Here is a 72,089-nt window from a genome sequence, read left to right on the forward strand (position 1 = left end):
ACGGTTCCTGGCGAACAGTTCGGGACATCACTATCTGTGAGTAATGCCCTACTGACATCACTCATCAGGTCCCCCTCCCAAAAGAATGCTTGGAAAGCATTCTAAATGTAGGTTTTATTTTACCTTTTGAAGCCCCCAGCTCTGCTTGGCATGCCCTGTCTGATGTCACAAGAGCCGCACTGAGGGCCAATCAAATGATTCTCATAGCAAAGCATTTGAATGGTCCATTTAATTGGCTCAGAGCTCAGTCGCATGCTATCAGCAGGCAAAGGCAGTGGAGAGAGGGAGGCAAATGAGGGGAAAGTAGGGGAGAAAAGCAAACCTTAGGAGGAATTACAGTTGGGAGGGTTACAATGTAAAAGGGAGGTAGGTAAAATCTTCTTCTTGTGCAAGGGGAAGATTTCTACAGCTTAAACACATCTGCCAAAAAAAAAACATCCTTCAAATATGGATCTCACCTGATACACCCTCTCTAGCACGATTTTAATCTAGACTAGTTTGAGATCTCCCAATACACGGCGCACAAGGTTTCCCAATATTTTACTTACTAGAAACTCATGGTCTTGATTTTTAGCTCAATACCCTTTTCTGCAGTACATTTCAATTTACCAAGTTGTATTCCTTACAAATTCTTCATGGAAGGCATCCACTTTAATTTGAGTACTTTGTTTTTCTTCCAGTTTTATTTTGAACTTCTTATTTGGAAACCGACTATGACTGGTATAGTATAAGTGTTGTTTTAGTTTTTTTTATGCTTCATTTAATAGGGGGTTTGGAAACGTAACCCCAAACACCCATCATATACTTCTATATCTTTAAAAACAAAATATTGTTTTTGATAAAGAATTTTATTAAAGACACGGAGGCTCCTATTATGCATATCTCTTTCTTTATTACTCTCAGCAGCAAAGAAATAGAGATAGATAAATAACTGAAATGAACAAAAAATACTGTGCTCAAGCAACCAATCACTTAACGCAGGAAGTGACTATAATATGCTTAAAGCACCCACAATCCCCCTCTTTCTTTGCTGCTCTCAGACCAGTTAAGTACACTTTTTCTGCTCTGTGCTAATATTGCAATGATTTATACAGAATTGTTATACTTTTGTCTGTTTTACTGCTCCTAATTTTATCCTTAGGGCTTATTAGGAGCCTGTGACTTTAACATATTTAGTTTCTACCATGTTTCTGTGCTTTTTTGCTGTCTCCCCCTGTGGTGTGCTCCCCTGGGGGCTGTTTGCTGCCGCGTGCGGCAGTGCCGCCTCCCGCCCTCTTCCCTTCCTGCCGTGATCTGCGGCTAGCCGCGGGGTATCCCCTGTCCCCGTGTTTTCTCTCTATTACACGCCGGTGAGCCTCCGCTTCGCTTGGCGGCAGCTCCCGGGCGTGTGAAGGTCGGGCCGCGCTGCTGCTGCACACGCGCCTCCCTCCCCCGCTCTAGCCGGCTGCCTCACCTCTCCTCGTGCGGCGGCCATCTTTACTCCTCCCGAACTCGCTCCTCTGCCGTTCTGCTCCTGCGGACACACAGTACCGTTTCACCCTCTGCACACACCACTGTGGGGTAGGTTTTGTTTCTTTCTCATATGCTCATTTACTCTGTGTATATGTAATTTTCGTTATTCTGCTTTTATTCCTGTTTTTTCTCTGTGGATATTTCTTCTTGTCTGTTTTCCTTTTGGGTTAATAAACCCTGTGCTTTTTCTTTATGTACTTTCCATCCTGGATACTTATATATATACATTTTTCTTTGCTTTCAGGTTGCCTGTCATTTTTTTGTCTACAACTGTTGTATTTTTTAGTCCTCATTTGCTGTCATGCAGGATAAGGGGGATGGGCCTGAGGGCCACACTGATGAATTCCATCAGGGAATTCCTGAGAATCAGGCCGTGTCTGAGGAGATCCAAGCCTTGATGGACTCCACCATGGCGTCCTCTCTCCAGAGAGCGCTCACCTCAGCTATGGGGGCTATGTCCTCCTCCTTCTCCCAGACTCTAGCGCAGTCTCTTTTGCTACCCCAGGTAGCTAAGCCTATCCTACTGGGTATGGGGCCTGCCCCTGCCTCACCCGTTGCCCGTAAGACCAAGTTGAAGGCCAAGCACCTCTCCTCACACTCCATGACGCAGGTTTTACCTGCCCTGACAGACTCGCCTGAGGCAGTCACGAATGGCGCGCTTCCACCGCGCAAAAGAGCCCCTGGTCAGGCAAAAACGACCAGATCATGGAAACGGGCTAGCTCCCGTGAGGAAAGGTCCGAGAGTGACCGGAGTGAGGAGGATGAATATGAGGAATTGGACTATGCTTCCTATGATGAAGCCGGCTCGGAGGAGGGAGCTCCCCCTGCCGTAGCACCCCGTCCTGGGGGCGCTTTCCCTGCTAAGGGTGTTGCTGCCCAGGGGGCGAGCGGCGACGCGGGGATTCTGGATCCGCAGGGATCCCTGTTTGATCCGGACGACTTGCGTCATCCTCGTTCCGCTGAGTGGGAACCCCCCGAGCATATCGCCCGCTATATCGCGCACAGGATGCGCACGCCACTCTCTAAGGAGTCGCAGTAAATTACGGGCTGAATGCCCTAGGCCTTCGGTCCCAGGATCGGCGTGTAAGACGCCAGAGGTCGATCCTCAGATCGCCCAGTTCCTTAACAAATCGGGCTGGAAACAAAAGAAAGGCCTGGATTTTTCCCTGAGACACTGTCAGGATAAGATTTTGGACACCCTTGGCCCTCTGTCTAAAGCTTATGAAGTATTGGAAGCCGCCAAAGCAGGTGAGGCGGAGCTTGACATAGACGTGGCGATTGGCTGGGTGCAACGTGCCATTTGCCTGCTCGGCAATGCCAACATGGCCGTTTCCACTGAACGCAGGAAAGCAATCCTGCTTAAAATCGACCCGAAGTTGGCTACCATGGCCATATCGGAACCTGGCCCCTCGGCTGAGGGGATGCTGTTTGGCGATAACTTCGTCAGAGACCTGGGGTCTTATGTAAAGACTTTCACAGCCATTGATAAGGCCCAGGCTAATATGAAGAGGGTGTTTTCCCCTAGGGTTTTTGGAGGGGCCGGGCGCAACAGGAGCCGTCCACCCGGCCGTGGATTCCGGGGTTCGTCTCGAGCCCAGAGAGGCTCCTTCTTCCCTACCAGGAATTTCCGAGAGCCAAGACAGACTCCGTTCTTCCCCTCCAGAGGGAGACCCTGGAACTCCCGCTATCCGAGAGGTGCCTCGTCGGGCAGACGCCCTTATGGTGAGTACCCCTTTTTTCCCTCATACTCAAGAGCGGGTGAAGGGCAGATTGGCCCAGTTTTACGAGGCGTGGGCTGCCTTGACAACAGATGCTTGGGTTCTCCAAACAGTGCGGGGTTACCACATAGATTTTGTATCCATGCCTGTCCAACTCTTTGTCCCCAGGGAACTATCACTCGCTCGAGATCAAGAAAAATTGATCTCCTCGGAGATCGTAGAACTTCACTCCAAGGGTGCGTTACAAGAGGTCCCGTCTGCTCAGCCGGGGTTTACGAGCAACCTATTTTTGGTCCCGAAGAAAGGAGGGGGTATGCGTCCAGTCATCAACCTCCGCCCCCTCAACGCCTTTCTCCAGTATCGTCATTTCCAGATGGAAGGCATCCATTGCCTTCGAGACCTCCTTCAAGAGTCTGACTGGTTGGCCAAACTGGACCTCAAGGACGCTTATTTTACAGTGCCTATAACCACGGCCCACAGAAATTTCCTCCAGTTCACCTGGAAAGGGGAGCGCTGGAAGTTTACTTGTCTGCCATTCGGACTCTCCTCGGCCCCCTGGTGCTTCACCAAGGTCATGAAGCCAGTAGTGTCCTTCCTCCGGAGCCGTGGAGTGCGTCTGATCATTTATTTGGATGACATCTTGCTGATGGCCCAATCGAAAGAGCAACTACAGGTCCATGTCTCATGTCTTGCTCCAGAATCTAGGTTTTCTCATCAATTGGGAGAAATCGGTGCTGGTCCCTCCCAATCGATAGAATTTCTGGGATTTACGGTGGATTCCGTCCAACAGTTCCTATTCCTGCCGGAGTCCAAGATGAAAGCTATCAAAAAAGAGATCAGACGTACGTTACGTGCATACGACCTCTCTATTCGACATCTGGCGAGAGTGATCGGCCTTTTGGCCGCCTCAATACAAGCAATATTCCCTGGCCCTCTCCATTACCGGGCCCTTCAACGGTTAAAGGGCTATCACCTGCGTGCAGGCCACTCTTACGAGACGAGAGTGAGGCTCGATGACGAGTCCAGAGATGAACTGACCTGGTGGCTGGCCCACATGGATGCCTGGAACGGGACAGCCATATTCGGTTCCGTCCCAGACGTCGTGATAGAGTCCGATGCCAGCTTACACGGCTGGGGCGCACGTTGTGGTACCGCGTCTACCGGAGGCAGATGGTCAGATCAAGAACAAACGCTCCACATCAATTGCCTGGAACTATTGGCGGGAGCTTTCGCTATTCGCAGCCTTACACCGGAACGGGCGAATTGTTGCGTGATGCTCAGGATGGACAACGTGTCAGCGGTGCGCTACATCAATCATCTGGGAGGCACGAAATCGCGCATGCTAGCTCTCATGGCGAAGGACTTCTGGCGGTTCTGCCTTCGCAACAACATTTCCGTGCAGGCGGAACATATTCCGGGGCTGGACAACTCAACGGCCAATTGGAACTCACGCTACTTGAGAGACTCTGGACCTAATTTGGGGCCCATTCGAAATGGACCTTTTCGCGTCCCGTCTCAACACACAAGTGTCCAAGTTCTTCAGTTGGAGACCAGATCCGGCAGCAGTGGCAATGGATTCGTTCCTTCAGGATTGGTCGAATGCTCGGCTTTACGCCTTTCCCCCGTTCAATCTGACTCTGACTCGACACGGCTGCTCGATGGTGCTGATCACACCGCTGTGGTGGTCTCGACCTTGGTTCCCTCGGTTACTGGAATTGACTGCAGATTATCCACGTCTAATACCGACCTTCCCGAATCTCCTGAGGGATCCGGATGGCGACTCGCACGAGTTGGTGGACCGCGGCCTCCTGCATCTGATGGCATGGCCCCTTTCAGGGGACCCTGGACTATCGCGGGAGTTCCGCAATCGACTCTCGACCTCCTCGACAATGCATGGGCACCAGGTACTCGAGTGGCATACCGATCCGCCTGGCGAATCTGGTCTTGTTGGTGCGTGGAACGGTCAGTGGATCCCGTATCTGCCCCTTTACATTTGATCATGGAATTCCTTATTGGAATGTTTGAATCTGGGAAAGCGTATCGCACCATTAATCTATGACGTTCCGCTATATCAGCTGGGCATCGAGGTTTGGATGGTTCGCCTGTGGGACGTCACCCCTTCGTATGCCGGCTGCTCAAAGGGATTCATCTCACTAGACCACCCTGTGCGAGATTCACTGTTTTTTGGGACGTGAATGTGGTTCTCCGATTTTTGTCATCTTGGTACCCTAACCAGGATCTGACACTGAAGCAGCTGTCGGCTAAGGTGGTCATGCTGTTGTGTCTAATTTCTTGTAAGAGGGTGTCGGATGTTCGAGCACTCGACTGGAATGCCATTGCGTTTACCCCGGAAGGCATCTCCTTTAACATTTCCAGAAGGACGAAGTCAGCTTCGAAAGTGTTCGTTTATCCTAGATTCCAAGATAATCCTGCGCGCTGTCCGGTCGAATGCCTTCAGACCTATCTCGAGGTTACTCGACCGTTGCGATCCCCGGATTTATGCCCCTTGTTCATTTCGTTTAGAGCCCCACACCTTCCGGTGTCTACACCTACGTTGGCAAGATGGGTACGAGAGTTGTTGACTCTGGCCGGGATCGATACGTCCAGACTCACCCCTCATTCAGTCCGTGGAGCTATGGCCTCTAAGGCTTCGACTATGGGCTGCCGTTTGGAAGATATCCTGCGTGCAGCGGATTGGTCACGGGAATCGATCTTTCGTGACTCTTACTTCAGACCGATTGAACATTTTGCATCTCAAGTGGTTTCTAAGCTTTGAACTTGCATAATAGGAGCCTCCGTGTCTTTAATAAAATTCCCAGATTTTACTATTAACATGACGTAAAGTCATGATTTTATGAAAGACACGGAGGCGAGTATTATTCTCACCCACCCGGATGGGGTTGGACATTGTCTGGTATGGTGGGTAAGTATGGTAAGTTCTCTATTTGAGATTTTGATTTTATGTTTCAGTATTTGACGTCCTATGTATTGGGGAATGCGTTTATGCTACCACTTGATGTATTACCGTTGGGTGTGAAGTGTTGGGTTTGACTTAGTGATTTAATTGTTGTGATTGTGCACATACAGTTGGAGCCCAGCCTTCTTTTTTCTGTGTCTCCTTTTAGCCTGAATTTATTGTGATTTTCCATGTTGGAGATGCTGTTGGCTACGTTAGCTGAAGTTGGATGTTCTACATTTTGGTCTTCGTTATCCGCAAGAAAGAGGGGGATTGTGGGTGCTTCACTTCCTGTGTTATGTGATTGGTTGCTTGAGCACAGTATTTTTTGAGTATTTTTTGATAATTTCAGTTATTTATCCATCTCTATTTCTTTACTGCTGAGAGTAATAAAGAAAGAGATATGCATAATACTCGGCTCCGTGTCTTTAATAAAATCATGACTTTACGTCATGTTAATAGTAAAATCTGGGAACTATAAAGTACTTTTTTGTTTATAGAGGTGTCCCACTGCCTTTGCAAAAATAAAGCAATAGCCCAATATATATTATAAACAACAAATGGTGTGTGTTTTTTTATGTTCAGATCAGAAAAGCAAGTTGTGAATGTGTTCGGATCAACTTTTCGTACAACAGTAAACAGGATATTTGTTTGTTTTTATTCATTAAAGCCATTACAATATTATACATTCAGGTGAGTCCGGAGACTTACATGCCAACATTTAAGAGGTGAAAAATCCCCAGGACAGGAAAGTGCAACTTCTAAAGGGGATCATACAGTATTAGGGACTGGTCAAACTACAGCATTAAATTATGCAATACAAGTAAATTGGAAGTCGATACTAATAAAAGCAATTTGTAGAAGCATTTAGGAATGAGATACGGAACCATATTACAGTTTAAATGACATTGTTATGCTGGTAAGGAAAAATACAGACATGTTTCGAACCAGCCAGCCTTCTATATTAGTTATTAATATCCCATTTTGGTATCACATATGCTTTTAAACAGAAAAGTAAAACCTTCTTAAATGAATAATGGTATCTAAAAAGTGCAACATACAGGTCAACTTATTTGGGTTATTGGGTTTTATTGTTGTCCACTTCTGGTAACTGAAATACACATCAATAGGTTTGAAATAATCACTTGATGTGTCGTAAAATCTCTCTATTTACTGACATACTCATAAGTTTAATGACACACCACAGGTTTTTATATCTGGTGTAAACTGTGACAGATCAGGTCAGTTTTTATTCTACAGAAAATCTTCAAGGTCAAAACAGTAGGAACTGTTTTTTTTCTTCCATCTGGTTGATTTCATTGACATCAGCAGAAAATTGCTTAGATTTTACTCTACTTGAAGTAAAATATGGTTTAAAAAAAAATACAAAGGGGTATATTGAGCTGGCTACGTGAACCAACACAATAATCATTTAACTAATCAATACATAAATCTGAAATGAGTAAATATTCCTCACATCGGTTTATTAATACCAAGCGGATGTAAAGAGTTGTACATCTTATAATTTACACTGGCGAAATGCTTTGTCCACAACATAAGGTTCAGATTATTCCAGATCAATGTTTGAAAGCGGAACTGGTCTCTTAAAAACAAACATTATGATTTAAAATATACAACATTCTTTAATGTAAGTTCTGTTAAATGTTTTTAACTTAATTATTCACACTAGTCATTGCTTCAGATATAGGAACGCTCCAAGCACCATAACCACTCAAATCCGTTGTAGCGGTTGTGGTGTCACAAGAGCTCTGGCGCTGTCCAGTGGTATGAAGTCAAACCATTTTAGTACGGTTTAACAACTTATCTGGGTCCTGCTAGGGCCCACGGCCGCAGCCCTCTACTTCCAGTCTTCTCCTCTAGAAGTATCCAGTTTGTTTTACAGAGGTAAGCACAGGTATTGGCGCAGAGCATCAGTTGAGCTGTTTAAGCCAGTGAAAGCGGCCCTGCATGGCCTTGCTTAGTTATGTCATGCTTACTGTATTCTCCTGCAGAAGACTGGAAGCAGGGACTGCGGCTGTGGGCACGTGACGAGACCCAGATAAGTTGTCGAGCCATACTAAAACAGTTTGACTGCTTATCAGATATGCTCTACAGCAATGTTCTGCAACCTTTAGCACCCGGAGACTGGCAAAATGAGGATAAATATTTCTCGGACCGGCATCAGCCAGAAATAAAACCCAATGGTATGTGTGAGGGATGCAGTGTGTGTGTGTATAAGGGAAAATTATTGTGGGTCTGTGGGGATGGAGGATAGATTAATAAATATATATTTTTATAATTAAAAGAAAAATGGTAATCTTGATATCCCCCCTACCTGCTTACCTTTGCATGGGAGGAAGGACATTTCCTGCAATCCCTGATGGTCCAGTGGGGAAGCCCTGGTGGTCCAGGTCGTGAGAATGAGCCTCTGAGGCTGCTAGATTTCACTCTCGCGAGATTCCAAGCATTGCCGTGGTAACCGTGGCAGCGCTCCGAGCACGCGAGAGAGAACCCGGCGGAGCTGCAGGTTAGAGCTCCCCCAGGTCCTCTCTCCCTCTCCTGCCAGCAGTACACTGCAAGCGGGCCGGAGAGGGAGATCTCTGATCTCCCCTCTGGTCCTGCAGATTCAGTAAGGGAGAGGGAGGCACATTTACCGGTGCTCTGATCATAAGATCATAGCACTGGGGAAATATCTCGCTGCAATTTATTGACTGTCCGCAAAAGCTTTCATCCCACAGTATAGTTTGAGTGAAAGCTTCTGCGGTCCAGCGCCGGTCTGTGGCCCGGGGGCTAGGGACGTGTGCTCTACAGCACCACTGACATAACTATAGCAGCCTGAGGTGATTATGGTGCTCGGAATGTTCCTAGACATGAACTGTTCATTCCATAAACCATATATAGATAGGAACAACAGAAATATCCTTCTAAAATTTACATTTCAGGAAAGAAAAGTGAATTTGCTGTACTTCAACCAATACAGGTCCCACATCAAGTACTAAAATAACATCTAGTTTTATTTACAAGCACTTTTTTTTTTTGTAAAGTCCAAAAATGTACAGCATGGATGAACTCTAATGAAGCCCACCATCAGATTTGTGATCTGTCTTGCTTTTGTCATTCTTCACAGAGCAGATGAAATACGTTAAGGTGTCCTTTTCATTCACTGGGAGTGACCTGAAATGGCAGCCAATTATCTGAAAGACAAAATTAAGAAATGTCAATGAAATATGCAAGTTACATTTTAAATCCCGATCGGAGCACATATTTCATATCAAGGACATTAACTACATAAAAAAAAAAAACAGTTAGTTGGGGGGAAATGATAAATAAAACATATACCGTATTTATTCAAGTATAACGCGCACACGTGTATAACGCGCACCCCTAATTTTCGATTAAAAATCGGTATAAAATTTTGTACCGATTTTTAATCTAAAATTAGGGTTGCTCGTTATACTCGAATAAATATTAGCCCAGCAGAAGAGGGAGGGGGTGCTCCGATAATACCTCCCAGGACCGTCGGGCAGCAAGCGTTTACTCACCTCCCTGCAGCTCCTCCAGCTCCCCAGTGTAAATCTCGCGAGCCCCGCGGCCGTCAGAGCTGGCCGCGGGTCTCCCGAGATTTACACTGGGGAGCTGGAGGAGCTGCAGGGAGGTGAGTAAACGCTTGCTGCCCGCCACCCCAGGACCGCCGGGCTTGTAATGAGCCCGGCGGTCCTGGGAGGTATTATCGGAGCACCCACTCCCTCCCTCTTCTGCTGGGCTAATATTTATTCGAGTATAATGCGCACCCCTAATTTTAGATTTAAAAAATCGGTACAAAATTTTGCGCGTTATACTCGAATAAATACGGTAACTAAAAAACAAATTAAGGGGGCGGAGCCTGACCGGGGAGCTGTGCAGACATGCTTTTCATGAGCTCCCGAGCCTGGACCCGATTTTCATAAAAAAACGGGGGCAAAACACCCAACCCTGGACCCCTACTCACCTCACCGGGCACCATAGAGACTTGGGAACTGGGGGACACCTCGCACACTCAAGCACCCACAGTGCTCCCAGATCAGAGGCTTGGGGCCTACACCGAGCAGAGAAGGGGAGAGACGGCCGCTCTCCCGACCCACCGAAACAAGCGGCACCCGAAGCATCGCCCCCCCCCCCCAGACCGGTGGGGGTTATCCCGGTCCCAACCAGCATGTACCACAAGCCGACCTGGACTGCGGTTGAAAGCTACAGAAAGGGACATGCATCAAACAAGCGAACCGCCGCTAGTAAAATGGCGGCTGCAGACCACGCGGCTGAGCCTGCATCATCTCAACCCTTACATGAGCGCCTGGAAACCCTTCTCTGGCAATTCTGGGAGAGACTGGAGCGAAGGGAGGCCCAACAAATCCCCACTCGATACAAAGTGGAGGAGTTAACAGACGTTGCTAGGCGGACGGAGCAGATCCCGGGCAAAGCCGCCTCACCACGAAGGGCGGAGTGCCAATCTGGGCTGGGGGTCACTAGGAGACATCCTCCAAAACACCGACCACACCGCGGGCAGGTCACCCGCCGCTGGCGGCGGACGACCACCAGGGCCTTCCTCAGCGCCCACAAAGGGAAAGCCCGGCCTCGAGAAGCACCCGAGTCTGTGGTCATTTGGTGTCGGCCCCACATACAGCCTGGAGCTGGGGAGAAGCCCCCCCACTGCACGAGTTCACCCTCCCTACCCCAAGATTCTCAGATGACCACCACTACAAAGCCTAGAAAGACCCGAGATCCTGACAATCGGAGGAAGAAGACCCACATTACAGCCCGGAGCCGCAGAGTCGCGGATTTGCCGTGCCACGAAATGCTGACAACCAGTTTGCTGTATCTGCAGCCCAGCCCGACGGACCGCACGCCGGATAGGGAGACTGATGCACCCGAGCAGGGAATGGACTGTCCACAAAAGCATACACAGGGAATCGGCTGAACCCAGCAAACAAAGCCCCTCTACGCACCTTTCATGCTGCCAGGCAAACGGACTGACTTCGGACAAACCTCAGGTGCATATTGACTGATCTTACCTAGCCTGCGACCTATCTACTAGATAAAAGCCTGTTTAATTACACTCTAATAAATCACTGTCTAGCATGTAACTAAATAATAGGCAATTGTATAACCACTGTGCCATAGCTTGAAATGATGGTCAGTAATGTGTATCTATATCGCTCACACAGTCATAACCGCCGCCCCAGTACTGCTCTAATAACCTTGCGCTATAGTTGCAGGCAGTGCTTTACTCTACCTTATGATACTCCACGCTACTATAGTACTATTAAGTATGGCACACTACACCCAAGCCACGCACCTGTAACCTTAAGCGCAACTAGCTCAACCCTATGCATACTCAGCACAGCAAATTATACCACACACATCATGGCTACACGGCTGACATCTTCATACAATATTTCAAAAAGGTGTGCAGATATGCAGCAGTTCCGTGATAAGGTGTGCCGATAAACTGCAGTTTCTATAAAACATGCATTGCTTCTCATGTTACATAAATGTTGTAATCCACTGGATGGTTCGCTTATGTTTAACTACTTTACTATTATTACTCTAAACCTGTTAGTAATATTATAGAATGCTTGAATAATATAAAAAGGAGACAGTCACTCATAGGAGATGATGCATTGTGTTAGCATGAACCCAACCTGTATGACAAACGTACATCCCCTTCTCTCTATTCTGTATCCCATTTACCAATTGCCTCAATAAAAGAAAGATTGACAAAAAAAAAAATTAAAGCCATTTAAATTACCATTTTTGAGGTGAAGGACTCAAATACATAAACCATAATGTAAACAAATATAAGGGGGGGGATTTTTTTCTTATTTGATATTTAAAGGACCACTCCACACCCATAAAGCACATACATAATACATAGTTACATAGCTGAAAAGAGGCTTGCATCCATCAAGTTCAGCCTTCCTCACGTATGTTGTTGCTGTTGATCCAAAAGAAGGCAAAAAACACAGTCTGAAGCGCTTCCAATTTTGCAACAAACTAGGAAATAATTCCTTCTTGACCCCAAAATAGCCGTCAAATGTCTCCTTGGATCAAGCAGCTATTTCCCCACTAATTAGAAATTATATCCCTGTATGTTATATTTATACAAGTATTTATAGAATTGCAGTTATGGCTAAGGAGTATCCCATAATAAGCACAGTTTATAAAAGTGCTAACTTCTATTAGAAATCGGTACATTTATAAATAATTAACGAAACTGCCAGGGGTTTTTCTTCTTACTTCCGTTAGCTCCTATTTGAGAACACCTGCCTTTCCCATGCATACCTGAGACCAGCATCCAGAACTTTGATATATATGCTCAGGTCTATTTATGAATCCAATGTGCCAGCCCTTATGGCACGATACAGCACTGTATTGTAATCCTAATCTGTGTCCCTGTTATGTGACCCTACCTTGCTCCTGTTTGCCTTTTTATTATACATGTGCAATTCATTTCGTTCCGAATGTAAATTCGGAGGAATTTCAGCAATTTGGAAATTCTAATGCTTCCGTGGACATTCGAAAGTGCCGACCGAACTGCCGAAGTGTCAAATTTCAGAAGTACCGAACCTAACTGAATTGCTGAAGTGCCAAAGTGCTTCGGATTTCTGAAAAGTGGCAAAACAAGAGAGGGAGGGAAAATTAATAATAATGACAGGAATTTAACCCTAATCCTGACCCCTAACCCTAGATGTGTAAGTGGTTGTGGTGGTTAGGGTTAGGGTTGGGGGTAGGGTTAGGGAATTGCCGAAGTCCCAAACCGAACTGCCGAAGTCCCGATTTGCCAACGTCCCGAATTTTTTGCCCATGCACATCCCTACTTTTTATCATCACGTTATACTGCATCTGAATGTCTTTCATATGTAATGAAAAAAAACCTAATGAGGATCATGCACCAACAGGCATTGTTGAGTAAAGTTCTGAAAAGGAAATAATCAACATGGAAACAAAACAAATGTTTCTGCTGATTGTTAAACTTTCCTTTTTTGTCACACAAACAGTTCTTTATACAGAAACCCAATAGACAGATTTATATTCAACCCATATCAGGAATTACGGACACAAATGTGTAAACATTGTTTGTTTAACATGCAAAATAGTCAAAACAATAATTCATTGCTGAGCACGCAAAACTCCCCCCCCTTAAATGTCCCCTTTATCCCAATAAATGTTTCTCAAGGCCAGTCACTGTTCTACATTTGTAAGTTACTTGTTTCTCATGCGAGATATTTAGGCAGGTAATAAGCAATATATTTAGAAACATAGAATGTGATGGCAGATACGAACCATTCGGCCCATCTAGTCTGCCCAATTTTCTAAATACTTTCATTAGTCCCTGGCCTTATCTTATAGTTAGGATAGCCTTATGCCTATCCCACGCATGCTTAAACTCATTTATTGTGTTAACCTCTACCACTTCAGCTGGAAGGCTATTCCATGCATCCACTACCCTCACAGTAAAGTAATACTTCCTGATATTTTTAAACCTTTTACACTATGTGTACTGCATATTTATTACTTGTGGTTTCCCTCAAACTAAATCAAACTTTATATAATCTCACCTTTAGCAAATAGATAAATTAGAGGTACACACTCCTGCAGCTAATTTTTTAATTTAAAGGGACATACACACACACACACACACACACACACGATCCAATGCACTCACTTATCCACTAAACAGCAACTTCAAAGCTCACAAATGTTATTAGTTTTTTTTAGAAACATCTAATCTAGGCAAAAATAATGGGGGTTTAGTTACAATATATGATGATACATTGAAAAAGCCTGCCACAACGTCAATGTACCCCATCTTTGGCAGGTCCTACTCTCACACGAACCAAATATTGGGTACATTGACGTTGTGGCAGGCTTATGCAATGTATGATACATATACTGTAACCAAACCCGCAGGTTCATCAGGTCTGGCTACTAAAGTAAAAGCATAGACTTTATTTTAAAATGCATCCAGTTTGGTTCATGACCCTACAATACACTGTTTATTATGATGTAGTCACAAGGCCAACTTTCTGTTGCATAAAGAATTTTATTTTTGTTAAAATTTAATTTTGTTCAAAGCCATACTGCTTTCCACTTACTTCAACAAGCTGTGCTTTATTCAGTCCAGGTCTTGCTTGCAGTTTGAAATGCCTCTTATACCTTCTTAGGGTGTTTACTTGCAGCTGGAATAGGTCCACCTGAAAAATTGAATCATGTTATATTCCTCCATGAAAGTCATTCTGTATAATAAAGGCAACAGTAAAGATTGTTTTTATTGCTGTTATGATGCTGACATTCAGAACAAAGTGCTTACTTCGGCAATGTAAATGAACAGCTTGCAGTGGTGCTGGCATTATGAAACAGGTTTGTTTGAAGTGTTCAGATTTAATTCCAGATATTTATTATTTTAAAACACGGATTCACAAAATATACCAAAAATTTCAAAGCCAGAAATCAGGAACTTGGCATACTTTTCATACAAACACACACATATGCGTGCGCACACACGCACACAATCTACAACTCACAAAAAGACAGGTATACATATATAACTAGACAGTCACTCATTTATTCATACATGCATGCATACATAAACATCAATTCATACACTCACAAGCATTTACATGCACACACAAGCTCACATGCATATGCAAACGTTTGTACGTGGATAAACTGGTTTGCCAGTTTAAAAAGGAACGGTAATTTCTCAAGAATTTACACCATTGAACATACATTGAAAATCAGCTATAACTTATTTTCCAAGAGATACACTGTTCCTTTTTAAGAGATTTAGCAAATTACATAATATAATATAGACAGGGCAAAGCCAGGCAAACACTACAAATGAAGTGGTGAAATAGAAAGGTTATTGAATATTTTCCTCATTTCTGTATGTTTTCTCTATATTGACTGCGAGCTGCAAAGAACAGAGCTTATAACTATAAATGAAGGGGAAAAAAGATGGAGGTGCCGAGTTGCAGGACAGAGTTGTGTATTTCTACATTTAATGTTATTTCTCTTTGTTGGTTTTTTTTGTAATACATATGTCTTAAATATAGTGATACTTAAACATGGTATTAAAAATTCTGGGAAGTGATAGTTCCTCTTTAACCCCTTAAGGACACATGACATGTGTGACATGTCATGATTCCCTTTTATTCCAGAAGTTTGGTCCTTAAGGGGTTAAATTATTCATCTACCAATTCATTCACTGATGAGCACTGCAGCCGCGCAGAGTTATGCCATGTGAGAGTGCAAGGATAGACGGAAAAGCTTTTTTTCTTCTACAGCCCACTCCACCATAACCACAAGCAATGCCCCTCTCCCTCCCACCCTAAGTTGCTGAAGGGGTTAAAACCCCTTCAGTGACTTACCCGAATACAGTGCCGATGTCCCTCGGTGCTGGGTCAAGCTCCGCCTACCCTCCTCCACCGCTGACACGCACGCGCATTAGACCTCTCCATAGGAAAGCATTATTCATTGCTTTCCTACGGGGATTTCGGCGACGCTGGGGGTCCTTACATAGCGTGAGGACGTCCAGCGTCGCTTAAAACACTCTTTGTGTTCTAAGGACTTGCAAGGTAATTATTGCAGTTTATAAAAATATAAATAATTACACTAATAATAATAATTAATGACACTAATAATTACAATAATTACACTTGCAGGGTTAAGGGTAGTGGGAGTTGGCACCCAGACCACTCCAATGGGCAGAAGTGGTCTGGGTGCCTGGAGTGTCCCTTTAATTGAGAAGGAGATACATTCTAAATTAAACAGAATGTTTATACATTAGATCTCTCTTTTCAGGAAGTGTTTAGGAAGGCTGTGTAAGTCACATGCAGTGAGATGTGGCAATCCTGCCTACTTAAAGTGATTTAACTCCTGAAAGCAAGGGCATGATCTATACACCAAAACCACTCCCTAAGCTAAAGTTGTTTTGGTGCCTACAGTGTCCCTTTAAGCAAGGTTTTATTTCAGTTGTCAAGTTTTAATTTTAGTTGCCAAACTAAGGTATCCACAATCCATCAGTCAAACATGTATTGAGATAATAAGGATAGTAAGGAAGAAAAGATAATACATTTAAATAAAGGTAAGTGGCAAAGAGTGGAGGAGTATGTCATTAACATAAAGGGAGCACAAGGTTAGGAAGGTGGAAAGATACATAAATTACAGTACTATTTTAATAATATTAATAATAATAATAATATATAAAAATACAAGAATATGCTGTGCATTGATCTTGACTAACAACAAATTAGATTTATTTTTAAGGAAAGCAAATAATACCTCAGGTATATCAGTGTCGTGGATTGGGGAATCACCACCGTCATCATCACTGCCTTTCCTTTTCCTTTTGTTTCTTAAACTCTGAATTGTGCTCTTATGGAATTCACAAATATACAGATGCCTTGCCTAAACATAATGAAAAGAAAAAGAAATGTAAAAATGTAAAACATTATACATTTATATACACACATATTGTTTTAGAAAATGTCCTTTTAATGAATGCAATTAAAGAAAATGCTAAAAAAAAAAAAAAAATAACTTATACAGAAAACTATACATACATATAGATACAAAAAAACCACACTCAGTAAATACAATAGCTGCACCCTCAGTCATACCTCTAGATTAATGTAAAAATGAGAAGGGTCTGTGTTGGATATAACAATGTAACACACATGTGGGAGAGTCTTGACACTCTATACATCCCCACACGAGGGACTCTGTTAGAAACAAATGTATATCCCCTGATGTTCCGAGGAAAATTAGATAGTAGCAAGCTCAACCTTGCTTTGGTTTGGTGGATTTAGTGGTAAAAAGACTAAGTATCCTGAGTTAGTAGATTAAAGCATTCATCCCAATAAACTTGTTTTGGGTTAGGGTGCACCGTGCACCTGACCTAATATAGACAGAGATCTCAGCCTTGGACTTGTCAACCATGCTAAAGGGATACCCATGAGACTGTTAAAGATATCCATCTTAAACAAGATATTTCAGTGACATTGTTTTGTGAAGAGGAAAACAAAACCGTGTAGTACATAGCAACCACGTATACAGCAGGAATTCCCAGCAGCTAATCAGAAAGTTCATGAAAAAAGATCCCATCAGGGATGTATATCCTAGCGGATTGTACTGATGCATTTGACTGAAGGGGATTGGGGGGATTTAAGGAAATGGGGATATAAAGAAAACGGTGAGAAGAATTAAAAAAAAATAATAATCTTTTGAGGTATTTATATCATGTTTTCAGCGAATTATCTGTAGATATGGTTTCCAAGATCTCGAGCAGCAATGCTCATGAATGGGAAGCACTTGTATGTAGAACTGTTGTCAAACCAACTACTTACATAGGCACTTCTGACACCATAACCATTACATCACATTTGGTTGTGGTGCATGTAGTGTACCTTTACCCCCTTAAGGACCAAACTTCTGGAATAAAAGGGAATCATGACATGTCACACATGTCATGTCCTTAAGGGGTTAATAAATAATAGTAGCTCTGTAGTGCCTATTTTTTTTCATGTGAATCATTGCATATTTTCCACTGACACTGTGCAGCAATGATCGGGCCCATGTAGCAGCACAGAATTCATCTTTTCTTGTAGGTACAGCAGTAATAGGGACTACTTTTCCAGATGTATAGCCGTCAAGCTGACAAAACTTGACAAAGGGGAAGAACTTTATGCAGGGTCCATGTTTCAGCTGCCAATCAAATTTACCCACAATCCTCTGTAAAACCAAAATTCTACAGAAGAGCAAATTGCAGACCTCACGGGCCGAGGAGAACAAAATGGCAGCACCCAGGTATTGAGATCCAGCAGTGGGAAGAAAAGATAATGAATATAAATAAAGGCAAGTGAGAAACTATAACTAGTAAGATACAGTGGGCATAAGAAAAGGAAAACTTAAAAAAAAAAATATTTAATTAAATAGTAAAATTAAAAAATTAAATAGTATTACATATAACATTGTGCTAGCAGAAATAAATAAAAATTATAATTTACTATATTTTGGCCTCTCCTCCAACTGTGAATCAATCCTCCGCATTAGACCTTTGCTGACAGCATACAAGTCTAAGTAGAGTACTGAGTGACAAGAAGAGAAAGAAAACCATCCCCCAGGCGGTTCGCTCTCTCTCTGTCAATATACTACTCCCCCAGCAAGCATTTCTCATGCTTGCAGGAGCAGTATAGGACTCTGACACCAACATGCAGCATGAAAGTCAGCATGTTGATGTCAGTAGAGAGGATTGTCCTGCTAGTGGGAAAGGCCTCAAGCAGGGGTGACACAGCTTTCTGATGTGGTTATTGTGCTTAGGAGTATCCCTTTAGGACTGTTAAGGTGAGGATGTCAAAGCGAAAATCCATTGTAGGTACAATTCTCGTCGTTCAACTCAATCCATTTTTGTAAAATGACTAGCTTGCTTCTACCCTAATGTGGTGGCGGCGTGCTGTACGCATTTCGCTGTGTGGTGAGGTCGCAGTAACAGATTACTCAAACTTTTTGTTTAATGGGAAACACCTTCAGCTAGGGAAATCCTGTGTAGAGGATGAAATAAATGTGGCCTATGCTGAGTCAGGTCTTATAGAACAAGACAGAGGAGGAATGGGCTGAAACAAGGACATAAATGATAAAAAAAAAAAATAGTTTTTAACATAAGGGGGGGAGGGGGGACATTTGTCAACTTTTGTTCTTATCATTGATGATATCATGGTGTTACAAAACAGCTCTATCCAGGTCTAAAAACAGCCTAAATAAGTTTAATTACAATTATATAGACGTTTAACCCTGTCTGTATTATCTTTGAAATAATTAGGCCAAAAATAGCTAACTATGTCAACCTAAATGTTGTATGCTCAGTTAGTCTTTGGAAAATTTGTCAAAGTTAGTTACTATTGCGTTATCCAATTGTCATACTTGTACCAACTAACCGTTTTGAAGTTAGCAAGCATTAAAGTGCAAACAAACTGGAAACAGAGATTAAAAGTAAGCAGGTAAGTGTATGCATGAGAGGGTAAAGAATTTGTAAAAACGCTGTTTCCTCAGGCAGAAATTCCAGAGAACTGGGAACCCCTTGCATATTCATTCAATTTGTGTCATAGTAACAGAAAAAACTAAGGGAAGATAATTGTCAATGTACTAAACAAATATTTCAAAATGGCCCTGTTAAGCAGATATTCCATACACTGTGCTACTGATTCCTCTTCTTAGTATACAGTGTAAGCTATACTTCTACAAGGGTGTTCACTTGTAGTCAACTGAAATTAGAGTTTAAGTTAAGATGGTTCTACCAGAAATATTTTTTCCAACTCAGCTATAGCCACAATGTGGCTATTTTATCTAAATGTTCTTTAATTCAGTAATTTTATAGTTTAGTAAATAACTCAGTTGTTTGCCATGATTTTGCATTAAAATATTCGCATCTAAACTACAGAAGGTATTACTCACAGAATGTAAGTAATACATGCATTGTGGGAGTCCATAGATTCTTCCACCTGCAGAGCTGTAGTTTACACATGTGTACTGATTTCCTACAGGCCTAGTTCAAGCTTAAACTTCAACTCTGAAAAAATTAAAAAAGTACATATATATTTTATAGCCAGCTGGATAGCTCAATGCATAGATATTTAAATAACAACAACATGCAATCGTGGCATTTTTACATGACTGGTGTACTTTAACCTAAAGCTGCTCATCTCTCTTACACAATTTTAGGGCAACCAGATGAGCTATTTTTAAGTAGCTATGTCAACTGATGCCCATTTTTAAGTGATGTTTACACTTTAAATGTTCTAATATATTCTCCACGTAGAATTGTAAATGAAGGTGGAGAGAGGAGAGAGGAGAGAGGAGAGAGGAGAGAGGAGAGAGGAGAGAGGAGAGAGGAGAGAGAGAGAGAGAGAGAGAGAGAGAGAGAGAGAGAGAGAGAGAAAGTGGCGAGGTGGTTAGTCACAACAATAAAGCATTTGTCATCCAGAATACAAATTTAAAATATCCAACCCCCACAAATGGGGATAATCGGTAATGGGATGTCTAGCCTGTCATTCTCTTAAAAGCTCAGGTTTTTGAAGGATGCTAAACTCTTTTTACAAAAATTTTATTAATTGATCACGTATTTCCTTAATAAAATCTTAATTGTATTAAATGATAACGATAAAGTAGCTTGACCTAGCCGTTAATAAAAGATTCAATATAAACACCAACTACTTCCTGCTCCGCATTCTGCAGCCAAGTTCCTGAACAAAAGGACTACAAATCCCATGACACATTGCGAACAGAATAGACAATCCCCATATTCTGCAGTCAAACACCGCGTTCTAACAGAGTGGGAGATAAAAGGTTTGAAAGCAGAGTTTGGACTGATCAATGGAAGCCATGGAGCATTCTTATATGAAATTAGCAGACATAGCATTAGTACATGAGAGGATTTCTGGAAACTTCACGCGTTCCTTGTTGCCTGTCTTCTAGTATACTCTGAATTATCATCAGCCCTGCTGGATCTTGATGCTGCGTATGTGTGTGAAACAAAAAAGGTATATTTACTAAGATTCGAACAGAGCTTTCTACAAAGACCAATGGTGTGCTTCCATGGACAGAGCAAGCCCTGTCTGCTCTGACACAGAATGGAAGGAGGTCGTGTACACCTACTGTTTACTAAGCTTGGAGTGACTATGCCCCTTTAATTATCATCCGGCACCTATGCAAAACTCACTGCAACACTGATCGACATGTGAAACCAGCCAGGTTTCAAACTTGTATTGTGTGAGTTCTCCCTCAATAAAGAGGAAATGTAAGCAGTCTGTTTACGTGCAGCACCAGCAGAGCCTGCTTTATAAAGAGTCACTTGATAAATCCAGAGGAAAGCCATGCTCTCCCCACCCTCCGCTTAGATATACCATAATTACACTGCAAAAGATCCACGAATACAATGTATACATATAACAAAAATTGCAGGACATTACGATTACCTGATAGCAGGATTATATTATAATATAGCAAGCACCATGTAATTACACAAAGAGTGTACACTGCCAGGTACACAGCACAGGCTGCATACACAATCACCATGTTATGTCTCCAGTGATAAACAAATATATGAATGAATTTAAAACCAACTTGAAAGTATCAGACTCCAGGGGTCAGACTCGTGGCAGCTTTACAGACAAAGGAACAACTGCACTGAAGGCGAGATTGGTGCCAACCATACCCATGGCCGAGTACACACAACTGCACCGATTTAACCCCATGTTTCATACAAGCAAAAGCACAGCAACTCGTGTCAATAAGCATTGCGAGGAGTTGAATTTATAGCACTGTGACAAGATATGGTGTCAGGCTGTAATTGCATAGCAACAACTGTACCGAGTTTGATATTCCAAATATTAACAGGTGTTAGGATAAACATATTCTCGCTGATCATGGAGTCCTATCCTTACACCAGTGAACAGTGCGGTAGATGGAACGTGGGATGATCTGTGTGTGTGCTGGGTTCCATGATCAGAACACATCACTCATGCAATGCGGATGCGAGTTGGTTACTTTGTTGTTGATACCGACTGCTGGCCTCATGTCTACATTGCAGACAGGAAAATGAAAGCAGCTCTCAGCAACACTGCACAATGGCAGAGGGCTAGATCTCATGACAACACGGACAAATCGCAGACAGCATGGTTAACCTGATCAAACCGTGTTACACAACTAACAAATACACAGCGATACATTTTTCTGAACGTGTCTATGAACATTTTTTTTTTATATATAAAGACAAAATAGGATGGGACTTGCCTCTCAGCCTGCAAAAGGTTAAACCAGAGACAGACAAGTTGGCTTAAGCAATCTATATGTTTACATATTTGTGGGTGTACTGCAATCACAATAGGGACTTTGTGTGTGTGTTACTGTACTGTACTCATGCCATAGTGCAGAATGGGAAGTACTCACTGTTTTGTCCAAGTCAATCTTGACTTTTTTCTGGGCAATGCTTTTCTGGATCCTCTTGCTGAAGCTGGCATTGCCCGCAGGTCGGCTGCACCTCTCTCCTTCATCCCTCAGACAGCAGAGCTGCCCATTAGTGGGACCCACACCCGTGACGGGTGTCACTGCTGCAGTCGGGGAGGCCAGCTCTGATCCGGTTTCCCGGTGTAAGTCTTCGGTGGAAAATCCGTTCATCATCTTGTCTGGGAGCTGTGTGTGTGATCTTTGCTGTTCACCCTTTAGACTCTAAGCCAGCAGACCCACTCTTAGTACATGTGCGACGCCTACAATAAATATCAACAAAGTGCTTAGTAGCATATGCTGAGTTGTCTGTGCATGTGTTTAAAGAGCCTGCCTTTCAATGCGATAGATTCATTGCAAGGTTACACTGGCTCCTCCTCTCCTTTCCCAAACACACACCCCTTTCACTTCCATACAAACTCTGCAGCAACATTGAAGAACAAAAACTTGTGTTCGAAGGCTTTCATTAAGGGTGTATGTAAAGGATTTTATTAACTTTTTTTTTTTTAACACATAAAAGGACAACCATGATCAGGGGCTTTCCTAATTATAAAAACAAGGAAAATAATAATATATATTGCACCAACTGAACACTCGTAACGCAAACTGCAAAACTAATTGATAAAAAATAATTTACAACGATATATGATCATCTTAATTTTTGCTAAATAATGAGTTATTTTGCTGTCTCTGCATTAGGATATGATGGTACGAAGGCTGATCAGACCTCACAGCACTACACAACGATTGTAAACATACAGCCAAGTTTCAGAGATCTCATTGTGGGATCTTAACACAATGTAAACAACGCCTGATTTTCTTCGAGCAACTGATTTTTCTGTTATAAACACTGGTTGAGTTGCTTTCTTTTTGGGTATAAGAAAATATTGGATACACAATTTGTATGATGCTGCCTAAACCAATAATAAAAAAAATGTTTAAAAAATATCAGCCATTGTGAATCTGGACAAAGGGAACGTCTGGGGCTTTCTCCACTGTAAAACAATGTTGTTCTTATGGAACGTAGTGGGTTTGGCTAATGAAATAACTCCAGCCTACTGCAAGGCTGAGCAGGAAGTAGAAGTGAGAGAAAGGGGAACAAGTAGCCAGAAGAAATGGACTCCCTGGTGTTGTATTTCAGGCTCACTGCTTCCAAAATCACTCTGAGAAAGTGCAGACCATGTAAAACTTGCATGGCGGTTCTTTTATTCACTATTTTCTGTAAAGAAATACATGGGTAAATAAAATCTACAAGTAATTGTGACAAAACAAGAAACAGGTTTGGCATATGGGAAGGCTATAGTGGTGTTAAACCTTCTGATAGGAGATTGCAATTTTTCATTTTGTGCCAGGGCCTGGAACTGGTACAGGTCTATTTTTGTCTATCTGACATTCCTCTTTGTATTGCCATCTTCACCTCTGTCTCTTAATCATCCAACTCTAGTGTGTCTCAGCCCCACATCTTGTTTCATACCACCTCTGTCTTTTATTCCCCCCACCCCCACCCCTTTGTGCCATTCAGTGCTTTATTTTCCAATTCTTTTCCTGCATTAACATCACACATCCTTCCCCTCTGCTTGTGTGGACCTTGACAAGTACAGCAGTAACCATAGGATATTTTGACTCCTGAACACAGTACTGAATTGGTTTTTTTTTTTGTTTTGACGTTCATTCAAGTTGTGACATTTTATCAAAATCTGTAAAATTAACCCCTTAAGGACTGAGCCAAATGTACACGTTGTGATCAAAACAAAACGTAAACAAAAACTTGAATTTGTGCTGTATGTCTGTTCTGGCGTAATTCGCCTCTTTCATATTATGTGCACCCACACTTATTATATATAATTTTATTGAGGGGAAGCAGGGCTTTCATTTAACATCAAATATTTAGGTATGAAACATAATTTAATATGAATAAAATATAAAAAAAAATGGGAGAAAATAAGAATTGTTACAAAATTTATAATTCTATGTGACATTTTAACTGTGAATGTCATAATACTGTTTGCTTTTACGGCAATAAAATACACATATTTGAATTCAGCGATGTCTCACGTGTAAAACAGTACCCCCTATGTACAGGTTTTATGGTGTTTTGGGAAGTTACAGGGTCAAATCTAGCCTGTTTCATTTTTCAGTTTTTTCACATTGAAGTTTGCCAGATCGGTTACGTTGCCTTTGAGACCGTATGGTAGCCCAGGAATGAGAATGACCCCCATGATGGCATACCAATTGCAAAAGTAGACAACTCAAGGTATTGCAATTGGGGTATGTCCAGTCTTTTTTAGTAGCCACTTGGTCACAAACACTAACCAAAGTTAGTGTTAATATTTGTTTGTGTGTGAAAAATGCAAAAAGCTAATTTGAACGCCAATTTTGGCCCACCGTCCTTAAGGGGTTAAATATATTTTTTCCTGCCCTGCTATTTTGGCCTACATTTGACAGGGTGCTTGTCAACTTACCAGTACTTTCTATGATTTTAAAGCTATTTATATATAAGCACGGACGTAACTAAAAAAAACACAGGGCCCCATTGCAAAAATTGCCCTAGCCCTCCCCCTACATACTTTTCCCCCCCACCCCTCTATATGACAGAGTGGTGGTAGGTGAGGATGGCATGGGTGAGTGACAGGATTGGGGGAGTTATTGTGAGTGTGGCAGGGTGACAGCTATACAGAAACAGATGCAGATAACCAGCTCTGACATCATCACAGGGGACCTGGTTGTGCTATTAAAGCACTGCAGTGCTGACCGGGCCCCCTGGAAATACTTTGCCATCGGGTGGCCCTAACATGGGCCACCCAATGAGCCTGTTGTACTGCACCATATGGCCGGCTGGGCCCTTCGGAGTGACGGGCCCGTTTGCAGCTGCGACCCTTGCGACTGCGGTAGTTCCACCACTGTATATAAGTGCAGATAGATCAAACACTATGACCCATGTTTTATGAAAACTTATCAGTTACTTTCTGAGAGTTTTCTGTGTTCTATTCCTCACATGTTAAAGGATTACAATAGGGTCAGGAACACAAACATGTATTCCTGACCCTATTGTGTTAACACCACCATCTAGCCTCCCTGGGCCCCTCATGCCTCCATAAATATAGTAAAAATCTTACTGTATTCAAGCCTGACGCTGTAACTCTGCATGCTGTTAGACTCTTTATAGGATTGTCTGAGACTGACAAAGAGGCAGATCAGGGGCAGAGCCAGCATGATTCAAACAGAGCCCTGGTCAATCAGCATCTCCTCATAGAGTTGAATTGAATCAATGAATCTCTATGAGGAAAGTTCAGTGTCTGCATGCAGAGGGAGGAGATACTGAATCACATGATGCTGTGCACAGTGCTGCCCTGTGCTCTGCTGACAGCAGATCTGAGTGGATGGAGGCATGTTATGCCTCCATCAACTCCGAAGTCCCTCTGGTTCACTCTGAGTGACTGCAACTGGAGGTGTTCCTAGCTTTTAATGTAAACACTGTATTTTCTCAGAGAATACAGTGTTTACATGAGAGAGGCTGCAAGGAGCTATAGTTCTCACCTGAACAACCTCATTAAGCTGAAGTTGTTCAGGTGACTATAGTGTCCCTTTAAGAGATTTAGAGGAGCTCAGACATGCTTATTACAGGAGATCCTTATAAACTATACTGGACCAATTTGAGCTTGTGTTCCATTTACTGCTTGAGACATGCACTGTATATGTCGGTGCCTAGCACCTGTCGGGCTGCTCAGAGACAGACATGAATAGCAGAACATGCAATAGTTTAAATGTTCTAATGGGTAAAAATATTGCTTGCTTCAATGAAAGAAGCACAGAGAAGTTATTTTAAGCTTATTTTACATGAACACAACGTTAAAAATAAATATATTTATTTTTAAAATAAGAGTGTACTCTAAACAATCAAACAATTGCAAGATGTAGTGGTTTTAGTGCAAAGACCCTGTCCAGGGACTCTGACATTGACATTTGTGATATATAGCAATTTTTATATTTGTCTTTCAGAATACCGTAGTATCTGTCAATCAGACAGCCACAAGAGGCACTTTAAGTGTTTTGTTGAAAGTCTTTGCGTACACGGTCGCACAACCTGTTAATGCTTCTCATAAAGAAATGTTGGATGCAATGCTTCTCATAGAGAAGCATCCATTTGGTGGAGCATGTCGAATAACATGCATGCACTGTAAAATCCCAATGCTTTTCTATGATAAGAATTGGATGGGTATAAGGTCACCAATAATGATGGTCTCAGAAGAGGAAGAGCAACTGTCGCATTTATGTATAATGTGTTCCTTTAATGTGTTTATATTACTTAGCTCCTCTTGATTTAAAATAAATAAATAAATTCAACGTACCTGTCATTATCTGATGAAGTCCTCAATGATGATGATTTTTTTTCATTCTAATGCTCCTCATATAGAAGCCATGGAAGCACATGTGTGGCATTTGCTACTTTCCTCAAATCAAAACCTTCTCACAGAGAAGCACGGAATCTAGTGCTTCTTTGTGAGAAATACTGGATGCATCTAACACAGCACAGCATGATGATGCTGAATGTGAGACTTTATATTTTTGAGGGTTTGCAATGAGGAATTGCCTCTAGTGGCAGGTGTCTGAAAATGTAAACATTGACTATCCTCAGAAGCAACAAATACATTATCAGAAGCAATGGCAGTATTGGTGCACCAAAACCAGTTAATTAAAATGAAGTGGTTTTAGGGGTTAGCTTAATTTAAATATCCTGAGCTTCGAATTTATCTGTTAACTTTCTTTCAACAGAATGGCTTATGGTTGCTATGTTGAACATGCAGCAACCCAGATGTGCTCAAGGGGTACAGTTTGTTTAGCTAATAAGAAGAATAGGGTAAACTGTTAAAAATTGCTTTGTAAAAAAAAAAAAAAACTACTTTTGTTTCACTGTTATCACAGAGTACACAATGCAACTTTAAGATATATCCTAACTTTTGGCCTCATTAATATGCTGTGTTTTTGCATGTTTCAAATCTTTATAGTTTTTGCAGAAAAATAAAATTTGTCAGATTTACCAAACTTCAGTTCTCCCAACAGTCTCACTTTTGACGAGACAGTTCTGATTCTGAGGTCCAGCTGTGCAGTCCTGCTTCAGTTCAGTGGTGTCCCGGATGTGGAAAACTGCCCCCGAACAGCACAATGCATTGAGTGTTACAGCTCCAGAAGGCTGTTGGCTGGTCAGACACCCTGTCCGTGGTGACTCCTTAGAGCACAGCTCATGCCATCCTGATCCTGTACCTCCTATTGTTGGGAGGTATGTAACTTGCGTCCCCATTCTAAAAACTACTTTTTTATCAGTATACATACACCTTTCAGCCACTGACAGCATCTAGTTGCATTGACATCCATGTAGACACTTAGAACTCTTCTCCCACTATGGGCCCTTTTTAATAGTTTTGCTCATTTTTACTGACCAGCCACTGTTAGCTAAAATGCCTGTTCCTACTGACTGCAAATGTATAAAATTAGTGATAGGAACAGCCGTACTCAAACGGTTCCAGTAATACTCTCACACAATGGCCGATGCTACATTTAGCCTCACACCCCGAGACCTAACATCCTCTATACTGGATAGACTGTATAGGACTTTTAATCTGCACTTACAGGTCATTTGGGTACTTCTGTTGAGGTTCCGTTTGCCTTATCCACAATGGGCTCCAGTACAATACTTTTTGAAGACGCCATTACAGCCACCTCTGAGCCATCCCTTGCACCCATCTCAAGCTTGCAACGTCTCAACAATTTGACCTTATAGGCGATAAGTTAACAGGCTTGTCTACATGGTGTCTTATCTCAGCAGGCTTCTTCTCAAGGGACAGTTCCACCATTGTCACTCACCTACTCTCAGCTTATGATATTTTTTTTATTATTGGGACTGATGTGTACTATGGTCATTGCTGCTGCCCAGGAGTAGTGGGGTTTGAGCACAGGACTTATTTTTGTGTATTTGTATTTACCTTTTGTATTATTATTATTATTATTATTATTATTATTATTATTATTATTACCATTTATATAGCGCCAACAGATTCCGTAGCACTTTACAATATTTTGAGAGGGGGGGATGTAACAATAAATAAGACAATTACAAGAAAACTTACAGGAATAATAGGTTGAAGAGGACCCTGCTCAAATGAGCTTACAGTCTATAGGAGGTGGGGTATTAGAAACATTAGGATAGGAAATATCAAGTAGGAGTGAAGCAGAGCTGGAGGAGAGAGCAAAGCACTATCCCATAGGAGAGCAAGAGACAGGTATGTAAGGGAGAGATTACTCTGGGAGGCCATACGCTTTCCTGAAGAGATGGGATTTAAGGCCCTTCTTAAATGATTGAAGACTAGGGGAGAGTCTGATGGCAGTAGGCAAGTTATTCCATAGGAGAGGAGCCGCCCGTGAGAGGTCCTGCAAGCGTGAGTTGGCCGTACGGGTGCGAGCAGCGGTCAGGAGGTGGTCGCGGGCAGAGCGGAGGGTACGAGGAGGGGCATACCTCTGGATCAGTGAAGAGATATAAGAGGGGCTGGAATTGTTCAGTGCTTTGAATGTATGGGTTAGCACTTTGAATTGACTCCTATAGGATACAGGGAGCCAATGTAAGGACTGGCAGAGGGGCGAGGTGTGAGAGGACCGACTGGATAGGAAAATCAGTCTAGCTGCAGCATTCATTACAGACTGTAGCGGGGCAGTACGGCTTTTGGGGAGACCAATCAGGAGAGGGTTACAGTAATCCATGCGGGAAATTACTAGAGCATGGACAAGCTCCTTGGTAGCATCTTGCGTAAGAAAGGGGCGGATGCGGGCTATGTTTTTGAGTTGGAACCTACAGGACTTGGCAACAAACTGGATGTGAGACTCAAAGGTGAGACCAGAGTCAAGTATGACGCCAAGACAGCGCGCTTGTAGGGATGGACTCATGTGGATATCACTGACTTGAAGGGAGAGTGAGAGAGGAGGATCAGTATTAGGAGGAGGAAAGACAAGGAGTTCAGTTTTAGAGAGGTTAAGTTTGAGAAAGCGTGACGACATCCAGTCAGAGATGGAAGAGAGGCAAGCAGTGACATGTTGCAGGACGGCCGGGGAGAGGTCCGGTGAGGAGAGGTATATCTGAGTGTCATCAGCGTACAGGTGGTAGTTGAATCCAAAAGAGGCAATAAGTTTTCCAAGAGAGGCAGTATAAAGAGAAAATAGAAGGGGACCAAGGACAGAGCCTTGGGGAACTCCAAGCGAGACAGGGCGAGGGGAGGAGGTATCCTTGGAAAAGGAGACACTAAATGAGCGTTGGGAGTGATAGGAGGAAAACCAAGAGAGGACAGAGTCACAGAGACCGAGTGATTGAAGAGTTTGAAGGAGGAGAGCATGATCAACTGTGTCAAAGGCAGCAGAGAGGTCAAGGAGAATTAATATGGAGTAGTGACCTTTGGATTTAGCGGAGATTAGGTCATTAGTCACTTTGATAAGAGCGGTCTCAGTAGAGTGGAGAGGGCGGAAGCCAGACTGAAGAGGGTCAAGGAGAGAGTTGGAATTAAGGAAGTGAGACACACGGGTAAAGACAAGTCTTTCCAAAAGCTTTGATGAGTAAGGGAGCAGGGATATGGGACGATAGTTAGAAGGGGAGGACGGGTCAAGAGATGTTTTTTTCAGGATAGGTATTACAGTGGCATGTTTAAGGTCAGCAGGAACAGTGCCAGAAGAGAGAGAGCAGTTAAAGATGTGTGTTAGGATAGGCACAAGACAAGGGGAGAGAGATCTGATGAGGTGAGATGGGACAGGATCAAGTGGGCAAGTGGTGGGGCGAGAGGAATGGAGAAGTGCAGCCACCTCTTGTTCAGTAGCTGGGGAGAAAGTCTGAAGGGTAGGGAAAGCATGATTTATGTGTGGTTGAGAAAGAGAACGGCAAGGAGGGGAGAATTGTTTCCTTAGCTGTTCAATCTTGTCAGTAAAGTAATATGCAAAGCTATCAGCTGTAAGGTTAGTTTGGGGGGTGGCCACAGCAGGGCGGAGAAGGGAATTAAAAGTGTCAAAGAGACGTCTGGGATTGCGGGAGCATGAACTAATGAGAGAGGAAAAGTAGGACTGTTTGGCGAGGGCAAGGGCTGCGCTGTACGAAAGCAACATGAATCTATAATGAAGATAGTCTGCCTGGGTGCGGGACTTCCTCCAGGAGCGTTCAGCACAGCGGGAGCAACTCTGCAGATAGCGTGTTGATTTATTATGCCAAGGTTGGGGTCGTGTTCTCCTCGTGGTGCATGTTTGGAGTGGGGCTGCAGTGTTCAAGGCAGATGTGAGGGTAGTGTTATATGTGGAGATGGCCAGTGAGGGACAGGAGAGGGAAGGGATGGATAGCAGTTGTGAATCAATGTCGGCCGACAGCTGCTGGAGGTCAATAGAGTTAAGGTTCCTCCTGAGCTGAGGGGGGTTAGGCTGAGGTTGTTGGGTGAGGGGGTAATTGAGAGCAAACGATAAGAGGTGGTGATCAGAGAGAGGAAATGGAGTATTGCAGATATTAGATATTTTGTATCACACAGCCATGTTACAGTGCTGCCACCCATCCCATGTGTTCCCTTTTTAATGGTTAATAAGTATGTAACAGTAAAAAAAATTACCCCTCTCTGTCTCATTAGAGATTGTCTTAAGCTGAATCAAGCAAGGTGAATTGTTAATGTAGGACCCACCTTTTGTCTTGGGAGGTTTGTTTTGATGTGGCAGGTGGGCTTACATCTAATGGCCATTGGAGTGGAACTAAAAACCTCCATTTATATAAATATGCACAGGGATTTGGAATAGTGCGCAAGTAACTTTTTTCTTTGTTTTTGTTGTATGTATGTATGTATACATTTAAATATATATTTTGCTACTAATATATTTTTATTTTACTTTTCAGGAACTAGGGTGACTACCTGACAGCTCAGGCAGTCTCCTTGCAGGCCTTTCCATTGCCTGCTTTTGGGGCCATGTGATCACTCGATCACATGGCTGCAAGGGCCTGAGAGAGCAAGAGGTGCTGCAGGGGGACTGTCTGGGCTGTCAGGCCGTCGCCCCGACAAGTATCGTGCGGCAGGTAAGTATTAAAAACGCAGGGGGGCTGCCAGACCACTGGGCATTATATGCCACCCTACGGCATTAAATCCCAGCTTTTGCAGGACGGCGTAGAACGCCCAACGGCGTGAATGGGTTAATAGTGACTTCCGTATATAAATCATCTGAAAGGTTTTCTTATAGATTGTGATTATTTGAAAAAGCTAATCCAAAAGAATTTAATGGAGGTCAAAGTTGCAAACAAGCCCCATTTCATTTACTTTAAATTCCAAATCAATCAAAAATATGTCATACAGAGCAAGCCTTAAATTTACAAAACTTTGACTAGAGGCACCCCTGTCATATTTTGTTAGTTATAGCAATGGTTGAAAGAAAAGGCTTCTTCTCAGACATCACAATGCAGATTCTCTGGAGTATCTTGAGGGATTCTTCATAGATCTGTGTTATATTCTTGTACACGCACAAGAATATGGAGGTCATATGGCTCTTGGTGGATAAAGTGTAGGAGCTAAAGATGGACATAAGGAGAACGATATCAGCAACAAATGAGAGGTTACTGTAATTATTTCTCCCGACTTGTTCTTCTTTCCTTTGCTCTTCTAGTGGACAATTCACCCTCAGGAGCCTTTGAAAAATATGCTGCATTAAGAGCAGTTGAGGCAGTTGAGTTTTATACTTGGCTCTATTGAACACCTCACCTAAGTAAAAGTTTTGTGTTACTGGCATGTGGTAAAAGTGAATTGTCACCTACTCAAAGGCGACAGTTTTTCTTTCCCAGCGTGCAAAAACTATAAGAATAATGCTGTTTTCAGAAGTGTCAAAGTCATCTTGTTAACATATTACACTGCAGTTCAACTCTAGCTAAGTTATCTTATTAAAAAAAAGTCTGTGTGTGCATACAGTATGCTGTAGAACTATCAATACATATTGCACCTAGATGTAAGTGTAAAGAAATCTGGGAAAGTGTGATGGCTCACAAACTGAAGAAGGAGAATTGGGTCACAGATAATTCAAACAGAGAAACATGGTTCCACTTTGGTGAGAGTTCTAATGTAAAAAGCATTTAAGATGCTACATCTGACCTGTCAAATCCCATAAGTGCTTCCTTCTACTCGACAGCGCACAAATCTTACTCCCGACTTGACTACTTTTTTCTGCAACATCGAGACCTGGACACTCTCCTCACAGCGAGAATAGCACCAATGACATGGTCAGACCATGCGCCAATTCTCATATCGGTTAGATCCCCTGGCCCTACAACAAGGCAATGGATATGGCGGCTGAATGAAGCACTCATTGAAAACCCTACAGTTTACGCAGATATTCTCACACACTTGGAACAATTCTTTTTAACTAATGATACCCCGGGAGCCAGGCCATCGGCAGTATGGGAATCCCACAAGTGTGTGATCCGGGGACTTCTCATCAAACATGGCTCACACCAAAAGAAACTCCGTACCCAAGAGATATCGGATTTGCTGACCCAGATAGCACGCTTGGAATCCTCACACAAGGACACGCTGGATGACACCACTTATAAGGAACTGACGACGGCCAGAGCAAAACTGCAGACGTGTCTGACGGCCAAAATCCAACTACAGTTCCGGCTAGCACGTAAATCTTTTTACGAGTTTGGGAACAAATGTGGTAAAATGCTCGCCCGAGCATTAAGAGCCAGGCGACAGAAATGCTATGTGCCACAGATTAACCAAGGGGGAGAAAGCCACCTGACCCCAAAAGCCATAGCAGAAGCTTTCAGGCAGTATTACGCCACCTTATACAATCTCACACCCATAGCAGAAAACGCAGTGGGAGATACCACAAGTATTCAAGATAAGCGTCGGGAATATGTCACACGCCGCATCACCTCTAAACTAAGCACAGAAGCAAAAGAAGCACTGGACGAACCCATCTCTATAGAAGAGATACATCAGGCGGTGAAGCTCGCGAAGACAGGGAAAAGCCCGGGGCCGGACGGGTTCACCGTACAGTACTATAAAAGATATGTTGTGGCCCTAGCGCCACACCTGATGACAGTCTTCAATTCCATCAGAGAAGGGAACACACTGGGTCCTGCCATGCTGCTGGCCCACGTGGTGGTACTACCGAAGGAGGGGAAGGACCCAACAGAGTGCGCCAGTTATAGGCCGATCTCTCTGTTGAACGCCGACTTAAGGCTTTTCACAAAGATTCTAGCTCTCCGCATCCAACCACACCTGCCGGGGCTCACCCATCCGGACCAGGTGGGATTCGTCAAAGGCAGGGAGGCGAGAGACAACACGGTGAAAGTCATCAACCTCATACACGCAGCTCAACAGCACTCGTCCCCAGCACTGATGATATCGATGGATGCGGAGAAGGCGTTCGACAGGGTGGATTGGTCATTTCTTATGGTAGCGCTTAAACTGGTAGGATTCGGGCCATATATGCTCTCGTGGATACAGGCTCTCTACTGTAAACCAGCTGCAAGGGTTTGTGTGAATGGGATTCTATCACGCCCATTTGACATACGCAACGGAACCCGACAGGGATGCCCCCTATCGCCCCTACTCTTCGTTATCAGCCTGGAAACATTCCTCAACGCAATACGGGGGAACTTGGAGGTGAGAGGGGTGGGGGGGCCCTGGGGAGAAAGCAAACTCTCGGCGTATGCCGATGACCTACTTTTCTCAGTCACAGACCCGGGTACGTTCCTAAGGGCGCTCATGCACGCATTTGAGGAATATCATCTTCTCTCAAATCTACAGATCAACTACAAAAGATCGGAAATCCTGAACGTAGGATGTGACACACGTACGGTGCGAGGAATTTGCGACAAATTCCCGCTACACTGGTGTGGCACAGCCTTAAGATACCTGGGGGTGTGGGTAACTGCAAAGCTGTCCGACTTATTCCAACATAACTTTGATCCACTCTTGGAGAAGATACAAAAAGACCTCCGACAATGGGCACTACCGCACATCACATGGTTAGGGAGAATAAACGTCCTAAAAATTAATGCGCTACCCAGACTGCTATATCTCCTCCAAACTCTACCAATTCACATACCGAAAGAGTTCTTCAGCAGAGCACGAAAATCCTTCACCCAATATGTATGGAACGGGAAACAAGCAAGAATAAGGTACGAGATACTCACACAGACTAAACAACGAGGGGGACTGGGACTACCGGACCTGCTAAAATACTGTCAAGCAGTGCATCTGCAGAGGATCGTGGAATGGAGTCAGGCGCCCCCAGAGAAACTCTGGATTAAATTGGAGAACGGCCTCGCGGGGATCCCACTGAAAGTGCTACCGTGGATGCCGGGGGGAACGGAGGAGTTGGGAGGGGGTCCCTGAGGGTGGGGGCACCCTCAGGGCACTATAGTGCCAGGAAAACGAGTGTTTTCCTGGCACTATAGTGGTCCTTTAAATATGGCAATTGCACATAAGATTGTAAGCTCGTTTGAGCAGGGCATTCTTTACCTCCTACCTCTGTTAATATTATGTATGTCAATTACTTGTTGTCAATGTCAATTATCCTCTTTCTGTAATTGTAAAGCGCTGCAGAATATGTTCACACTATAATAAGGGTACAAGATAAGGGACATACCACTTATCTAGGAAACCAGTCAAAGATTTGCTGTGCCCAAATCTAGTATACACTCGCATTTTTTGCTTTTATATGTTTTAATATAATACATTCTGATGTCATACTAGCTCCCTCTTTTAGTTTATTTTTACTCAACTCAAAGCAACTTTGCCTCTTTCCACCTGCCTTATTATGCTACATGACCTAACTCACTCACAATACTGGCACTCGCTGAGACCTGGCTGTTCCCCTCTGATAGCGCTACTCCCGCTTCTTTATGTTTCGGTGGACTATAATTCTCCCACACTCCCAGACCTGGCTGTAAAGGAGGCAGTGTAGGCATCCTTCTCTCCCCTCAATGTACCTTTCAACCTATCCTCCCTGCCCCTGCCCTTTCCTTTACTTCCTTTAACCCCTTAAGGACACATGACATGTGTGACATGTCATGATTCCCATTTATTCTAGAAGTTTGGTCCTTAAGGGGTTAAAGTTCACACTGTCTGCCTTTTTAAGCCCACTCCTTTAAGAATTGCCATCATCTATCACCCCCCTGGTCATCCTAGGCTATTCATTGAACAATTTTCTTCCTGGCTACCCCACTTTTTCTCCTCTAGCACTCCCTCCCTCATACTTGGGGACTTTACCATCCCAATCAACAACCTCAACTGCCCTGATGCCTCCCGTCTGCTCTCTGTAACCTCCTCCTTTGGCCTCATTCAGTTGTCTACTTCAGAAACTCATACAGCAGGAAACATTCTTGACCTCATCATCACCAATCTCTGTACCACCTCTAATCTCTCCACTGTTCCATTTCCTTTGTCTGACCATCATCTGCTCACATTTGACATCAACATACCCCGTACCCAAATTTCACCACCCTCAACTGCCTTGACTCCAGCATCTCTCCGCCAAACTCCAAACTCTCCTTTTACCCATCCCAAATCTAACTTGCTCTAACTCTGCAACCTCACTCTACAACTCAACTCTCTCCTCTTAACTCGACATCATGGCACCTCCTACAAGTAAACGCAGAAAGCGCCCCCAATTACAACTCTGGCACACCAAGCTGACCCGTTGCCTCCAAAAACGTTCTAGAACTACTGAACACTGCTGGAGAAAGTTTCACTTTGCATCTCATTTCCTCCACTATAAATTGATGCTGCGATCCTACAGCCTGGCTCTTTCCGCTGCAAAAGTAAATTATTTTAACACCCTCATCAGTACACTGTCCCATCAACCCAAACACCTATTTCACACTTTTGATGCTCTTCTTCACCCTTTTACTCCCCCTTCTTCTACCACCTTGTCCGCCACAAACTTTGCATCTCCCTTCACTGAGAAGATCTCTACAATCAGAGAAGAGACTGCTAATTTCTCTCCTTCCCCTACCAATACATCACCCAACCCCACTCCCTCCCTCCACTATTCTACACTCATTCGCACCTGTTACAGCAGGAGAGGATTCTGCTCTAATCTGGTTCTCCCACCCCACCACCTGTTCCCTCGATTCTATTTCCTCATATCTCATCCGCACTTTGTCTCCCTCTCTTGCTCTTCCTCTCACTAAAATTTTCAATCTTTCCCTTTCCTCTGGCACATTTCCCTCACCCTTCAAACATGCAACTGAAACCCCAATTCTGAAAAAGCCCAGCCTTGACCCAAACTCCTCATCCAACTACCGCCCATTCTCGCTACTGCCATTTGCCTCCAGGGCCGGTGCAAGGATTTTTGCCGCCCTAGGCAAAAGTAAAGTTTGCCGCCCCCCCCCCCCCCCATATGACATCACAATGCCCCATGTTAACTAACGCAAGTGCTGCAGTGCCGCCGTGTTTACATTAAAAGGCCTGCAGGGACAGGCTATAGACACCAGAACCACTACATTAAGCTGCAGTGGTTCTGGGGACTAAAGTGTCCCTTTAATGTGAGGTAAATTAGAGATTAGTGCCACGAATAATATACTAGATTGCCTACTTACAATCAGATGAGGATGGTGATGGGCTCTAGCTGCAGTCTGGCTCCACTCGTCTAGTGTATAACAGGCTCTCTGGAGGCTGTTTGTGTTCTGGGAGAACGGAAAGCAGCTCCATTTTTTTAAAGGCCCTTTACACAGCTCATGGTCTGGGCCCCAGGGTCCACCTTCATGTTCCACCAAATAGTTTGTTCACAGGAGTAGGGGATGTCCTGATATGTGTGTAAGGAATGCATTGTGTTTGTATGTGTAAGGGCTGCAATGTGTGTTTCTGTGTATGTACGGGATGCAGTGTGTGCGTCTGTAAGGGGTGCATTGAGTGTGTGTAAGGAATGCATTGTGTGTTTCTGTGTGTGTAAGGGATGCATTGTATGTAAGGGTTGAATTGCTTGTGTGTGTGTGTCTGTGTGTGTAATGCATTGTGTGTTTTTCTGTGTGCAAGGGGTGCATTGTGTGTGTGTGATGGACGTCGATCTCTCCCTCCTCCCTTGTCACTCTCTTCTCCCCCTCTCCCTCCCTCGTCACTCTCTTCTCTCTCCCCCCTTGTCCCTCTCTTCTCTCCCCCCTTGTCCCTCTCTTCTCTCCCCCCTTGTCCCTCTCTTCTCTCCCCCCCTTGTCCCTCTCTTCTCCCCCCTTGTCCCTCTCTTCTCCACCCTCTTGTCCCTCTCTTCTCCACCCTCTTGTCCCTCTCTTCTCCCCCCTCCCTTGTCACTCTCTTCTCCCCTGCGTGTCCCTCTCTTCTCCCCCCTCCCTTGTCACTCTCTTCTCCCCTCCCCACTCTCATTCCCCCTCCTAACCCCGTCAATTCCACTCCCTGTCAATTACTTCCCCCCACCTTGTCAATTTATTTCCCCTCCCTTTCAATTTATTCCCCCACCCTGCCTGTCCATTTATTCCCCCACCCTCCCTGTCCATGTATCCCCCCCTCCCTGTCCACCCTTCCCCTCCCTCCCTGTCCACTTATCCCCCCCCTCCCTGTCCATTTATTCCCCCCTGTCCATTTATTCCCCCCCCTCCCTGTCCATTTATTCTCCCTGTCCATTTATTCCCCCCTCCCTGTCCATTTATTCCCCCCCTCCCTGTCCATTTATTCTCCCTGTCCATTTATTCCCCCCCCCCTCCCTGTCCATTTATTTCTCCCCCCTCCCTCTCCATTTATTTCTCCCCCCCTCCCTCTCCATTTATTTCTCCTCCCCCCACTCTCTCCATTTATTTCTCCTCCCCCTCCCTCTCCATTTATTTCCCCCCCTCCCTCCCTCTCCATTTATTTCTCCCCCCCTCCCTCTCCATTTATTTCTCCTCCCCCCCCACTCTCTCTCCATTTATTTCCCCCCCCTCCCTCCCTCTCCATTTATTCCCCCCCTCCCTCTCCATTTATTTCCCCCCCCTCCCTCCCTCTCCATTTATTTCCCCCCTCCCTCCTTCTCCATTTATTTCTCTCCCCCCCACTCTCTCTCCATTTATTTCCCCCCCCTCCCTCTCCATTTATTCCCCCCCTCCCTCTCCATTTGTTTCCCCCCTCCCTCCCTCTCCATTTATTTCTCCTCCCCCCCACTCTCTCTCCATTTATTTCCCCCCCCTCCCTCCCTCTCCATTTATTCCCCCCCCTCCCTCTCCATTTATTTCCCCCCCCTCCCTCCCTCTCCATTTATTTCCCCCCTCCCTCCCTCTCCATTTATTTCCCCCCCTCCCTCCCTCTCCATTTATTTCCCCCCCCCTCCCTCCCTCTCCATTTATTTCCCCCCTCCCTCCCTCTCCATTTATTTCTCTCCCCTCCCTTTATTCCCCCCCCCTCCCTCCCTCTCCATTTATTTCTTTCCCCCCCCTTTATTCCCCCCACCCTCCCCTACCTATGTTGTAGCGTGGCCGAGCTCTGTACTGTCCGTGGGTACAGGGAGCATTTGTTTCCTGTACCCGGCCGGACTAAAAGGAAGTGAACACTCAGTGTTCACTTCCTGTTAGTCCGTCCGGGTACAGGAGACAAATGCTCCCTGTACCGGCGGATCATACAGGGCTGGCCACGCTACAGTGAGGGAGTGACAGGAGGGAGCGCTGAGCGCTTCCCTCCTGTCAGCTCCTCTCTTCATGCTGCGCCCGGGCGGTGCGCCCTCATGGACGCACCAGCCCGGGCGAAGCTTCAGCTGCCTGAGGCTCTCTGCAGAGCGCTCGGGCGGCTGCAGCATTAGGGGGGCCGGCGCTCCTGGCGGCTCCCCTTCCTAAGGGGCGCCCTAGGCGGCTGCCTAGTCCGCCTTAATGGTAGCGCCGGCCCTGTTTGCCTCCAAGATCCTCAAGAGAGTTGTGTATGCCAGACTGACTGACTTTCTCAAATCCAACTCTCTGCTTGACCCCCTTCAGTCTGGATTCCGCGCTGGTCATTTTGTCGAAAAGGCTGTGACCAAAGTATCCAATGATTTAACTGCAGCCATTACTCTATCCTAATTCTCCTTGATCTTTCTGCTGCCTTTGACACTGTTGATCATCAACAGCTTCTTTACATTCTCCGCAATTTTGGTCTACGGGATACTGCTCTCTCCTGGTGCTCCTCCTACCTCTCCCAGCGCTCTTTCAGTGTTTCTTTCTCTGACTTTGCCTCTTCTCCCGAACCCCTCTCTGTCGGGTCCCCAAAGGTTCTGTCCTTGGTCCCCTACTGTTCTCTATCTATACTGCCTCCCTTGGTAAACTCATCAGGTCCTTTGGCTTCCGTTATCATTTCTATGCAGATGACACGCAAATCTACCTGTCCTATCCTGATCTCTCTCCGCCTATCTTGACTTGTGTCTCTGACTGCCTCTCTGCAATTTCCAACTGGATGGCTGCTCACAGTGGCGTACATACCAGGGTTGCAGGGGTCGCGGCTACGACCGGGCCTGGCCCACCAGGGGGCCCGGCTGCCCCTGCGACCCGGTATGTACGCACTGGGCCAGCCTCTTCTCCTGGGGGGCCCAGGAGCCGGCCACCTCCGGGCCCCCCGAGGCTGGCCCTGCTTACACCCGGCGGGCAGTCAGGCTGGCCGGTGCACGAGGGAGCACTCTCCCCTGAGTGCTTCCTCTTCAGCTCCCTCGTGCACCGCACTGATACCGGAGCCGGAAGATGACGTCATCTTCCGGCGCCGGTATCAGTACGCGGCGCGCGAGGGAGCTGAAGAGGAAGCACTCAGGGGAGAGTGCTCCCTCGCGCGCCCGCCAGCCTGACTGCCCACCGGGTGACCGGCCCCCCAGGAGCCCAGCAGCACCACTGGACCCCAGGGAATCCCCTCAGCACTCCAAAAGGTAAGGAGGCTGGGGGGATTAAATTTAAAAAAAAATGCGTTAGTGTGTGTGTTAGTGTTACTGTGAGTGTTAGTGTGTGTGTGTTAGTGTTACTGTGAGTGTTAGTGTGTGTGTGTTAGTGTTACTGTGAGTGTTAGTGTGTGTGTTAGTGTTACTGTGTGTGTTAGTGTTACTGTGTGTGTTAGTGTTACTGTGAGTGTTAGTGTGTGTGTTAGTTTGTGTGTTAGTGTTATTGTGAGTGTGTGTGTTAGTGTGTGTGTTAGTGGTACTGTGTGTGCTAGTGTTACTGTGTTAGTGTGTGTGTTAGTGTTACTGTGTGTGTTACTGTTACTGTGAGTGTTAGTGTGTGTGTTAGTGTGTGTGTTAGTGTGAGTGTCAGTGAGTGTGTCTGTTGAGGGTGTGTCTGCTAGTGAGTGTCAGTGAGTGTGTTACTGTGTGTGTCTGTTACTGAGTGTGTTTGTGTTAGTGAGTCTGTTTGATGTCTGTTAGTGAGTGTGTGTTTTTCAGTGAGAGTGTATGTTTTGTAAGTGAGTATGTATGTCTGTCGCTGAGTGTGTCTGTCGGTAAATGTGTGTGTCTGTTAGCTAGTGTGTATGCGTCTGTTCGTGAGAGTGTGTGTGTGTGTCTTCAGCACTTACCTTTCTCCAGCGCCGGACTCCCTTGGCGCTGGGGATCCCTCCCCCTCTCAGCTCCGAATGCACATGCATGGCAAGAGCCGTGCTCGCATTCAAACCGCCCATAGGAAAGCATTACTCAATGCTTTCCTATGGATGTTCAGTGTCTTAGAATCGCGAAAGCTCCTCTAGCGGCTGTCAGTGAGACAGCCACTAGAGGCTGGATTAACCCTCAGTGAAACATAGCAGTTTCTCTGAAACTACTATGCTTTCAGCTGCAGGGTTAAAACTAGAGGGACCTGACACCCAGACCACTTCATTGAGCTGATGTGATCTGGATGTCTGTAGTGGTCCTTTAAGTGTGTGTGCATCTGCATGCACTGGTGTACATATCGCGGTCGCAGCCCTGCAACCCCTGCGACCAGGTGCCCGCCGCCATGTGTTGCGGCCCCGGCCTGCGCAGAGTAAGCGTGCGGGGGGGGGGGGGGGGGGCATAGGTCATGTGTACGCACCGGGGCCCCATAGGTCATGTGTACGCCACTGGCTGCTCACTTCCTTAAACTCAACCTGTCTAAAACAGAACTTCTGGTCTTTCCTACCTCAAGTGTTACTACTCCCGTGTTTGTCTCCCTCCAAGTCAACAGCGCTACCATCACCTCTACCTCGCAGGCTCGCTGCCTGGGTGTTCTTTTTAACTCCAACGTATCCTTCACTCCTCATGTCCAATCAATCGCCAAAACATAACAGCTTGCAAAAGTTGCAGATCTCCTGTCTGAAGCATTTCCAAGTCTTACCTTTCTAACTGCGCCCAGACTTTTTTTTTTTAGCTGTACAATTACAGAGTCCCAATGGAGCTCAGTCAGAAGTTTGACCAATTGTCTGCCTCTTAAGTTTAGCTCCACTAAGCTAACCAAAATGGATGTAACCAAAAAGGATGTAAAAGGAATAAAGGATCACTACGGGGTCAGGAACACAAACATGTATTCTTGACCCTAGAGTGTTTAACCCACCATTTAGGTGGCTTGCCCCGCCACCTTTGTGACATCATCAAAATGGACATTTTTTAGCCAACCCAATGCTTTCCCTTTTTGGCCAATCAGGACCTCCTCATAGAGATTCATTGAATGAAAATTCAGCATCTCAATGCTGAGCGTGGGGAGACTGAACGGCAGGGTTGCTTACTGTGCAGCCCTGAGTCAGGAAGCCCCTTCAGTGGCCACTTGGAGGTGTCCCAAGGGGCAATGTAAACACTGCCTTTTCTCTGCAGTGTTTGCACGAAAATGCCTAAAGGGAGCTATTATACTCACCAGAACAACTACATTAAGCGGTAGTTGTTCTGGTGTCTATAGTGTCCCTTTAATTATCTGATTGACAGACAGGGGTGTGTAACAGAGTTCATTTATAAAAGTGCCAATTTCTATTGAAATCTGCAATTTTTGCTGATCATTCTGTCGAAACGGCTGTGACCAAAGTATCCAATGATTTAACTGCTGCTAAATCTCGCAACCATTACTCTATCCTAATTCTCCTTGATCTTTCTGCTGCCTTTGACACTGTTGATCATCAACAGCTCTTTAGGGTCAATACAAACCATGAGGTGCTAACCTGTTACAGTAAAGGAATACAATAACCTATAAGACATTAATTTTGAGAAAATAGAACCTGTGTGTGCATTCTCTTGTACCATGTTCACATTTAATAAAATGTCCAAAGAGACACAAGAGATTATCTAGCATGACAAATACCACTTAATCCTAAATGATAGAGTATCAGATTTCATTGATACATATTGCTAGCAAATATCTAGATTTCTCTAAAATCAGAGGTTAAAAACAACCCTTAACCCTCCTCTCTGTCGGTTCAGTCTGTGCTGAACCTCTGCCATTCAGCACAGAAATAAGAGGGCTGTGTTTTTCATGTCAGGCAAACTCTCCTCCGGACGTTTCTTCTATTTGAATTTAGCCTAAGGAAAAGCAATGCCTGCAAGGGGAAGATGGTTCTGTGTGAGAGCAGTAGCAAAGGACAGAGGCGAGAAACAGCCAGAATGCTTTATTGCAGCAGCTTTGGATTTACAATTAGAGATGTCGCGAACATTAAATTTTCTGTTTGCGAACGCAAATTTCGCAAATTTCCATAAATGTTCGCGCACGGGCGAACCGGGTGAACCGCCATAGACTTCAATGGGCAGGCAAATTTTAAAACCCACAGGGACTCTTTCTGGTCACAATAGTGATGGAAAAGTTGTTTCAAGGGGACGAACACCTGGACTGTGGCATGCCGGAGGGGGATCCATGGAAAATTACATAGTTGATGCAGAGTCTGGTTTTAATCCATAAAGGGCATAAATCACCTAACATTCCTAAATAGTTTGGAATAACGTGCTTTAAAACATCAGGTATGATGTTGTATCGATCAGGTAGTGTAAGGGTTACGCCCGCTTCACAGTGACAGACCAAACTCCCCGTTTAACGCACCGCAAACTGTTGTCAGAGGCAGACACACCAAAAAAATGCCACACTGCTGAGCTCTGCAATGACGGCATTCTGGTGGTGGCAACAGCATGCGTTGATTGGCGTGCTGTCTGGCTGACCCCAGGTGCCGATGCATGCTGTCTGACTGTGCCACTAGCTCCTTGCGACGACCTCCCCCTGCTTCCAACCCGTCTCCTCCTTCTCTCTGTCTCCTCATCTGAACTTTCCCCCTGTTCTTCTTCTCTTCTAGCGGGCACCCACGTGACATCCACGGAGGCATCGTCATCATCAACCGCTTCACTTGTATCTGACAACTCAGCAAAGGAAGCAGCAGCGGGTACAACATCATTATCATCACACCGTACGTCCATGTGTGTAATGCTGCCTGACTGAGACATATCCCTGTTATCTACATCCTCTGGCAATAATGGTTGAGAGGTGCCCGAAGCTAAGCTGGAGGAGGATGGTGCGTCAAGGTTCCGAGCGGAAGCTGTAGAAGATTGGGTGTCCTGTGTTAGCCAGTCAACTATGTCCTCAGAACTTTTCGAGTTCAGGGTACGTGGCCTCTGAACACTGGGCATTATTCTAGGGCCAAAGGGAATCATCGCACCAGGACCACGACGGCCCCTGCGGGGTGGCCTGCCTCTGCCTGTCATTTTTTTTTCGATTAGTGGTACTATGCGTGCAAGCTACTGTGACAACAGATATGAGTGGCACTGTGCACTGGCAGAAGTTGGCAGAGTAGACGCTGTAGGCCTGATACACATGCTTGCAGACAACTAACTGCTATTCAATCTATTACAGTAAAAAGTTGTTTTTTTTTAAATGTACACTACTGTTACACCAGATATGAGTTGCACTGGTGTGACACTGTGCCCCGGCAGGCCCTGAAACGCACACGTGTGAAGGAAACTGACTGCTATTATCTTACAGTCAAAAAAGTTTAGTTTTTTTTTTAAATGCAAGCTATTGTGACACCAGATATGAGTGGTGGCACTGGGCAAGTGGGCACAGTATACGCTGTGAGCCTGACACACACGCTGGCAGGCAGGCAACTGCAATTAGATTACACAGAAAAAAAAAGCAGACTGATGTTCTAGCCCTAAAAAGGGCTTTTTGGGGTGCTGTCCTTACAGCAGAGATCAGATGAGTCCTTCAGGACTGTAGTGGACATTGAATACACTAGCCTAGCTATCGATTTCCCTATTAAATCAGCAGCAGCTACACTTTCCATCCTCTCACTAAGAATGCAGCTTCCGGGGGGCGGGGCCTAGCTGTCATGGAGGAAAGACGCACTTCGTGTGAGCTCCCTCAATATCTCACTTTAAGCAGCTATCAACAAGCGAATTTCACCCCAGAAGGGGATGACCCAGCAATGTTGCTCCTACCTGACCGACCCGACATGCTTAATAGCGGTCAGCAACTCGACAGAGTCTTACTTACCTCCGCATGGCAAGTGTGGCCTGGTGCTCACCGGGCGGGAGAGGCGGCCGATCTCCCGATCCTGGGATGCCCATGAGCAGCTACTTCCCGGCAGGAGCTCCATTACCCCCGCCCCCACCCCCCCCCCCACCCCCACGGACTGGTGGGGGTTATCCCGGTCCACCCCTGAGAGGCTGTCTGGAGCTAATGGACGCACAGAGCACAGCCGTCCAGGCTGACATACTCATCTGCGACTCTCCCAATATGGCGGCAGCCGCGTGTCCTCCTGGTACCAGCAAAGCATGGCAGGATATTGAGTCTAAGCTGGACAGACTCTTTAATCAATTTTGGAATAACAAGCAGAAAATAACAAATAACAAGCAGAAAGCCCCAACAAGCTCCACCACAGCTAAGCGAAGCAGTCCCCATTAAAATCCACCAACGCAAAAGGTGTCGAAGACGGGACCGGAGGCACAAACAGAAATGCAGAGCCTGCCCCACGTCAAGCACTCGCCTCCACCTTAAGCCACCACAATCCCGCACCGGACGTGAAGCACCACCGGGACAGATCCGACCACCCGACAAAACAAGCTTCCACCACCTCAAGCCGCGAACCTGGCACTCAGCCAGAGACTTGCCTTTGTTGTTCCAGGTATCAGGGACTCCCAGGGTCTGCACCTGGCGCCCAGAAGGGATCGGATGAGCACAAGCAGTAAACAGCAGCCTGCCAAGCATGTCCCACTATAGCCGATCCTCCACACCATGCCTTTGATCACATGAACTGCTCTCTGCACATTAACTAATCGTAAAGTAGCAAGCGTTTAAACATGTCATTATTTCACCTCCTAAAGAGTTTATTGTCATAGTTCCTTACATGCCTTCACCTTAACCGTTCATGTATTATGTTATTCACTAGTCTCATCTCATGGGGTGACTCACACTTGATTTATAACTAGTGGTGGAGCTGCTGATATAAATACACAGTTGATAACGTGCAAGCTACACCCTAAACATGACAGCCATCTTTCACAACAATGTACTGCTATATACTCATACCCTCAGTGCAACTAGCCATGATATACGCACGTTCAGCCTAGCATGCTCAAATATAACACACTTCTGTCTAAAAAAAAAAAAAGAAGAAAAAAAAAAAGCAGCTTCCGAATGAATCTAAAATGGATGCTGTCCAGGAGGTGGGAGGGTCTGGGAGGGAGGGTCTGCTGCTGATTGGCTGGAATGTGTCTGCTGACTGTGAGGTACAGGGTCAAAGTTTACTCAATGATGACGAATAGGGGGCGGACCGAACATCGCATATGTTCGCCATCCGTGGCAAACGCGAACAAGCTATGTTCGCCAGGAACTATTCGCCAGCGAACTATTCGGGACATCTCTATTTACAATCTGAGAATGGTGAGAAAACAGATACATTTTATTCACACAAAGCTAACATAAAGTGTTGGGGACTTTTAACCTGTTATGAGATATGCAGGAGAGGTGTGTCTTACAGCAAATGTAATAATATCCACTGAAAACCTGATTGATGCTTTCAGCAGGAGCCAGGAGTAATGGAAATAAATTAAAATACGAGGTATTAATAGTATCAAGGGAAGAAATACTTATTGTATAATATGTTATGCAGTTGGTTAGAAAACTGCAAACCTATATCTGTCACAAAAGGTTCACTTTAAAGGACCACTCCACAGCTCAAAAGCACTTTCTGAAGTGCTTTATGGGTGAGGACTAGCCTGGTTTAACCCCAGTTTATAAAAAGTGCTGATTTCTATGAGAAATCTGCAATTTTACCAGTTAGCTAGGGAACACCTGAGCTCTCCTGAGTTAACGGAAGTGGCAGACACACTCTACTTGACTGCCTCCCCCTCACAGACCTAAGATCAGCTGTAGATCGTAGGTGCACGCACGAGCCTATGTCGTGCGCGTGATCATGTGTGCACCAATTCAGAAGCTTCTCAATGAGAAGCCTCTGATTGGTTGTTTCCTTGGGAAGAGACTGAAAGTCTCTTCTGGGGAAAAAGAGGAGGGCTTGCTAAGGTTCATAAGGTCTGCAGTCTTTGCACAATATTTTAAGATATATCCCCAATGAATACATGCCTGAAAATTAATGCATGTATTTATTGAGGGTATATCTACTATACAGTCATTTTCTTTTTTTTTTTCTTGTGGACAGTGGAGTGCTCCTTTAAGTGTGGAATTCTGTTTTCAGTTTCACTAGAATTTTCTGCAGACTGAGTAAACCCCACAGTGTACATTGAACGTTTAAAGGTAGAGTGGCATCGTTTAAAGGTAGAGTGGCATGTCCAGTGGCATCTTTCAGTACTAGGAGTAATACGTCCCTAGGAAAAATTCCAGATTTCCCCCACTTTAGACATTTCCATTTTGAGTGTTTTTGACCATCTTTTTTCACAATCTTCCTTTTACTTCTTTCCCATGGTCTTTTTTTGTTGCACTCCTGTTGCACTTTACCTTATCTTAAAGGGACACTATAGTCACCAGAACAACTACAACTTAATGAATTTGTTCTGGTGAGTAGAATAATTATTTTCAGGCTTTTTGCTGTAAACACTGTCTTTTCAGAGAAAATGCAGTGTTTACATTACAGCCTAGTGATAACCGCACTGGCCATTCCTCAGATGTCTGTTAGAGATCCTTCCTGGGTCATTGCTGCCTAAAATGCATCAAAACATTCAGTGTCAACACCCTCTGCATGCAGACACTAAACTTTCCTCAAATAGATTAATTGATTCAATTCATCTCTATGAGGAGATGCTGATTGGCCAGGGCTGTGTTTGAATTGTGCTGGCTCTGCCCCTGATCTGCCTCTTTGTCAGTCTCAACCAATCCTATGAGGAAGCAAGAAGAATATTAAGCACATGAGATCATTGACTCCCATATGTCCTGTGGACCCCTTCAGTATTTGGGGCATTTGGAGGAATAATCCTATTTGCCTGCTGCAGATGTACACACACCCAGGCTCTCTTTATGCAAGGTACCTTTCTCGTCCTGGTGGTCCCTGCCCAGTGGGCATTCCTGCAGGAGGCGTACTATCATGCCTCACAAGCCTTCCAGATGTCATGCACATGTTTTAACACAGTGCGTCATTCTGGTGTCGATTTTGACATGGATCGCTTAGGTGCACCCTCTGTTTACTTTATTGACTATTCTTAACTCTGGACCTTGGCTCTGTTTCTTATTTATCCATATCTCTGTAACCCTTGACTTTGTGTTCGATACCTACCTATGTTAAGTCTGGTCATTCTAAGGACTGTTCTCATATGCACTAGCTCAATGGTCTTAGGACAAGCAATCAGGCAAAAAAAATTGAAAGTAGAAGTGGTAATTTATTCCCATATAAAAACACTTTACAGTACTTCACCATAGACAAGTGAGTAATGAAAACAACTCCCACGTTACAAAGCTATTAGGAGGAACCATTAAAGGACCACTCTAGACACCCAGACCACTTCAGCTTAATGAAGTGATCTGGGTGCCAGGTCCTTCTAGGGTTAACCCATTTTTTCATAAACATAGCAGTTTCAGAGAAACTGCTATGTTTGTGAATGGGTTAAGCCTTCCCCTATTTCTCACTGACAGCCGCTAGAGGCGCTTGCGTGATTCTCACTGTGAAAATCACAGTGAGAGCACGCAAGCGTCCATAGGAAAGCATTATGAATGCTTTCCTATGTGACCGGCTGAATGCGCGCGCAGCTCTTGCCGTGCGTGCGCATTCAGCCGACGGGGAGGAGAAGAGGAGGATCGGAGGAGTAGAGCTCTCCGCCCACCGCTGGAAAAAGGTAAGTTTTTACCCCTTTCCACTTTCCAGAGCCGGGCGGGAGGGGGTCCCTGAGGGTGGGGGCACCTTCAGGGCACTCTAGTGCCAGGAAAACGAGTATGTTTTCCTGGCACTAGAGTGGTCCTTTAATTGCAAAAATGTTGAACAACTACGTAGTGATAACATAAGATGTCAAACACACTGAGTTCATAATGGTAACAGTGACCCAACATGGCAACATATTAAATTAAGCACAGTAATACATTTTCTTTGCTTCGTATAGGACACCCTGTACCTTGATGTGTTGGGGTATACCTGCCTTGACACTAGGACAATCCATTTGAGTGTGGATGCAACCCCTTCATTTTAATTAACTATTTTTGTGAATACAATTTTTATTCGTCACCACATATAATCACATGCAGTTATCAAGGAAAGCATGCATCAATGGCAACAATCATTTTTAGAACACGTACAGTAACTGTGCAGCCACGCAGGACTGAGGTAATGTCATTAAAAAGAAGCAATGCGGAAACTGGGACCCTTGAGTCCTTCAAGAACCTCCCATGGCACAGATTAAACATTATCCCAGATCTAGACTGTGCTGTTGAATTCTTTCAGTCTGGACTCCTACAAATTTGGAATTTGCATGCCCCACTGCGTAAGGTGAGGGTAAAAGGAGCACATATGAACTGGATCACAGCCGACCTCATCCAAATGTACCAGTTTCGGGATTCTTTGTGGTCAAAGTTTAAGCGTACTGGCTCTATGAACAGTGGCGTACATACCGGGGTCGCAGGGGTCGCGACCGGGCCCGGCCCACCAGGGGGCCCGGCCGCCCTGCGACCCAGGTATGTACCCACAGGGCCAGCCTCTTCTGCTGGGGGGCCCAGGAGCTGGCCACCTCAGGGCCCCCCGAGGCTGGCCGTGGTATCACCAGGCTGGCGGGCGCGCGAGGGAGCACTGTCCCCTGAGTGCTCCCTCTTCAGCTCCCTCGCGCACCGCACTGAAACCGGAGCCGGAAGATGACATCATCTTCTGGCTCCGGCATCAGTACGCGGCGCGCGAGGGAGTTGAAGAGGGAGCACTAAGGGGACAGTGCTCCCTCGAGCGCCCGCCAGCCTGGTGACAGCAGGGCCAGCAACACCACTGGACCCCAGGGAATCCCCTCAGCTCTCCCACAGGTAAGGAGGCTGGGGTGATTAAATAATAAAAAAAAAAACATGTGAGTGTGTTAGTGTTAGTGAGTGTGTTAGTGTGAGTGTGTGTGTTAGTGTTAGTGAGTGTGTTAGTGTTAGTGTGTGTGTGTGTGTGTTAGTGAGTGTGTTAGTGTGTGTTAGTGTTAGTGTGTGTGTGTGTGTGTGTTAGTGTGTGTATGTGTTAGTGTGAGTGTGTGTTAGTGTGAGTGAGTGTGTTAGTGTTAGTGTGTGTTAGTTTTAGTGTGTGTGTTAGTGAGTGTGAGTGTGTGTGTGTTAGTGTGTGAGTGTGTGTGTTAGTGAGTGTGTTAGTGTTTGTGTGTGTTCGTGTTAGAGTGTGTGTTAGTGTGTGTGTCTGTTACTGAGTATGTTTGTGTGCGTCTGTCACTGAGTGTGTGTCTGTCAGTAAATGTGTGCGTCTGTTCATGAGAGTGTGTGTGTGTTTGTGTGTGTGTCTCTTAAGCACTTACCTTTCTCCAGCGCCGGACTCCCTTGGCGCTGGGGATCTCTCCGTCCCGATCCGCCTCTCAGCTCCGAATGCACATGCGTGGCAAGAGCCACGCGCACATTCAAACCGCCCATAGGAAAGCATTGCTCAATGCTTTCCTATGAACGTTCAGCGTCTTCTCACTGTGATTGTCACAGTGAGAATCGCAGAAAATCCTCTAGCGGCTGTCAATGAGACAGCCACTAGAGGCTGGATTAACCCTCAGTGAAACATAGCAGTTTCTCTGAAACTGCTATGTTTTCAGCTGCAGGGTTAAAACTAGAGAGACCTGGCACCCAGACCACTTCACTGAGCTGATTTGATCTGGGTGTCTGTAGTGGTCCTTTAAGTGTATGTGTTTATGCATGCACTGGCGTACATACCGCGGTCGCACGGGTCGCAGCCCTGCGACCAGGTGCCCGCCACCATGTGTTGCGGCCCCAGCCCGCACAGAGTAAGCGCGGGGGGGGGGGGGGCCACGGATCAGTTTTCGCACCGGGGCCCCATGGGTTGTGTGTACGCCACTGTCTATGAATGATCACTATGCGTATAGACAATGGCAAAATATATGCACAAAACAAACAAAATTGGCCAAGGCTCAATATTTCTATGAAAATCTGAACAATAACATCTCAAACCCTAGAAGCTTTTGAAAAGTCATAAACTACAAACTCCCCCAATCCACTCCCAACCCTCCACTGTCAAAGTGGATAACCAAACCCTGCAACTTCCCTTAGATGTAGCAAATGCCTTTAACAATTATTTTGTAAGATGCTCTACTGCCCTGATTGCCAAGCTAATAAATGGCACGCATCCTGAAACTACAAATGTGGATCAGGTCTCACTAAGGTCTCACAAGTTCATTTTTATACCTGTACCTGTTAGTGTCATTGAAAAACATCTTAATAATCTAAAAATGAAAAACCAGTCCAGACCTGACCAAATCCCAGCAATGCTGTTGAAGCTCAGTGCGCCGGCAAATGCTAAACCCGTCGCAACTCTAATTACCGAATCCTTGGTGTCTGGATACATACCCAAACTTTGGAAGACTGCGAGAGTAGTGCCTATCCATAAAAGTGGTGACACTACTTTGGTTTCTAACTATCGCCCTATATCATTGCTCCCGGTATTGTCAAAAATCTTAGAAAAATGTGTCCGTACGCAACTATGTGAGTATTACCAACAATCAAACTATCTGACCCCTCAATCGGGCTTTCGCCAGAATCACTCCACTACAACTGCCCTCTTAAAAGTTTGCAATGACATCCAAACTGGCATGGAACAAGGAAACCTAACTGGAGCTATTTTCCTTGATTTCGCTAAGGCCTTTGACACAGTAGACCACGACATTCTACTGCACAAACTCAAAAACTCAGGTATTGGTGATCATTCGCTAAACTGGTTTCGATTGTATGTATCAGATCACTCGCAATATGTGTCCATTTCTGACAGCGACTCCCTCCCTCTCCCAGTCACGTGTGGTGTTCCCCAAGGTTCCATTCTCGGCCCCCTACTATTTACATTATTTATAAATGATCTGCCTAATGTCTGCAAATCCTCAAATGTACACATGTATGCAGATGACACGGTAATCTATGCGAGCAATTCCGATCTACCGCAGCTTGAGGCTGTGCTCCAAGACCAGTTTACAGAGGTAGAAACGTGGATCGCAAAAAACAAACTGTTCCTGAACACTGACAAAACTGTCACAATGATCTTTGGAACAGTACCTAAATTACACAAATTACACAATTCCCACCTATCCATCAAAACTATTTCAAATGGCACACTGATCGCAGTCCACTCTTTCAAATACTTGGGTATGATGTTAGACCCCAATCTATCTTTTGGCCTGCACATAGAAAAACTTGCATCTAAATTTTATCCAAAACTAGGTGCCCTGTACAGAAACAAATCCTGCCTAAGCCCTACAGTAAAGGAAAAGATTGTACAGCAAATGCTGATGCCAATCATTGATTATGGGGATGTAGTATATGCACCTGCATTGCAATCCCACATTAATAAACTCAACACATTGTATAACTCGTTCTGCCGATTTGTGCTACAATGTAATTACAGGACCCACCATTGTGACATGCTAAAAGAACTAAACTGGCTGTCGCTGGAATCCAGACGCACCCTTCATCTTTCCAGCCTTGTGCTAAAGAGCTTTTCTGGGAAACTCCCACCCTACCTGAACACAATGCTTTCCCCGGCTGTTCCCACTTCCTACAACCTCCGATCCAGTCCAACACTTTACTTAATCTACCTCAATACAAAAAGAAAGCAGCCCGATCCTCCTTCTCCTACAGAGCGCCGCAATTGTGGAACGACCTCCCGCACAATTTAAAATCTTCCCTAAGCTTAAAGTCCTTTAAGAGATCCCTCTCTACATACCTCAAAACAGAATGCACCTGTCATGGTTGATTATATATTTCCTACCTGTCCTATGTTAAATTTTGTATATATTGTATATTAATATTGTTTTTGTATTTTATTGTACACTAACTGTAACAATGCAATGATTTGTGGACCCAGGACATACTTGAAAACGAGAGAAATCTCAATATATCTTTCCTGGTAAAATATTTTATAAATAAATAATATAAACAGGTGATATAGGCACTTTAAAAGGACGTCACTTCCCCAAGCTCCCAATCAACTATCTTTAATCAATCCCTAACTATGTGCAATTAAGCGAGACTGGGTAGACCCATCCTTAACACGCTACTGTCGGCAGGGGATGGTTGAGGTCACTAAGGCATCAGGCATGTCAACTGCCAAATTTGGTCCAGCACCTCGACATGTACCAGAAAGCTCCTCATATCATATCCAATGGTAGGCCTCTCTCTGCCAGGGACCCGGAGCCTGTGTCCCAGCTGGCCGTACCTCCACCGTCATCCCCAACCCCTCAGCCATGTCTATTGGGGAACCGTACTTCAGCAAAGCCTGGAAGTCTGGGTGTTAAGTGTCAAGCAGCCAGTGAGTCCAAATATCTGTGTATGTCTGTGTACGCCCTTGGGACGCAAAGGTCAGCTCTTCTAACCGTCGTAGGTCCTCCATTTTGTCAAACCATAATGTCAGGGGCGTGGGATAACCTGTTTGGACATGTTCAGAATCTGTATGTATTTGGCGGTTGGAGTGGTGGTCTGATGTAGGAGGAATGGCGCCGGTGTGAAAGATAGTGGGTTGTTCGAGAACTTCCTGAGGATGGCACTAATTGCCCTCCAGAAAGGTCGAATTTTATGGCAATCCCACCATACATGCAGGAACGTGCCCAATGTGGCCCGACAGTGCCAACAGTCGCTGTCTACGGTAGGGTTACTCTTCTGGAGTAGGAGCGGTGTTTTATATCATTGTGTTAAGACTTTATAGGCTGTCTCCTGAGTTTTGCTAACTAGCGCGCAGTGATGCACTAGATCGCAAATCTTCCCCTATTGGTTGTCTGTGAGGGTTTCCCGGAGGGCCACTTCCCATTTCCCCATGCCGGTGAGTTCCCTTGTCTATACAATTCTGTTTGAAGAAGGTAAGAGTCTGGTTGTTGAGGTATGTGGGCGAGAAACCTTTTAAGTTCATACTTAAACCTATGCAAGAATGTGCCTGCGTTGTCCCCCAATAAGTCCTCCAAGGTCTTGAGTCCCTTCCCTTTAGTCATGTGGCAGACTGGACCTGTGTGTGTTGAAAGAAGCAGGTGTTGTGTCTGCCCCCCAAGACCGGTTCTAGTTTGAGAATATCCACTGTGAGCTGTCTAACTCCTGCTTCCCTCTCCCATTTTATCTGGGCGCCCCTGGCCATAAAGAAGAAACCCCTAACTATGCACTTGTGTGCTTCCCAAATGTTCTGGAGCAGATATCTCGGGCATCGTGTTTTCCGCAAAATAGTTTGTCAGTGTGTTGTTTGCGTCTGACAGGACTAGTGGGTTGCTAAGAAGGCAGCCGACACAGCTCACACGTAGGGGCTGGGAGCAGGAGCTGGAGATCTGGCTGCACGGAGATTTGGGGGCGGAGCCAGAAGGGCCGTGGGGGCGGAGCCAAGTCGGATGTGGGGGCGGAGCTAAATGCAGCCTCAAACTGCTGCACACAGAGGGGGAAGCAGGAAGGAGTCCCTGCTTCCCCAACTACAGCACAGGAGGGACTGGATCCACTCCTCCTCCAGCCCAAGCTTACTGTAAGTGAGAGAGTGTGTGCTGTGTGTAACTGTGATTGTGACTGTCTTTGACTGTGTGTGTGTGTGTGTGTGTGTGTGTGTGTGTGTGTGTGTGTGTGTGTGTAACTGTGATTGTGACTGTCTTTGACTGTGTGTAACTGTGAGTTTGACTGTCTTTGACTGTGTGTGTGATTGTCTGCCTGTGTGTGTGTGTGTGTGACTGCCTGTGATTGTCTGCCTTTGATTGTCTGTGTGACTGTGTGTGTGATTGTCTGCCTGTGATTGTCTGTGTGATTGTCTGCCTGTGATTGAGGGTTTGAGTGACTGTCTGTGACTGTGTGTGTGACTGTCTGCCTGTGATTGTGTGTGTGACTGTCTGCCTCTGATTGTGTGTGTGTGACTGCCTGTGATTGTCTGCCTGTGATTGTCTGTGTGATTGTGTGTGTGTGACTGTCTGCCTGTGTGTGTATGACTGTCTGTCTGTGATTGTGTGTGTGTGTGTGTGTGTGTGTGTGTGTGTGTGTGTGTGTGTGTGTGAGTGACTGTCTCTGACTGTGTGTGTGTGTGACTGTATGATTGTGTGTGTGTGTGTGTGTGTGTGTGTGTGAGACTGTCTGCCTCTGATTGTGTGTGTGTGTGTGTGTGTGTGTGTGTGTGTGTGTGCGTGTGTGTGTGTGTGAGACTGTCTGTGATTGTGTTGTGTGTATGTGTGACTGTCTGCATGTGTGACTGTCTGCCTGTGACTCTGTGTGTGTGTGTGTGACTGCCTGTGATTGTGGGTGTGTGTGTGTGAGTGACTGTCTGTGACTGTGTTGTGTGTATGTGTGACTGTCTGCCTGTGATTGTGTGTGTGACTGTCTGTGAATCTGTGTGTGTATGTGTGACTGTCTGCCTTTGTGATTGCCTACGTGTTTGACTGTCTGCCTGTAACTGTGTGAGTGACTGTGTGTGGGACTGTGTGCATCTGACTGTGTCTGACAGTCTTCGCCCTGCAGTGAGCCGGCAGCCAGGATATGATGTCATCGCGGCCTCGGCATCATTACAGGGCGTGCGATGGACCTGTGCAGAAAGAGCACAGAGATCCCAGCAGCAACCACTGACCACCAGGGACTGAGGATCCACTCCAGCCCTTCTAGAGCAAGGTAGGAAGGCTGGGTGGACCTCGTAATTATTAAATGTGTATGTATGTGATGTTTGTGTGTGTATGCGATTGTGTGTCTGTGATTGTATGTGTGTGGGTCAGTGATTGTGTTTGTGTATATCTATGATTATGTGTGTGATTGTATGTATCTCTGCATATGTGTTTAGTAGATAGCTCCCTTATTTCCTGTCCTTAAATATTGCAATCCCACATAAGGATAACAAATAAGGGATTTATCTACTAAACAACTGAAAATAAGAAGAGGGCGTTTTTTTTTTTTTTAATCCTTTAGCTGTTTAATAGTTAATTCCCTGAATTGGTGCCCATATGTGAGAGTTCCATATTTAAAGATACCTGAGGGTGCTGTTTAGCAGATAGCTCCTTATTTGGTGTCCTTAAATATGGCAATCCCACAAAGGATAGCAAATAGAGGAGTTATCTGCTAAACAAAGATTGAAATTGAGAGGTGTCAGCCAGCCCACAACAAGAAATCTGGGTGGCTAATGTGAATTATATGCAAATGTGTAGTCAGATGCCAGCATGCAGAACCCCATCCCCTAGTGAGAAGTTTTACTGCTCCCCCTCCTGTTTTGACTGTGGTATCTTATGTGCCACCCCACATATATTGTTCCTAGAGTCGCCACGATGTCTGCATGTGTATCTGTGTGTGACTGTGTTTGTGTGTATATGTATCTGCATGTGTGTATGTCCGTGTATGTGTATATGTGCAGACATCTAAAAATCTCTCCAACACTACACACAAATACACTCATGCATTTCAACGTTAACACTACAAACAAACCCCACCATTATATATAACCATACCACTACATTCAAATACCACACAACGCACAAATGCATGCTTGCATTCAAACGCCAACACTACATACAAACACACCGCTACATTCACTCACATATACTCCATACAAAAACATGCATACATTTAAACACACAAACACTGCTTAGTGCTAAATACATAAAAAAAATGTTTTGTTTGTTTTTATATTTAAAGTTGAGGGGGGGGTTGTTAGGGGGGTGCCAAAAATAGGACCCGTCCCGGGTGCCAAATGCTCTAGGTAGGCCCCTGTACCTAGGTATTTGTTATTTTTTATTTAAAGTTTCCAAGTACAAGTCCCTTCATGGTCGCCAATTGTAACCGCTGGCGGTTCCCTTATTTACCACTATAATGTCTTAAAGCATAGAACTTAGTAGGGCTAACCATACAGATATCTTAGCCATAATTTTATATAGTTAGTGTAAGAGATCCTCTATTTAACATATATAAATAATTGAGAATACAATATAAAATAAGGATTGTCTTGGAAGCAATAGTTTTGTCTTTTTGATATTTATAATATAAAAATATAAATATAGACATATAAAATCCATTATAGCAGAGTTTATAAGATGAAATTAAATGCTTGCAAATATCATTAATAGGTTAACATACCCTTCTGAACATGTCATCATGTCAGCCTCTCTGTCATTTTAAGATGGAGCAGCGTCTGTCTCCAAGTCTCTCCTCTGTGTCTTAACATTTTAAAAGTACACCTATTCATACCTTAAGTGTCTCCATTTTAGGGTTACCGTAGTTGATTTATGAAAAATTAACTTGTCTACTTTAAATCAATGTAGGACCTCCCTTAAGTTGGGAAAGATACAAGGCCATAACTAAAAGCAAATGCACACGTCATGGAAATTTTCCTGACTTAGTTCAAGATGGCATCTTAAAATCTGAATAGCTTATCTGTTGTTTATACTAAGACGTAAGTGCACAGTCGTGGGAGATTCCCGGATTTGGGGAAGTTCCATTAACTTGGGGTTACCACAGTATATTGTGTACTGAAAGAGTCGTAGCATAGCCTTGAAGCTTGTTTATGCATTATTGTTATTGTAATTCGTCTGGGACAAAATGGCGCAAACATATTATGCACTGAGGTTATTGCTTAAAGAAACAGTTATGAAAAACAATATGTTCCATTTCTAACACCTTGTCAGTTTACAATATCTCTTAAAGACAAAGTACATAGTTTAAGAAATACAACATTTCATTCTAAAACTTGTAATATTTGCATTTGCCCATAACAGTAGTAGGGGACAAAAAAGTAATCTATATGAGAATACCCAGCATGTGGAACAGAGTAATGTGAGTAGTCCCTACCGTCGAGGTGCATAGCCCGCCAGCAGTCAGTTAAGCGGTGCATGAGGAGTAAGCTTCTAATCATCCAAAATGTGTGGTCAGAGATGGCTGATGTGCCTGTCGAGGTATCTACTTTTGCGTGTAAGGCTATATTCAAATCCCCCTCCACCCCACCCCCCCAATATCAGATAGCCCTCTACGAAGGCCATTAAGGTCTTCAGCGTGGCCCTCAGAAACCTGCCTTGTTGTGAGTTAGGTGCATAGATGTTGGCAAAAGTGTATTTCTGGCCTAGTATCTCCCCCGTTATGAAAACGTACTGACCCTCCAGCCCCACCAAGGTTGTGCCATGTAGATACAGGATTGACTTGTGAATGAGGATAGAAGTTCCCCTAGATTTGCCATTAGGGTTATACCTATAAAAGCCCATCGAGTAAATGTGGTTGGTCAGTTTCGGGGCAGAGCCCTCCCTAAAGTGTGTTTCTTAGACATACACCATATGGGCCTTCTGAGCCTTAAATCCTGCAACGCAAGTGAGCGTTTCTCTCGGGTGTTCAGTCCCTTGGCATTGAAGGACATCAGCCTCAGGTCAGTGGGCAAGAAGGAGAATGTGGGACCCGGCATTTAATTAACCATTTTATCCATGACAGAATAATTACATAATTTGGCTTTTCACCAGTGTGGGATGCTGAAGAAACACCAGGATTGCTTTATACCTGGGGTTCCCTTCTGTCAACTAGAACCAAAACTAGCTGCCTCACGCTTACCAAGTAGCTGTGTGCAAAGCTCAAATTGAGTGCTGACCATAGCTGTAAGAATTACTGTAACTGAGCCACAATCTGATTGTAGTCTCCACATTAGAGTCATTCGGCATGCACTGAGCCGGTTGACACAATGCAAATCTGTATGTGTTGTGACTAGGAGAATACACTAAATCATACTGCTACACCCTGTCATGATATAATTCAGCAGCAGCATGATCCATTATGCAGAGAACTCTGTATGGCGTACACTAGGGAAATCTCTGTGCTGATGTCATTAGTAAAATCAGTTTGGGGAATCTTTGTACTAATTGAGAAAGTGTTAGGGTTCGGATAGCTTTGGATTAGAGAGGAGTTAGGACATATAGGAGTAGGATCAGCTAAGTATTGTAGGATTTATTATATATATACTGTACTCAGGAGCAGAGGTGGAGCAAGGCACTGGGAAATAAATTGCCTAGTATGTTCATGCTGCTGGTCAAAAGGGGGCACAGTCCTGTAGCTAATGGAAAGTAAATTTCTGGTTAGGATCTAGTTTGTTTTGTTTTTTCAAACTAGTAAATGCATACTTTGCCCCTAAAGTATTAACCAAATGCATATAAATATAAAAATGTTCCAGGGAGGTCACTCAGGGAAGGCATATCTCAATTACCATAAGGGTTCCACACTAAAATTACGAGACATGATTTCACACAACACATTAAAAACCCTCCAACAGATTTTCCCCTCCACCTCACCAACCAACAACCAATTACTTCAATACTCGCAAATAAAACAATTCATTAACGCTAATAACCTACTACCTGGAGGAACCCGCCAACTGACAGAATTTGAAAATATATGCTCACATCATAAACTCACAAAAAAACATTTGTCTACCTTATACCAAATAACCAGGGATCTACAACAAACAGAAATGCCTAATTATACACAAAAATGGTCACAGGAACTACAAATTGATATTTCAGTGGACCAATGGCGAGATATCTACAAAGCCATCCACCAAACATCTACGTCTCTGATGGCCCAAGAAAGTAACTATAAACGTATCTCGAGATGGCACTACACCCCTAAGAAACTTCAACAAATACATACCCTAGACAAAGTCACATGCTGGCGATGCAACACCACCTCAGCAAATCACGCTCACATCTGGTGGCTCTGCCCGATCATAAACAAATTCTGGAATAGAATTCACACTCTTACCCAATCCATTTTGGGTATAACATTTAATATGACACCTCTACAATACCTTTTTCAAGTATCCCCGTCTAACCATACCCTAAATAGGGTACAGAGTTCACTTTTCAAGCTCCTGTCTATGGCCGCCGCACAATTGATCCCCAAACACTGGAAAACACCTCAAGCCCCCACGGTTAGGGAATGGATAACAAGAATAGAGAACATAAGACAAATGGAACTAATATCACACGCTATCTCCAAAGACCTAGGTACACACTACACTATTTGGGAACCTTGGACAAGATTCCTAACCGAAACAACAACAATCAATATCCACCTCAAGCCTACACAGGCACAATACCCCACCTTCACACACAGAGTTAGGTCACAAAAGTAAGTAATGATTTCGTGCTACTACCACCCCTCTTTAATTAAGTTTATATAACATCTACACTATATACTTTGTGTTGTATAACTATGACTTGTGTAAAAATGTATATCTTAAACACACCTGATTACTCTAATTCCACAACACACAGCAAGAACAAGAATGTATACTATTGTCTATTTTCTCATCATTTGTCAAAAAATCCTATAACTTGCAATTCCCATTGTAGTATTTGATACTAAATATTATACTCTTATTTTTGGACATGTATAACACTCAAATAATATGAATGTGCTTTGTGTTTATATTTGTTACTCACACCATACCTATTTACTGTATAATCACCACGTACAGAAAGAAAAAGAATGTATGTTTATGTTAATGACTATTTCCTTCACGATTGCTATGAATCCTGTAATATGCAATTTTCTTTGATGTATTTATTATTTGTTACTCACAAAAAGAATAAAAATCTTTAAATTAAAAAAAAAATAAATATAAAAATGTACTAAAATGTACTCATCTAAAGTTTCTGTTTAACTCTTTTGCAAAAAATCTCCTATATATTGGTGGCCAGAGGGGGGAGATATACGTACCTTAGATTCTCTCTCTATTTTTCTTCATCACCTGGTGGCTTCACTTGCTAGGAGCCACTGTCACTAATATATGCTCAACATATGTGTAAAAGTACAATAGGAAGTCTGAAAATCCCAAGATCACGGGGTCTCAGAAAGATAATATCTTGCTTGTTTAATAATGTGCCGTAGGCATCTATTGCACAACATATAAGTTGATGCCCATTCCTATCAACCATCTCGACCAGTTGCTGATGGGAAATAGCAGGATGTGACGACTGGCACTTACATGAGACAAAGTACCTTCCATCTTTGTCTTATTTCTATCTTTCAATTCTGTTTCTAAAGCAGCTCTGTCATCTTTGGATTTCTTTGTACATTTTTGCAAATGTACAAGAAGGTGAGATCCCCATATGTTATGCAGCAGCCCAGGGGTGAAATCAAAGGTAGATGTACTTTGCTGAAGTTCCTCTCATGGGTACTGACATCTTCAGACACTGGTGCTTCATCTGCCAGGAGCTGTCGTTACTGCTGTACTCACGTGAATACATGAAGATTCAAGACCGAGGTCTGACATGTATGAGAATTGCCTTAAAGGCTTACTCCAACCTTAAGGGGTAGGTTTATTTCCTGTGTAAATAACTATGGAAAAGCTCCACCTCCATCCCCCTCCCCATCCCAAGGAAGGAAAAAAAAAAAGTTTACTTAACTGGAATCTAGTGCCAGGGCGTGAGGATCTGAGGGTAGAGCGAGCAGAGAGCCTGCAAGATTTTTACGTCTGTTGGCAGTGTGCACTGTGTGCTGACAACAGAATTTTTTTAATGCTCAGAATTAACATTAGCATCCCGAAAAGAGTTCTGGACTTCCAATGTCATGTGTGCTCGGGGGGCATCTAGCCCCCAGCTCACAAGTGCACCTAACTTTAGTATGTGCAGCATAGTTGTGCACAGCTCATTTCATTAGGGTGCACACCGTGATATTCTTTCACTATGTTATTTTTTTTTTAAGGTTATGTTATGTGAATATTTTTAAAAATATTGAGTGGATGTGTGGTGTCGATATGTGTCTTGTGTAGGGTGGCCGTAAGTGTTGTAGCTGTGTGTCAGGTATGTGTTGTGGCTTATTGTGTGTGATGTGTGTGAGGCTGCATGTTGGTAGCTGTGCGTGGTATGTGTGGCTATGAGTGATAAGTTGTCACAATACCTGTCCCTTGTGGCACCATGTGATCACATATATTATGTATTTTCTAAGTTCTGATGCACCCACACTCACCCCTAGCTTCCCAGCATGCCGGGACTGGCCATCGGGCACACCGGGCAAATGCGCAGTGGGCCGCAATGGTCGTGGGGCCGAGGCCGGCAGGGGAGATCACAGGATCTCCCCGGCCGGCCGCTGCAGGGCCAGCACTATCCGAGCGCCGGCCCCGCTGTGTGCCTCCATGGGCCGGTGGGGAGAACAGGCACTGTTACAGGCGGCCGGTGCTGGTGAGGGAGGCAAGCAGGAGGAGAGAATATAAATGTATCTGGTTGCCTAACTACCCTGAAGTCCCTCTAGTGGCTGTCAGGTAGACAGTCACTAGAGGTAGAGTTAATCCCTCAAGGTAATTATTCCACTTTCTGAGAAACTGCAATAATTACACTTGCAGGGTTAAAGAGATTGGGACACTGCACCCAGACCACTGAGCTGAGCTGAAGTGGTTTGGGCTCATATAGTGTCCCTTTAACCCCTTAAGGACACATGACATGTGTGACATGTCATGATTCCCTTTTATTCCAGAAGTTTGGTCCTTAAGGGGTTAAGCACACACTCTGACACATTCACATTCACTGACAGACACACACTGGCAGATACACACTGACAGTCACACACACAATGATAGACACACAGATGTCACTGACAGTCAGACACACATTTATTGACAGACACACATTGGCAGTTACACACTTAATGACAAACACAGACTCACTGATTTGACACACACATTCACTGACACACTCATTGACAGATGCACACTGACACTCATTGTCAGACACACTGATAGTCACACAATCAGAGACTCTCACTGATTTGACACACACACATGCATTAACAGAGACACTCAGACACAAACTCACAGACATACACACACATACATACACTCACAGACATACACACTTAGACATAAACACACACACACACTCACAACTTAATAATGCAATAAAAAAAATTCCACCCAGCCTCCCTACCTGGAGAGCTGGCATGGATCCATCCCTGGGGTCCAGTGGTCCTGCTGTGAGGCGGTGGCTTACCACCCGAGGGAGCTGTGATCTCTCTGCTCTGCTCCCTCGCGCCGCTCAGGCTGTCTACTGATGCTGGGAGCCGGAATGACATCATATCCCGGCTCCCACTGCATCAGTAAACGGCGCACGAGGGAGCAGAGAGATCACAGCTCCCTTGCCGCCTCGGATGGTAAGCTGCCCGCAGGAGGGAGGGGGGGTCTCGATTAACTGGCCAGCAGGTCAGCTCTTGGCCCCCCCGCCCCCATGACAGGGGAAGCACAGGGGACGTCTCAGTAGGCGTTTGGAGGCAGCATTTTTTGCCACACCCTAAATAGTGTCGCCCAAGGCAAATGCCTAGTTTGGAAGTACAGACCAAGTTCTCCCTACTTCCCCTCAGAATCCGGGGCCAGCTTGGGACCAAGGCCAGCAGCTTTAGGGCTGGGAGGACAGCGCTAGTTAGGGAGACCTGATCTCCCTGCCATCTTTGTTCGGCAGCAGGCACTCCAGCTGTATACACACGTCTGTGATGTGCAGATCAAGCAGAAACACTGCACATACATACTCCTATCATTATGACCACTTCAAATCACTGAAGTAGTCATGGTGTTTGGGATAACCCTTTTACTTGATGGCAGTTACTTTACCTTTTGTCAACATAAGGCTTGACTACAAGAGAAAGTAGTCCGGCTTTGTCTTAGGGTTTCTTTTGTGTTAGAATTTCAGTTAGATCCCAATGCAGTCATTGAGTATTACATTAATATTTTATATTTCTAAAATACTCTTGTGACAAACCCCCATGACAGTGCTGTTAAAAACAAACATGTTTTCAATGTATTTTCATGTATCCATTCACACTGACAAAACAATAGATCTGACGATGAATGTTGTTTTTACCACCTGCTATCTGCAAATTGTCAGCTGCTTTCTATTTGTAAGTAACTGATATTCTGTTGCTCAGCCCACTGCATACTTGTAGCAAGGATTACACACTGAATGCAAGTAGGCGGAGAGATCAAAGAGGAACTTCCCTCATGTTCTGCAGTTTTATCCAACTAGTAACAGAGGTTAAACTTCAACAACGTCCTCCAAACTGGTAATAAATGTATCCCTACATGGAATACATACAGAAATAAACATTAATATGTACAATGTAACTATACAGTGCAATACATGTCCTCTCCACCAGGGATGTAACAATGTATAAGTGATGCAATGTCTCATTGACTGGTGAATCCCCTTCAGCCTTAATTATCTCGTTGTGTATGTGGCTCACCAGCTGGACGTGTCTCAATAGAGATAGCACGGGAGGGGATAAAGTAGCTGACTGAGTACTAGGTCTATCAATGTGTGTGTTTTATAAACAGTACAGAGTGCGTGTAGTGTATAGGAGGTATAGACTGTGTGTGAGTGCAAGGGGTGCAGTGTTGTGTTTATAGACTGTGTGTATAGGGTATGTTTGTTTAAGTGTAGGGGACGTAGTGTCACAACTAAAGAGGAACATGTCCAGCTCACTGCACACCATGAGACGATTAGTTGGAAGTGTGGTATTTAGAAGAAGCCTATTTAGTGAAATATCTCGTGTGTTTAGCACTCTGTGGAAGCATTGATTGGGAGGAAGTGATATGATCCTGTTTGAGTGCTCTTGGAAAACAATGCTTACTACCGTACTAGTAAAACAGGAGTGTAATGTGTACAGAGCAAAAAGCCAGTATACCAGGCATGGGTGCGGTCACCCTATACCTATACCATGTAATGTGCAGTTCTGTGTGTTACAATAGATCCTGGAGGAAAACTGTGCACAGAGTGCTGTGTGTTCTAATAGATCCTGGAGGAGCGCTGTGCACAGTGTGCTGTGTGTCCCAATACATGCTGGAGGAGCGCTGTGTACAGATTGCTGTGTGTTCCAATATATGCTGGAGGAGCGCTGTGTACAAAGTGCTGCGTGTTCCAATAGATGCTGGAGGAGCGCTGTGTGTTCTAATAGATCCTGGAGGAGCGCTGTGTGTTCTAATAGATCCTGGAGGAGCAGTGTGCTGCGTGTTCTAATACATGCTGGAGAAGCGCTATGCACAGAGTGCTGTGAGAGCAGTAAGTTGCTATATGAAGAGCATTGCTGACCAGTATCTCAGAGAGGGGAAGTGCAGTCACTTTATACTATGTAATATGCAGTACAAGGAGCTTAACTACAGTGAAAGCTGTAAACAGCAGGATAAAGGGAGGTGGGCTTGTGTGGAATATTAATCTTAGAAGTAAAGAAGAAGAATTTTACTAGTAAAAAGAATTGCCAGATGAACCATGTTTCCTGCTATGTACAGCCCATGAGAGGTGCTGATCTGTAGTATGTAATATAAAGCTTTTAGGTGGTCCATAAACAGGGCCAGTTCAAGGATTTTTGCCACCCTAGGCAAACAAAAAACAAAAATGTGCCGCCCACCATGTGACGTAACAATACCCCACCCATATGATCTGCCAAATGAGCCAACGCCCATTATGTTTACATTAAAAAGCCTGCAGGGATAGACACCAGAACCACTGCATTAAGCTGTAGTGTTTTTGGTGGCTATAGTGTCCCTTTAATGTGAGGTAAATTAGAGATTAGTGCCACTAATAATATAATGGATTGCCTACTTACCACCAGATGAGAACAAGAGGATGATGATGGGCTCAGGCTGCAGTCTGGTGTTAAAACAGGCTCTCTGGAGGCAGTACTCACAAAAATCAACGGACAGGAAGCAGCTCCAGGGCCTGACCCTGAGTATGCCTACAAGGCCCGCCCATGAGTTCGCTCACAGGGAGTGGAGTGTATGTGTGTAGGGTATGTGTTATTGTAGAGGATGTCAGGGCCGCCATCAGGGAATGACAAGCATGATGGTTGTCATGGGCCCGGCGGTCTTGGGGGGCCCGGACTGCTCTTGGAGTTCCAGGCCCCATATTGCCTATGCACACATATATGTAGCGATTTGTCACTATATATATGTGTACCTGTGGATCCCCGTCTACCTGTTTGTTGCAGAGGGGGCCCGCAAGCCGCGAGAGTTAGACATAGGAACTGCTGGGAAGTGAAGTCAGAGAGTGCTGCGGGTCCCCTCTGCAGAGTCCAGCGTCTGGCTCAGAGCAACATGCTACTGGACCACCAGGGAATGCGATCTAAGCCCTTCCTCCCTGGCCAGGTAAGAAGCAGGGAGGGGGGAATAATATAAAATATAATAAAACATTTTTTTTTAAAATAAAAATTTCTCCCTTCATTTTACACACATTACATGTCTACACAAACACACACCGCATTCACTAAACACACACTACACAAATACACACTTAGCATTCATTATATACACACTACATGTACTACACACACACTCCCCATTCACACTGCATCTAATACACACAAACAGCCTTCACTATATACACACACTACGTCCATTACACAAACACACTCTGCCATTTCTATACAAACACACACTTTGCATTCATTATACACACTGCATCCACTACACACACACACACTACATCCACTGCATCTAATACACACACACACTACATCCACTGCATCTAATACACACACACACACACTACATCCACTACACAAACACACACACTCTGCATTCACTATTCACACACACACACACTACATCCACTACACAGATTCTGCATCTAATATACACCTCATACATTAAAGGACCACTCTAGGCACCCAGACCACTTCAGCTTAATGAAGTGGTCTGGGTGCCAGGTCCCTCTAGGATTAACCCTTTTTATTATAAACATAGCAGTTTCAGAGAAACTGCTATGTTTATAATAGGGTTAATCCAGCCTCCAAATCCTCTAGTGGCTGTCTCACTGACAGCCGCTAGAGGCGCTTGCGTGATTCTCACTGTGAAAATCACAGTGAGAGTACGCAAGCGTCCATAGGAAAGCATTGTAAATGCTTTTCTATGCGACCGGCTGAATGCGCGCGCAGCTCTTGCCGCGCATGCGCATTCAGCCGAAAGGGAGGATCGGAGGCGGAGAGGAGGAGGAGAGCTCCCCGCCGGGCGCTGGAGAAAGAGGTAAGTTTAACCCCTTCCTCACACCAGAGCCCGGCGGGAGCGGGACCCTGAGGGTGGGGGCACCCTCAGAGCACTATAGTGCCAGGAAAACGAGTGTTTTCCTGGCACTATAGTGGTCCTTTAAACAAATGTACAATCTGCATCCACTACACACTGCATCCATTACATACACACACCGCATCCACTTTACACACGCATTCTGCATCCACTACCCACATTCTACAGCCACTATGTACACACACTGCATTTCTGTGGGCGGACTTGGGGGCGGCCCTGTGGGCGGACTCTGGATCGGCCCCTGAGGGGCCCAGACCTTGAGCTGTGTCAGGGGCCCAGAAATCTCTGAGGATGGAAGATGTAATGTGTGTGTGTTCTTATGGAATGTAGTGTATAGGAATACCAGTTTGTGTAAGGGATGTAGTGTGTGTGTGTGTGTGTGTGTGTAACGGATGCATTGTGTGAATCTTTGTATGTGTAAGGGGTGAAAGGTGTGTTTCTGTGTATGTAATGTAATGCAGTGTGTGTGTGTCTGTAATGGGTGCATTGAGTGTGTGTTAGAGATGCATTAAGAGAAGCTGTGTGTGTGTGTGTATGTATGTGTAAGGGATGCATTGTGTGCTTCTGCGTACGCGCATTAGACCTCTCCATAGGAAAGCATTGAAAATGCTTTCAATGCTTTCCTATGGGGATTTTAGCGACGCTGGAGGTCCTAACACAGCATGAGGACATCCAGCGACGCTATAGCACAGAAAACCTGTGCTAGCCCGGAAGTGCCCTCTAGTGGTTGTCTAGTACACAGCCACTAGAGGAGGAGTTAACCCTGCAATGTAATTATTGCAGTTTATGAAAACTGCAATAATTACACTTGCAGGGTTAAGGGTAGTGGGAGTTGGCACCCAGACCACTCCAATGGGCAGAAGTGGTCTGGGTGCCTGGAGGGTCCCTTTAATGTGTCACTTTTATATTCAGATTATTAAAATACATATTTTTTATCATATTAAATACTTACATTTTCTTTTAATTAATTATTTTTCTAGAGTTTGTATCTTCAGATTAATAGTTTCTTGTCTGCTAGTCCATTGCCAAATGGAATTTCAATCAGCTCTCTATGAGAATGATTACTTAAGTGTTAACTCATATCATCCCTATCCTTACCAATAGCCACATCTGACCACACTTGTAATTTATGGGCAGGATTTCACTTTGTATTTGGTACTATTTATTAGGGATGTGCATGGAAAAAATATTTGGTTCGGCATTCCGAAATTTGGGACTTCAGGTAGGGGTAGGGTTAGGTGTGGGGTTATGGTTACCCCAACCACAAACCTTACCCCAACCCTTAACCCTAACCCTACCCTTAAATCCCAACCCTATCCCTACCTCTACCCACACCACTAACCCTACCCTAACCCCAACCCTCTCCTGTTTTGCCACTTTTCAAAAATCCAAAGCACTTCGACACTTCCGAAATTCGGGTCTTCGACAATTCGGTTCGGCTTTCCGAAATTCGGCACTTCAGGAATTTGGCAATTCGCCACTTCGGACATTCAGAAGCGTCCGAATTTCTGAAATTTGGCCGAATTTGTATTCGGAACGAAACGAATTGCACATGTCTACTATTTATAGTATGTGGAGGTGCTCTGTATCTTTGGGGTACCGAGTGCTGATCAGTGGACCTTGGAATATAGAGCGGCTGCTTGTCTCAGTATACTGATAAATCAGGTCCTGCCTTTACTGGCTGTGTGGCTGGTGGACAAATGAAGGAGATATCCTGTGGAACACTGCTATTAAAGTGGTTGGCAAAGTACCTAGTGCACGAAATATGTTGTACTTTTACCTCCCTCGTGACTACAGCAAATTAATGGTTTTGACAACGCATTAATAATATATGTCGTGGAGCTCCTGTAATCAGTACCTCCTCATTAACTTCAGGTCCCCTTTGCAACCTCCCCAATGAGAGGATTGCAGTCATTTTCGGTGGATTCAATATTTTTGTAATAATACCTCAATGTTCAGCAGAGAGGTGCAATGTGATTGGTGATCAGGAACCTAGTTACACCCGTTTAAAGGTTAGCCATATCATGGTACCATTCTGCTCTGCATTAACAGTTCCACAGAGTCTCAGGTTGTCTCCTGGTTAGGTGCTCTCTGGATAAACAGGCAATGGTGCCCTTCAAATTTCACCCATCTCTAGTTTGGGGATTAAACAAGCCACCCTCCCTCCCAGTGGAGGTTCTTGTTGCTAAGGAAGACTTGGATTTCTCACTCCTAGTACCATATACACATGTCACTAGAAGTGAGAAAGCAAAGTCTTACTTGGCCACTAGAACCTCTACTTCCAGATAGATTACATATTGAATATTTAGTGAGTCCACGGGGTAAGCCATAGATCAAACTCATGCCTTGATTTAATCAGCTTTCCTTATAATTCAATACTTTTAGAAAATCTTTCTAAATAATTGATCTACTGAAATCACCAATACAGTTTACGGGATGTTTTAAAATTACAGGACCCCTATAGGCACCCAGACCACTTCAGCTCAATGGTCTGGGTGCCAGCTCCCTCTAGTGTTAACCCTGCAGCTGTAAACATAGCAGTTTCAGAGAAACTGCTATGTTTACACCAGGGTTAATCCAGCCTCTCACTGACAGCCGCTAGAGGCACCTCCGAGAAATGCTTTTGAGAAATGCTTTCCTATGGGCGGTTTGAATGCGCGTGCGGCTCTTGCCGCGGATGCGCATTCGGCGCTGACGTCAGCAGGAGGAGGAGAGTTATTATTATTATTATTATTATTATTATTGCAATTTATATAGCGCCAACAGATTCCGTAGCGCTTTACAATATTATGAGAGGTGATTTAATTATAAATAGGACAATTACAAATAAACTTACAGGAACAATAGGTTGAAGAGGACCCTGCTCGATCGAGCTTACATTCTATAGGAGGTAGGGTGTAAAACACATTAGGACAGGAATTTGCAATCAAATAAGGTGGACTGCCCTTTAGGAGAGGGCAAGAGACAGGTATGTGAGGTATTGGTTAGTCTTGGAGGCCATAAGCTTTCCTAAAGAGATGGGTTTTAAGGCACTTCTTAAAAGATGCAAGACTAGGGGAGAGTCTGATGGCGGTAGGCAGTCTATTCCATAGGAAGGGAGCCGCCTGCGAGAAGTCCTGCAAGCGCGAGTTGGCCGTACGAGTGCGGACAACGGACAGGAGGTGGTCACGGGCAGAGCGGAGAGACCGAGAAGGGACATACCTATGGATCTGTGAGGAGATATAAGAGGGGCTAGAGTTGTTCAGTGCTTTATAGGTGTGAGTTAGTACCTTGAATTGACTCATATAGCATACAGGAAGCCAATGTAAGGGCTGGCAGAGGGGTGAGGTGTGAGAGAAACGACTAGAGAGGAAAATCAGTCTAGCAGCAGCGTTCATTACGGACTGTAGGGGTGCAGTACGGCTTTTGGGAAGACCAATCAGGAGAGGGTTACAGTAATCCATGCGGGAAATTACTAGAGCATGGACAAGCTCCTTGGTAGTATCTGGTGCAAGAAAGGGGCGGATGCGGGCTATGTTTTTAAGATGGAATCTACAGGATTTGGCAACATGCTGGATGTGAGGCTCAAAGGTGAGACCAGAGTCAAGTATGACGCCAAGACAGCGCGCTTGCAAGGATGGACTGATGTTGGTACCACAAACTTGAAGGGAGAGCAAAAGAGGAGGATCAGTATTAGGAGGAGGAAAGACAAGGAGCTCAGTTTTTGAGAGATTGAGTTTCAGAAAGCGGGAGGACATCCAGTCAGAGATGGAAGAAAGGCAAGCAGTGACACGTTGCAGGACGGCAGGGGAGAGGTCCGGGGAGGAGAGATATAGCTGGGTGTCATCAGCGTACAGGTGGTAGTGGAATCCAAAAGAGGTAATAAGTTTGCCAAGAGAGGCAGTATAAAGAGAAAATAGAAGGGGACCAAGGACGGAGCCTTGGGGGACTCCAACTGAGACAAGGCGAGGGGAGGAGGTATCATTAGAAAAGGAGACACTGAATGAGCGTTGGGAGAGATAAGAGGAAAACCACGAGAGGACAGTCACAGAGACCAAGCGATTGAAGAGTTTGAAGAAGGAGAGCGTGATCAACGGTGTCAAAGGCCGCTGAGAGGTCAAGAAGAATTAGTATGGAGTAGTGGCCTTTGGATTTAGCTGCGATTAGGTCGTTAGTGACTTTGATAAGGGCAGTCTCTGTAGAGTGGAGAGGGCGGAAGCCAGATTGAAGGGGGTCAAGGAGAGAGTTGGAATTGAGGAAATGAGACACACGGGTAAAGACAAGTCTTTCCAGAAGCTTTGAGGAAAAAGGGAGCAGGGATATGGGACGGTAGTTAGAGAGGGTGGATGGGTCCAGGGATGTTTTTTTTAGTATAGGTACTACAGTGGCATGTTTAAGGTCAGCAGGGACGATGCCAGAAGAGAGCGAGCAGTTGAAGATGTGTGTTAGAGAAGGCACGAGACAAGTGGAGAGAGATCTGATAAGGTGAGATGGGACAGGATCGAGCGGGCAAGTGGTGGGGCGAGAGGAATGGAGAAGTGCAGCCACCTCTTGGTCAGTAGCTGGGGAGAATGTCTGAAGGGTAGGAAAGGCATGATCTATGTGTGATTGAGAAACAGAAAGGCAAGGAGGGGAGAATTCTTTCCTTAGCTGTTCAATCTTGTCAGTGAAGTAACATGCAAAGTTATCAGAAGTAAGGTTAGTTTTGGGGGTGGCCACAGCAGGGCGAAGAAGAGAATTAAAGGTGTCAAAGAGACGCCTGGGGTTGCGGGAACATGAACTAATGAGAGAGGAAAAATAGGACTGTTTGGCAAGGGCAAGGGCTGCACTGTATGAACACAATATGAATCTATAATGGAGAAAGTCTGATTGGGTACGAGACTTCCTCCAGGAGCGTTCAGCACAACGGGAGCATCTTTGCAGGTAGCGCGTTGATTTAGTATGCCATGGTTGGGGGCGGGTCCTCCTCGAGGTGCTTGTTTGGAGTGGCGCTGCAGTGTTCAAGGCAGATGTAAGAGTAGAGTTATATATGGAGATGGCCAGTGAAGGACAGGAGAGGGAAGGGATGGACAGCAGTTGTGAATCAATGTCAGCTGACAACTGTTGGAGATCAAGAGAATTAAGGTCCCTCCTGAGGGGGGTTAGGCTGAGGTTGTTGCGTGAGGGGGTACGCAAGAGCAAATGATAAGAGGTGGTGATCAGAGAGTGGATATGGAGTGTTGCAGATATTAGTTACTGTACATGCATAAGTGAAGATTAGGTCAAGGGTATTGCCAGCTACATGGGTGGGAGAATTTGCCCACTGCGATAGCCCGAGGGAGGAAGTCATTGAAAGTAGTTTAGTGGCTGCAGAGG

General features: G+C 44.7%; 1 protein-coding gene across 1 annotated transcript; it reads right to left on the reverse strand.

Moving 5' to 3' along the window:
* Nucleotides 1-7,645: 7,645 nt before the first annotated feature.
* SAP30 (Sin3A associated protein 30) lies at nt 7,646-22,583 on the reverse strand. Its single transcript, XM_063458166.1, has 4 exons — nt 22,168-22,583; nt 16,507-16,632; nt 14,319-14,417; nt 7,646-9,380 (listed from the first exon to the last, which is right to left on the reverse strand). Exons 1-4 carry the CDS (start codon nt 22,396-22,398, stop codon nt 9,258-9,260), a joined length of 579 nt encoding a protein of 192 aa, XP_063314236.1. The 5' UTR covers nt 22,399-22,583; the 3' UTR covers nt 7,646-9,257.
* Nucleotides 22,584-72,089: the final 49,506 nt, after the last annotated feature.

This window comes from Pelobates fuscus, chromosome 6 (assembly GCF_036172605.1).
Source record: "Pelobates fuscus isolate aPelFus1 chromosome 6, aPelFus1.pri, whole genome shotgun sequence".
Lineage (NCBI taxonomy): Eukaryota > Metazoa > Chordata > Amphibia > Anura > Pelobatidae > Pelobates > Pelobates fuscus.

Bases quoted from the DNA above. Each gene is read 5' to 3' on its own strand.
- SAP30 (XM_063458166.1), bottom strand. From the start codon at position 22,398: ATGATGAACGGATTTTCCACCGAAGACTTACACCGGGAAACCGGATCA. The intron at 16,633-22,167 runs GTGAGTACTTCC...CATTATGTTTAG, and splicing joins AGATTGACTTGGACAAAACA to GCAAGGCATCTGTATATTTG. The intron at 14,418-16,506 runs GTATTATTTGCT...TCAATTTTTCAG, and splicing joins ACGACACTGATATACCTGAG to GTGGACCTATTCCAGCTGCA.